The sequence below is a fragment of the Pteropus vampyrus genome, unplaced genomic scaffold (genome assembly GCF_000151845.1).
Source record: "Pteropus vampyrus isolate Shadow unplaced genomic scaffold, Pvam_2.0 Scaffold1, whole genome shotgun sequence".
Taxonomy (NCBI): domain Eukaryota; kingdom Metazoa; phylum Chordata; class Mammalia; order Chiroptera; family Pteropodidae; genus Pteropus; species Pteropus vampyrus.
In genome coordinates this window covers 40,818,669-40,872,605 of record NW_011888782.1, presented here as the reverse complement: position 1 = coordinate 40,872,605, position 53,937 = coordinate 40,818,669, and the positions used below count along the sequence as shown (strand labels likewise).

Below are 53,937 nucleotides of genomic sequence, written 5' to 3'. Positions count from 1 at the left end.
TTACAAATGTTTGGCATAAACTCACTAAAGGGGAGATGACCTAAGTCAGGGATCCCCAACACCCAGACCACAGACTGGTACTGGTCTGTGGGCTGTTAGGAACTAGGCTGCACAGTAGGAGGTAAGTGGCAAACTGGTGAAGCTTCATCTGTATTTGCAGCCGCTCCCCAGCGCTAGCCTCACTGCTTCAGCTCCATCTCAGATCATCAGATATTAGATTCTCATAGGAGTACCGGTCCCCATTGTCAAAAAAGTTGGGGACTACTGACCTAAGTAACTTTGGGAAACTGTTCTGACTGTATAGTATGTCTTAGTCTATTTGAGCTGCTATAACAATATCACAGATTGGGTGGCTTATAAACAGAAATTTATTTCCAGTTCTGGAGACTGGGAAATCCAAGATCAAGATACCAGCAGATTCAGTGGTGAAAGCTACCTTCCTGATTCATTGATGGTCATCTTCTTTCTCACTGTGTACTCGCATGGTGGAAGTGGCGAGGGATCTCTCTGGTGTCTCTTAAGCAGAACAAAGTAATGCTCATTGAGTTAGAAACAGGGAAAGATGTTCCCACACAAGGCAAGGGCTAGCTGTGACTCTTATCTCTTGGTAAGTGTTCCAGGCCAAGGCTGTGTGCATGAAAGACTTCATGCAAAAGACTTTCCTAGCACGAGACGATTAAAGTGAAACAAGGTCATAAGTATCGGGCCCTATTCTGATAGATTGGTGTTTTTTTAAGAGGAGGAAGAGACACCAGAGAGTTCTCATTTCCTCCCTGTCATGTGAGAACACAGTGAGAAGGTGTTTATCTACAAGCCAGAAAGAGAACTCTCACCAGAAACTGAATCAGCTGGCACCTTGATCTGTGACTTCCAGCCCCCAGAACTGAGAGAAATAGATTTCTGTTATTTAAGCCACTGAGTCTATGGTATTTTATTATGGCAACCTAAGCAGACTAATACAGGCACCAAAATACTTCTTCCTTCCAGTCTCCTACCCTTGTCAGAATCCTCTCGTGGTTCACGGTTTTTGGAATAGGGTGGTTGGTACCTAATGTGACAGCAGTCATTTATTTTGAACAATGGTTTGATGGTTTTGGGGGACCAAATTTCAGTCACTTTTTTCCAAGGGAGGAAAGCAAAGAAACTATATCAGGAACTGACATGGGCTCAGGAGTGCTTGTGCCTCAAGCTTCTGCTACCAGAGACAGCGCTAGACTTGCTTGTGAATGTCCTCCAAGTTAATTGCATCAGAAACAGGTTTAATTTGCTTTTACTTATCTAACCTTAAGATCCAAACTTTGTTTTGCTGAAAGAAATAAAGTTTAGTAACATTAGCATCTAAATCATGTTTTTTTAGACGGGTCAGAAATGACAGGTTCCTTGGGTTTTATATCATGACATACAAACCTTATGTTCTCATTTTTTCCCCAGCTCTCAAAGTTAGGTTATCCTATATGCAACATTTACAAATTTGTCATGCTATGTCATAACCTTAGATAGGACATTCAAGAGGAAGAGATCTGGGACACGTGCTAGGCACTTTTAATTTGTCATCTCATTTATTCCTAAGTGCAGATGTAATTGCAGAGAAATTTCATTTCTCTAAAGTATATTTTTTTTCTCTGATTCAAGCTGGTTTTGCCCAGCTAACAGCATTGTGACTCACTTGCTTCTTTCTGCCTTTAACCTCTGTATGCCTGCTCCTTTAATTATTAAGTCTCAGGACATAAGATTAACTGAGCTTCAGGCCCATAATCATGAGGACAATAGGTTTCAGCTGGACATTAGATTAAGGATAACATCCTGGCTTGGATGTGTTTCAACCCTAGGCCAATCGAAGCAGAACAACATACCCACTGACCACGGGACCATATGTGGTGGCTTGTGGCTCATTCCGAAATCAAACACAATGATCAATTACCTCATCCCTCTCCAACTGTCCAATCAGTAGCACCCACAACCCCAACTCCTAGTTTCCATGATTACTGATTTTCCCCTATGTAATCTGTATTCCTGAGACACTGGGGAGCCAGGCCTTTGAGCGATAGCTTGCCTGTGTCTCTGGGACTTGCAACTCTCTAATATACTTTCTTTGCTGCAAAACCTGCACGTATCTCTTCATTGGCTTAGAGGTGCGCAGACAGACCCCTTTTTCGTCTGGTAACACAGGCGGTGTTGCCCCTAATTTAGTTGAGAAAATTAACTCAGAGAAGTAATTTGCCTAAGATGACACTGCTAGTAAGAGGCAAAGCTGTGGATCAGACCTAGGCAGGCTAGGATCCAAAAGTGCATATTCTTTGAACAGTAGCATTCTGCACTGGGAGTGTAGTTACTTTGTAGTTAGAGAACTTTTAAAAATCTAGTAGTGATGGACAGGCTTCTTTGGTCCCAACCACTCTTGTTTGTGGCTATAATGACTGTAAAACACATGTAAGAGTACTCAAATTCCTCAGTATTATGACTGCCTGTGTGAATGGAGGTTAATAAAGATCATTAACTAATGCAGTCCAAAACCATGACCTAGAAGTCAGTATGTCCTGTTTAAGTATTTGCCATTTTGCCAGACAGCCAAACTGTGAAAGGTAAGTGGCTGGGAGTACATCTACTGGGAGACAGAACTTAATCAGAGCAAAAGTCTATCATATGGGGCTCTTCATCATCAGGTACAGAGCAATGGAAGCCACTTTTCATGATTCCAAAAGGCCTTGGAAGACTGAATATCCTTGAGGAATAACAGAATGAAATTGTTACTCCAGAAGACACTGTCCTATGTAGAACCTCCTTTTACTTAATTCATGAGTCTGATCACCCATGCCTGTAGTCCTGCCATGAAAACATCTAAATAAGCACGTAGATCCACTGTGGTCAATAAATGTAAAAATAATTAATGTTAGTTGTAATTCATATTAATTATTTTTCCTCAACCTTGAGATAATAGTCTGGGGTCAGGTTTACTTTTAGAGCCTGCGTTTTGCTTGGATAAATTCGGTTAACCGCACTGTGCTCTGAGCTGAATGGTCCTTTTCTGCTTCCTGAGCAAGAGCTTGTCTGTCTTCTAAGGACTCCTCTCAGTTCCTGCATTTCACGTAGGACGTTTTACTGGTTAGATTTAAACAATGTCCACAACAGGAAAACCCAGAACCGGGGTTAAAAATGTTGAGGCGCATTTGCCAGAAGACCCACGTCTTGTACAAGGAGAGTCAAAGTAATAGGGAGGGCCACTTCAAGGGCGAATTGAAGAATAAGACGACTATTTGCAAGCAAGGAAAGAGTCCAGAGACCAGTTGTCTCCGTGCTCGTGCTTTGCAAATCGTGTTTCTCTGCTACAAGGAACACTAAATTTCACCACTGAGAGGAAAGATGGCCCAAGTACGTGCATCTCCGTTTTGGTCACTTCGCTGACAAAAAAAAAAAAAAAAAAAAAATGCCTTGAAACGGATGCTCCCTTGGGAAACCCTGACGTCCGAAGGCGATAGGCACTGGGTCCCGAGAGGGCCTAGAGTTGGGGCCACAGGGCGACAGCTGCGGCACGCTCTGGCGCGCAGGATCCGCACGGCACTGAGCGCGCGGGGCACTCCGGTGCTGGGCTCTGTGCTCGGTGTTCCACGCTCGGCCCCTGCAGCTGTCAGTCAGCGTCTTCGGCCCGCCCCTCCCGGAGCTCGACGAATCGTAGCCGGGGGTCGGGGCTTAGGAGACACAGTGGGTCCAGGAAGCAGGGGCCGGGCGGCCTGGCGCAGCTGCGATTGACCAGGACGTGTGTGTCTCTAGCCGCGAGGGAACGCATAGCGGCAGGCCGGATCCGGAGGTGAGTGCAGACTTGCAGGTTGGGTGCGGGACCGGGCTGCTGCCGCCCGAGCAACCCATTCCCCGGCCTCGCGCTCCCCTCTCGGCTTCGAAGCCCTTCCTTCCGCGCGCGCCGGCTCCTGACTCCCAGTCCCCGGCTTTGGTGCGGAGGAGGTGCAGCCGCTGGGGACACGGCTGGGGGCGTTGGCGCCTGGAAGGAGATGCTCCAGCCCATGGCAGGGGCAGAGTTGGAGCCCTTGGCTGCCGCAGCGGATCTGAATCTCCCAGCCGAGGCAGGTCCCGGCAGGTAGGGGGCGGGGCAGGGCGCGAGCATCTCCCTCAGTTTTCTCCACTTGCTGCAGCGTGGGCAGGTGCAGCCTTAGCTTGGCGGAGCCAGACCCCTTGACAGACGCCGAAGATCCCTCCCCCTGACACCTTCCTTGACCCAGTGCGGAGCACTTGGCGACGCCTCCTCTTTCAGCTCTAACTTCCGTCTCATCATTGCTCTGGGCACCAGCTGCCTCTTGGCTGGCGGTGCTCTCACACTGGACTGATCTGGCCTTACTGACATCAGATTCGGGTCGTACGGGGAGAAACGAGTGTGACTTTATAAGGTGTGATTGAGAGACGCTGGCCTGTTGCCAATCTCCGCTTGATCACAGGCCAGAAGTATAGTAGTGGTAAGAGGGAGTCTCAGGCAGTATTTTTTTAAAAAAGATGTGTAATTGCCTAAAATTTTCCTTGCTTTTCATTATTTACTCTAAAGGAACAGTTAAATTTCCTAAAGATAAAGAACCACACTGCCCTGATGGCTCTCCCCACTTCTCACTGTGGTTAATTATCACTTGGAACATCAGGGTGTGCTTGAAGCTGGCGGGACTCCCAGACCCCAATTGTCTGATTCCGCAGTGGAGGCGTAGCACACTTCCTCCACAGTGTTTGGGTTCTGTTTTCCTTTGACTGTTTAATATCTTCTGTTCATGTCTGTTATCCTCAGGATTTCTCTGGGCCTGATAAAGTGCTTTGTGTGTTACTGAGAAGGGAAACAAAAGGATAGATAACTAACCAGGGGTTGGCTGTCCCTTCTGCCCCGTAATTGGGTTGTCCTGAGGGGACAATGTCAGTTACAATTCAAACATCATTTCGGAAAGGCCATCCCTGACCAACTTATACAAATAACACTCTCTGGCCACCCTTTCTAATGGTTCTCCTACCTGGCTGTACATTATAATCATCTGGAGACCATTTTAAAAAGCTGTTTTTTGGAACCTACTCCCACAGATTCTGTCTGATTCAATTGGTCGGATGTAGTCCAGATACTGGCATTTTTAAAAGCTTTCATGATGGTATTAATGGGCATGCAAGGTTGAAGGCCATTATCTATCAGCATGCTCTATTTTTTCTTATAGCACTTACTACTCTGTGACTTATTTAACTGATATATTTACTTGTCTACCTCTCCCCACCCACCATGAAAGCATGGGCCCCTGCTTTGGAAGAAAAGCAAGGGAAGGCCCAGATGAGTCAGCTCTTTGGGCATATGAGGTAGAGGTGAATGAAGGAGAAATGGGATCTGGGGAAGCAAGTCCTGCAGATGTCCCTGCTTCATCTTTGTCCAAGGGTTGACCTTATTTGGTTGACCCATCATTGTTACTGTCTGGGATGAGTCTCTGTTTCTCTCTGTAGGCCCTGCTCGATTAAGTTTCAAGGTCTTACTCAGCACCCTATGAAAAATACAGCTGCTCTTTGGAAAGTTTAGATATCAATATTTAAGTTTGGGTATATTCTATATAAATCTGTGCTCTTTTACATAAGGGTCCATGTATTCTGAATTAAAATTCCAGACACTTGCTCTGATAAGTAAAATTACATTTATGTGAATAGCAAGTCAGAGTATTTAGGATGGGGACTGTCCCAGAAACTGAATGTATGGTTGTCCTCTAAAAATATTCTTTGCGAAATGATTCTCTAAGAACATTAGCTCCCCAGAGGACGGGGTTGCTGCCTCATTTCCTGTTTAGTACTGAACTTAAGTATTTCATTTGTGTTATTAACAATTGCAGTTCCAAGTGATGTGAGCAATCACTTTGTAATTCTCTTGTGAGATAATGGATAGGAAGTCAGGTACCTAATGGCAGTCTTTTATTGCCACAGGCCATAAAAAAATTAGATTGACTGGTAAGTAGTCTTAATCAAAATTTGGCAAAACAAACCATGCATTTTACTTTTTGCTTGTCCTTTGAAAATAAATATGAAGCATGAGTAAGTGGTGGACTGACACTTCAGAAAGATTTGAAAATAAGACTGCTCAAGTTTAAATTGGAGTAATCATAATTTTTAGATCTGCCTAGATGTCTCTTGTTTTCTGTAGTGGTAGGATGAATTGTTGAACTACATGATTATTCTAGCCTTTACAAAAAATAACATTTGAAGCTTATATCTTTGGTTTATATTTTTTTCAGTTATATTGCTATTTATAAAGTTTTGACCTTTAGCTCAGATCTGAGAGTGACTTGCCATGTTTAAGTTTATGTATATAAACAGCCAGTTACCATTTTTTATTGGTAGGAAAGGAAATGTTCCTATCCCCACTGCTCTCACTTTGTTGTACTAAAGTCTGTGTTACATTTCTGTGCTATAAAATTGTAGCCTTGATATCGGATATGTTTTCCTTTACTTCATTTTCAGTATCTTTAACCTGTAACCTTGCCTCTGTTGCAGCAAGAAGAGTAGTATAAAAATGAAAAAAACATCAACATGTGCATTGAACGTGGCAAGAAAAGAATAAGGGCTACTATCACGATTACTTGAGTTTAGGATTTTACACTTAGGAGGGAAACTTAGATGAAACTCTTATTTCTTGGTTCTAATAAGCATCTCTCCTTGGGGACTGGAAATTTTCAAAACAGGTAAATTAAATTAAGTTAAATTATATATTTAATCTTTTTTTGTTGTTGATCTAGGAGAATTTTTTCTAGAGTCATTCTCATTCGGGACTATTGTTCTTACTCCATTCTAAGGCAATTTGAGATACTAAAGGATATTTTCCCTCTCTCTTCTTGTTATAATGCCTAGGTTTAATATTTGTAGGAAAATAACGGAAACCTATCACCTATTTCTTCTTTTACTTTGAAGTCTTTCGTTTTAAATTGAATCGTTTTCCTATATCTGATTTAATGCTTCATTTCTCTTATGTTTTGTCTTTAATTATTACTGTTAAAAACCACCTATATTCTTTATATTTGTGATTTTTCTTTCCTGGTTAAAAATTAGAACATAAAGATGAAGGAGGAAAATGAAAACTGCCCAGAGGTGACAACTATCAACATTTTAGTATATGTCTTTTCAAAGAGAGGTCTGTCTGATTGTGCTCCTCAGGCTACATCTATTTAGATATACAAATGGTCTCTCAAATCTTAATGCACTACTTGCTCGTAGTAGGAAGTCAAGTCTTTTCCTGGCATGACCCTCCATACGATTTTCAGTAGAAGTCCTTGGCCATGAGCGGCTTCTTGCATATTTTCATTGTTGCCTATAGCCCTATAGTTCCCTTAGCTTCGAGGTCTCCTGCTTTTGCCTTCCTTCTGTATCCCTCACTGCTGCTGTGCTGCTTACTCACTGGCTCTGAACCATACTGACATCCTTTAAACTGATGGTGTTCACACAGTAAATAGGCCATGCCTACCATGGTGCAGCTGAACCCCCCCAGAGCCTCATGTCTGGGGTTTTCCCTCTCTGGCCATCAGGGAGTCCTGATTCTTATGGCCAACTCTTTGAAGAGCAGTTGGGGCCCTGGTGACGAAATTATTTCTTTTTATTTCACAGCCATTTTCTTCCCAGAATTTACAGGGTGGATGGGTGCCTGGGTGTTGGAGAGGGGCAGTGTTGGGCAGCCATGAAATGGTTAAGTGCTGTCTTTCACAGTACCTGGCATCCCTGTGAAGGTAGCCAGGAATGGAAGATTTATTCCCCTTTAATTTAGGAGAGTAACTACTGCTTGCCTTACATGAGTGTAAGCTTTTCTAGGGGAATTTCTGGCATTTAGTATAGTGTTCAGTACAGAATTAGGCCTCCATAATTATTTGTTGCGTGGAATTAACGTATATCATGTACAGAGTTAACTATTGTGAGAGAATCAAAAAAGTATGATTCATTGTTATCATTAAGTTGTTTTTTTCTCTGATATATGGTTTCTTTTTTTTAAAAAAATATAGTCATAATTTGTATAAGTGGGCAGACAAATACAGAGATTAGCTGAGTAGTGACAATAGTAAATGCTGTGGGAATTTTGAGGATGGAGAGTATATTGCAATAGTGGAGCCTTGTCTCCTTTATGAAGGTGGGGTGAGGAAAGGTTGTTGTGGCGTGGGGATGGATTAGACGGGGAGTAGATGAGAAAGAGAATAGGGGGCTTGTCAGATCTAAGCCAAAGTTGCAGGGAGTGTTGGTGCAGTTGAATTATTCTGAGATCCTTTGCACCATGACTGTATACCCTTGCCACCTTTACTTCTCCATCCTGCCCTCCACGGAAAGCCTTGCTGGGAAAAAAAAATACTAGCACTTTCTCTGTTTACCTTTATCAAAAAAGCAACTAGAGAGAACATTTTTAATTCATTATGTGGGAGAACAGCTCGGAGTGACAGACTGTGAAGTCCTCTGCTCTAGCAGATGTGATGAGGATTTGGGTGTCCTGTAGCTACTCAAGCTTAACTTTCCTCTCCTAAATCTTCAAGGCAGGTGTCTCTCCTCCTGTGTCTTGTTACTCAGCTGAGGGAGCATCAGGACCACATATGTGGTGGGGGAGCTAGAGACCTAAAGAGTATTTCCTGTCTTCTGCCATTCAGAAGGATGGCACTCTGTGTTTCAGAGGATGGCAAGCTGGTTTGCACAGTATCCCAGAACTTCTCATAAAATCACAAGGTTTTCTCTTAATGCTCTTTAAATATAATTACTCTAGTAATGTTATATAATTTGAACTTTAAGGAAGGGAAGTGATTTTATTTACTTAGACTTTTGTAGAAATTTAACAGTTACTTTGATGTTGCAATTTCTAATAGTTTGAAGACATTCTTCACTGCTCTCTTAAAAGTTAAAACCTGAATAGATAGTAGGACCAATATCATTGTATTTACATAGAAGCTTGGGGTTGGGTTTGAGTAAATTCCTTGGATGTGGAATAGATATTCCTGTGCTCTGGCTCTGCTTTCTCCCCATGACTTTGGGCCTTCGATAAGGTTAAAGAAGAGAAAAGGTGGTATCTTTCTTCTTACCCCATCCTAGACTGTTACAATTGGTGATCTGTTCTCTCATCTCCCTTCTGTGAAGGAGTCCTTTGAAGAAACATGTGCTTCTCAACTCAACCCCAGGCTCTCCTTTATATGAAAAACTCTTAAGGATACGAGCAGAAAAGAAGCAGATTAAACTGAAAGCTCATCTGCAGCTCAGAAAAATAAAGACATGGAGTTTTGAGGAGTGAAAGTAGCATGGTGTCAGCCATGGGTGATCAAGACACAGCCAGATAATGTGGATCACTTTCTTCAGACTACGACTTTTCTGCTGTCTGCTTGCACTGTTGATGGTGGTGGTGCTGGTCATCAATGTTACTCAGGTAGAGGTGAGTACTTAGTATATTCCTTCATAGCTAAGAGATTTGGGGCTAACTAGCTTGTATCATCAGGAAACTTATGGTCATAGTCCTTGTTTTCATTAATTCAATAAGAATTTGAGTGCCTACAATGGTTACATACTGTGCTAGTCACCAACGATACAGTGGTGAAGTCAACAGTAATGATTTCTTCACTTATGGAGCTCATATTCTAAATGTGCATGGGAGAAAATAATAGTAATAAGTAACCATAATCATATAATAATAATAGATGATAATTAGAAATTGTGAAAAGTACCATAAAGAAAGAAAAGTGGGTCACTCTGGAGCTTTAGAGTGATGAAAGAAAGGCTTTTCAAGGAGGGGACCTTTTAGCTGATTCCTGGCAAAAAGCTGGAGTATTTTAGGGAGGAATTTGACTGATGAGTCTGTTTTGAAGACTATGATATGGCACTCAAGGGCAGGGATCGTGTCTTACTGAATGCTCACTGGTGCCTGGTAGTAAGAAGGTAATATTCTATATAGTAATATTCTCCTTCCCCCACCTCTGCCACCCTCTGCATGAACTTATATCACCAACATGTATGGAGTAGTTTCTATATAAAAGATGCTGTCTTTTTAGTTCTGTTGGCTTGTGGTACTTCTCAGATTACAGGTCCAGCTTAATTATGGTATTTCTTTGCTTATTAGGTTTTGCCATGGAGTGAACATATGTGTCCCACAAACATACCAGCCCTGTGGGAGCTCAGGTTACTGTTCTCTTTCATGCTTTCAGGTGGTTCTTTCCCCAGCCTCTAGTAGTTTCATTACACACATGTGCTCTTAAGTACTCTGCTGAATACTCAAGTGGGACCCCTTGTAAATCTCCTGAGTTCTCTGCAGCCCTCTCCTTCTGTTCCTGTGGATTTTCATCAGCTTGGTCTTTTAAGACTCTCAGCTCCACCATGCTCCACCTGGGTTCCCCTCCCTATGCTGCAGCTTGGAGATGCTCTCAAAGATATGAGCAAAGGACGGTTACAGAACTATTTCCTTTATTGCCTGTCTTTCAGCCATCATGTCTTTTGTTGTCTGATGTCCAGTGTCTGGAAAGTGTGTATATATTTTGGCTTTTTAAAAAATTGTTTCAAGTAGAAGAGTAAATCTCACTGTTTCTCTATCTTGGCTGGAAATGGAAGTTTTAGACTTGATTTTGAGGGGAAGGAGATAATGGAGAAGCTGGGGAGGAGAAGGATTAATGGACCAAAGAAAGGAGGAGAAGAAGGGGTCTAGAGCACAAATGGAGCATCATGAGTGTCCCTGTTATCATTTTAATAATAATCGTGTAGGAGGAATCATGCTCCTTCTTCTGACCTAAGAAGAAAGATGTCATGATGGTTGGCAGCATAGATACATTTGCTACTGGAGGGTAGGACATTGAGGAAGTTCTTGCCTAGAGTGGAGGTAGAGGTGGAAGGAGGGTGGATCCAGGAGATTTATGTGTAGGGGCTTGAAAAAAATGGGGTTGGGAGATGGAGCTGACCCTGCAGGGTGACAGAGGAGCAATAAATTTCAATAAATTTTAAGCGGCTTTGGGTAATATAGACATTTTAACAATATTAATTCTTCCAGTTCATGAACATGGGATATTTTTCCATTTGTTTGTCTTTTCAATTAATTTCATCAAAGTCTTGTAGTTTTCAGTGTACAGATCTTTCACTTCCTCAGTTAAATTTATTCTAAATTATTTTATTGTTTTTGATAGTGTTGTGAATGGGATAGTTTTCTTTATTTCTTTTCAGGTGTTTCATTGTTAATGAATAGAAATGCAACTGATTTCTGTATATTAATTTTATATTCTGTGTCTTTACTGAATTTGTTGATTAATTCCAACAGTTTTTTGAGTCTTTAGGATTTTCTATATATAAGATAATATCATCTGCAAATAATGACAATTTTACTTCTTCCTTTCTGAGTTGGATGCCTTTTATTTCTTTGTCTTGCCTAAATGCTATGGCTTATACTTTCAGTACAGTGATGAATAAGAGTGGTGAAAGTAGGCACCCTTGTCTTGTTCCTGATCATAGAATAAAAGCTTTCAATCTTTTATCATTAAATATGATATTAGCTGTGGATTTGTTGTTTATAGCCTTTATTATGTTGAAGTATGTTCCTTCTATCCCTAATTTGTTGAGAAGTTTTATCATGGAAGGATATTATATTTTGTCAAATTTTTCTGCATCTATTGAGATGATCATATGTTTTTATTATCTCTTATTCTGTTAATGTGGTGTATCATGTTTATTCTTTTGTGTACATCAAACCATTCTCGCATCCCAGGGATAAATCCCACGTGGTCATGTTGTAAAATCTTTTTAATATATTGTTGACTTCTGTTTGCTGATATCTTGTTGAGAACTTTTGCATCTATATTCATCAGGGATATTGGTCTGTAGTTTAGTTTTCTTGTAGTGTCCTTGTCTAGCTTTCATTATCAAGATAATACTGGCCTCATAAAATGAGTTGGGGAGCGTTCACTACTCTTCAATAATTTGGAAGAGTTTGCGAAGGTTTAGTGGTAATTTTTCTTCAACTCTTTGCTAGAATTCTCCAGTGAAGCCATCTGGTCCTGGGCATTTTTATGTTGGGAAGTTTTTGATTGCTGATTTAATCTCCTTACTTATTTGAATGTTCACCTTTTCTGTTTCATCCTTCAGTCTTCGTAGGGTATATGTTTCTAGGAATTTATCCATTTATTTTAGGTTATTCAATTTGTTGGCATATAATTGTTTATACTGTCTTTTATTATCCTGTATATATCTGTGGTTCAGTTGTAATGTTCCTCTTTCATTTCTGATTTTATTTGAATCTTCTTTCTTTCTTAGATTAGCTAAAGGTTTGTCAGTTTTGTTCAAAAACCAGCTCTGTTTCATTGATCCTTTCTATTGTTCTCATGGTCTGTTATTTCCACTGTGATCTTTGTTATTTCTTTCCTTCTGTGAACTTTGGTCTTAGTTTGTTCATCTTTTTCTGGTTCCTTGAGGTGTAAAGTGGGTTATTTGAGATCTTTCTATTTATGTAATATATACATTTATTGCTATGAATTTCCCTTTTAGAACTGCTTTAGCAGTAGGTTTCCCATAGGTTTTAGTATATTGTGTTCATTTGTTTTGAGATAATTTTTAGATTTTTCTTTGACCCATTGATTATTCAGGGATGTGTTAATTTCCACATATCTGTAGATTTCCCAGCTTTCTTCTTGTGTTAATGTCTAGTTTTTTACCATTGTGGTTGGAAAAGATATGTGGTATGATTTCAGTCTTCTTAAATTTGCTAAGACTTGTTTTATGGCCCATCATGTGATATGATGTGGAAAATGTTCTGTGTGCACTTGAGAGGAATGTGTATTTTGCTATTGTAGTTGGAATGAATTTATATCCGTTAAACATCTGTTAGGTCCATTTGATCTAATGTATGGTTCAAGTCCAGTGTTTCTTTTTTGATTTTTTTGTTTGGATGATCTATTCATTGCTTAAGGTGGGGGCAGTGAAATCCCCTGTTATATTGTCTATTTCTCCCTTCAGTTCTGTTAGCGTTTACTTAATATATTTAGGTGTTCCAATGTTGGATAGGTATAGATTTATAATTGTTATGTGTTCCTGATGAACATATATAATGAGCTTCTTTGTCTCTTGTTACTGTTTTTGGCCTAAAGTCTATTTTTTCTGATACCTGTATAGCTACACCTGATTTCTGTTGGTTTCCATTTGTAATATCTTTTCCATACCTTCAGTAGAGCCTGTGTGTGTCTGCAAATCTGAATTGAGTATTGTAGGGTGCAATATTTGGGTCTTGATTTTTTTTATCCATCTAGCCACTCTGTGCCTTTTTATTGGTAAATTCAGTCCACTTATATTTAGAGTATTTATTGACATGTAAGGACTTAATAATAATGTCATCTTATTAATTGCTTACTGGTTGTTTTGTATTTTCATTATTTCTTTTTCCCTCTGTTTCTCCCTTCCTTTGTTAATTGGTGATTTTCCATGGTGGTATGCTCTGTTTTTCTTTCTTCCTCTTTTATGAATGTGTGCTTTTGCTTTGTGGTTACCATGAGGCCTACATATCATAGATAAAGCAGTCCATTTTAAGCTGGTAACTTCAATCACATACAAAGCTCCACCCTTTTACTCTTTCCCTTTTTTATTTTTGATATGATGAGTTACCTCTTTTTATATTGTGTAGTTATCAAATTATAGTAGATTTAGTTATTTTGAAAACTTTTTTCTTTAACTTTTATACCATAGTTAAGTAGTTAATAAGCCATTCTATTACAGAATTAGGGTTTTCTAAATCTGACTGTGTATTTTTACTAGTGTGTTGTATACTTTCATATGTTTTTATGTCATATGATTAGCATCTTTTCATTTCAATGTGAAGAACTCCTTTTAGCATTTCTTGCAAGGCAGGGCTAGTGGTGATGAATTCCCACAGCTTTTGTTTGTCTGGGAAAGTTCTTATTTCTCCTTCATACCTGAAAAGTATCATCGCTAGATAGAGTATTCTTGGCTGGCAATTTTTTTCTTTCAACACTTTATTAAAGAAATCATTAAATTTCTTAAAATTATTAAAGAAGTAAACTTTCTGCTCACTTCTCCCTGTCTCCTTCTTCTCAGATTTCAATTATTCTAATCTTTATACATTTGATAGCATTCCATAGATAATATAGGCTTTCTATATTCTTTTTCATTCTGTTCTCCTTTGATTGGGTTATTTCAAAGTTTCTGTCTCTAGTTCACTTATTCTGTCTTCCATTAGATCTACTCTGATGTAAATGATCTACTCTGATGTAAAATGAAAGATTGCATCTTTCATTTTATTCATTGACTTCTTCAGCTCCAGAATTTGTTCGCTTCTTTTTTATGATTTCTGCTGCTTTGTAAATTTCTCATTTTGTTCATATATTTTGTTGAATTGTCTGTGATTTCTTACATATGCTTGAGTTTCCTCAGATAGATATTTCGAATTCTTTATCAGCTAGATTGATAAATTATGTGCTTTGAGCTTGGTTATTGGTGGACTATTGTTATCTTTTGGTGATGACATTTTTTTTTTGTTCACATTCTCTGTAGATTTGCATTGCCGCTTTTATGCTTGAAGTAGTAGGCAGCTCCTCAGATCTTTACTAGTTGCCTTCAAGTGGGGTAAACTGATCGTTGATCCTGATATATCTGGGGTTTTCTCTGCTCTTGTATAAATACACCTGTTCCACACTTCTTGCTTCTTCTTGTGACACAAATCTTAAGCTTTTAGGTCTTCTCTGATTCTTATAACCCACCAGGTTATTTGTTGTTAACTTCTTTTGTTTTCTAGAAGGTGGCACTATAGCTCAAGCTTGTGGTTTCTCCCTTGCCCACAGATACTGGTCTGTTTTTCTGGTAGCACTCTGTTTACCAGACTTGCACTTGCCACCTCACTTGGGAGCACACACAAGGAGCTGGTCACAGAGTGGGGGGTAGGTATGGGTTTAGCACTCAGAGTGTTGGGGGTTTCCGTGGACTGGGTGGGAAGGTTGTCGGTGAGGTTCTCCCATAGGCTTGAGTGTACTTCCAAAATCCTAAGCTTAGCAGGAACTGTATCCTTTTCATGCTTTTTGATGTTCTTATCTGCCTTTCTCCCACAGTCTCCTCCTTCCCAGCCATCATAGAGATCTCACCTTAGTACTCTGGATGCTGCTGGAGAGAAATGGGTTTCTCCAGCAACATCTGCCTCAGTGAGGGTAACTGGGCACTAACTCACCACTTCTCTTCTCCCTCTTGGGATAAGATGCTGCAGGATATAGTTCAGCCCATGCTGTGTCATGTTGGGGGAGGGGCAGTGCTGGCAAAGTTCCTCTTATGTTCTTCATTGCACCCAGACTTATTTTTCCCCCTTCATTGCATGCTGTTGTCTCCTTTTAGGAAGGTGGGATTTCTACAATTTTTCTTCTGTCTGAAGGTATCTTCTCAGGTCAGCACTATCTAGGTTTTCCCCAGCTTCAGCTCTGAGGGGTTGGGGCAAGTTTACTGGCTCCAGTGGCTCTGTAGCCTGTACTGAGGTGTATCTGCCTATTACCAGATGCACATGTGGGCAAGACTCCTCCAAGGTCTCTTAGCATCTGGTGCTGGATACCACAGTTCCCTCAGAGGCACTTTGGTTTGGACGGTTGCCTAATTAGTTTTTACAAAGGGGGACATAAAGGAGTGTTGTGATGCTGATGTCATGATGCTGACATCAACTCTGCTAAAAATTTTCAAAGTGATTTTTGTTTTTCTTCTCTTACCCTTTTTAATGGAAAAATAATACCATATACTCTTTTAAAAGGAAGGCTCTTAATGAAATCCTTTCAGCTGAAAATGTCTGCACGTAAGTGTAAAATCTGGCCCAACACTTGTTTTGGTACAGCCTAAGAACCAAGAGTGGTTTATAAAGATGAACATTAGCAATAGAAAGAGAACACTGACTTTGATGTTATTCCCTCCCAAAGAATTCTATTCTTCTCGTTATTAGACTTGTATTACAAAAAAAATTGTATTCAATTATTACTAGTATAATTTTTTTTACAGCTTTATTGAAGTTACTATTATAATTTGAATTTCTACTGATTCTAAGAGGATCACTAAAAATCCCTGTGTTTTGGGATTATTTTTACCTTATATGGGATTATTTTTTATCTCATATAGGATAAAAATATAAGGGGTTTGGCATAGATGGAGAGTCTGGGGCCTTCTTTAAGTGGATTGTAACAGGTAATATTAGCTACTGAGGAAAGTAATTTTTGGTATTGTTTTGTTGTCGTTTTTTTTCCCCCTTACATATATCATGGCATAATATAAGATACAGTTTCCTGGGTTAGGTACTGAAAAGATTATGCACCCAATTTCCATGTGTGTTTGGGATTTGTGCCACAGCTCTCAAATATTCTGTACCTGTTTTTCCATTCTTTTTTCTCTTTGCTTTTTAGATTGGAAATTTCTATTGACATATCCTCAAGCGCAGAGATTCCTCAGCTGTGTCCAGTCTACTAATGAGCCCTTCAAAGGCATTCTTTATTTTTTTTACAGTCTCTTTGATGTCTGGAATGTCTTTTAATTTTATTTTAAAGACTTAATTTTTTTTTAAGAGAAGTTTTATATTTACAACAAAATTGGGAGGACGTGTTTTGTGCCAGTCTCAGTCTCAGTCTGTTGATATCCAGTGTTGTGTCTTCACTGGCCCTTGTGGTTCTTCTTATGCTTGCAAGATGCACTCAGCAGTAACCATCAGGAAACTTTGAAAAAAGAACAAGGGCCTCATAGGTCCTAAAGGGTACACTACATATCTGGGGCCACACAGTGAGGTCATGGGTAGAAAAAGAGGGGTAGCTGTGGGCCTGGCGTTCTGCTTTTATTGGAGTCAAGGGTGGGGGCCTGGGTTTCATGGGTTCACTCTTTATTAGTGAATTTAAAATATAAGAGTGGGAATTTAAAGCAGAGGAAGAGAAAAGCAAGTGGCCCAAATGGTCAGTTATCTAAATCAAAAATACCTGAAACAAAGGAGCCTGGGGAGAAAGAGTACAGCCTGGCTCTTAATCTAGTTGTGTGGCTGGCAATGTGTTCTTTTCAGTGAGCCATCTTTGATGTGGATGCCTCTTTGAAATGGATCTGGGCAATCAAAGTTGAAGTCAGGCACTTGCATTACAAAACAAGGAAAACCAACTGTCAGGGTTTACCCTACAGAAAGATTACAGAGATTTCCAAATACTACCTTTCCCCCACAGGTGCATGGCCTCCCCAATTATCATCATCATTTATCAGAAAAGTACTTTTTTTTTTTTTATACCAAGGATGAACGTACATTCATACATCATAATCATCCAAGGTCCATAATTTACCTTAGAGTTCACTCTTGGTGTTGTACATTCCGTGGGTTAGGAAAATGATAATGACATTTATCCATCATTTTAATATCATGCAGAGTATTTTCTTTACCCTAAAACTCCTCTTTGCTGTTTGGCATTTCTTTTTGATTTTTTCTTGGAATTTCTATTTCCTTACATTGCCCATCTGTTTTTGTATTTTATCTGCTTTTTCCATTAGCACCTTTAGCATATTAATCACAGTTGTTTTAAATTATCTGATCTGATTATTCCAGCATCCCTGCTACATCTGAAGCTGGTTCTGATGCTTAATGTGTGTTTTCAAATTGTGTTTTTTTGCCTTTGAGTGTGTCTTGTAATTTTTTTGTTGAAAGCTGGACATGATGAACTGACTGTGTAAAAGAAACTCTGATAAATAGGGTTTTAGTGGTGTGGTAAGATGTAGGGGAGGCGAAGCGTTTTATAGTCCAATGATTGTCTCAGTCCTTTAGTGAGCCTGTATTCCTGGACTGTGAACTTCAAAGTGCTTCTTAGTCCTCTCTCAGCCCCTTAAGTTGGACACAATGGTTAGAATAGGATGGTTAATAACATATGTCTCTTACTCCAGTTTGGTTAGGCTCTGATAAAACTCCAATAGGTTAGCCTCTGATAAAATAATTTCTCTTGAGGTCAGACCTTGTTAAGAAGAACAGAGTTCTCTGATACATTTCAGAATGATTTCCTTTGTCCAGTATTTACTGTGGGAACCTGAGTGAGCTCCTGGAGGTAAAGCTCCCAAGTGTGGTGATCCACTATGACTATTCCTTGTCTTGATTTCGCTGCTACAGTAAGATAGCCCTGTAAAACTAGTGCGCTCTAGTTTTTAAAACAATGTTATCTCAAACAGTTTTATTAAAATTTAAACTGAAGCAGAAATTTATTTGGTTGAATATAAGGAGATTTATTTTAGCTGTGGTTTCTGTTTTTGTGTCTTTCCTTTCAGTACCTGGACCATGAAACTGTTTCAGCCACATTTGTCGACAGTAGTGGACAGCTTGTTTCCTCCCAGGTGACAGGAATTAGCCGGAATCCTTACTGTGGCTATGAGCACCAGACTCTGTCCAGCCGGGAGCGCATGGAGGAGGACTCCTTACTGGCTGCCTCACAGTGGCAGGTGCCTGATGTGGGCCCAGTCCCCTTTTTGAAGAGCAGTGACCCTTCTTCCAGCTACTTTGTCATCTTGAACTCTGCAGCCTTCTTCAAAGTGGGAAGCCAGCTAGAGGTGCTGGTTCATATACAGGATTTTCAAAGAAAGCCCAAGAAGTATGGTGGAGACTATCTGCAGGCCAGAATCCACTCCCCAAAGCTGCGGGCAGGGGCCGTGGGCAGAGTGGTGGACTACCAGAATGGGTTTTACAAGGTCTTTTTCACTTTGCTCTGGCCAGGCAAAGTCAAAGTGTCCATAACTCTGGTCCACCCCAGTGAGGGAATCAGAGTTCTTCAGCACCTACAGGAAGAGAAACCAGACAGGGTCTATTTCAAGAGTCTCTTTCGTTCAGGAAAAATTTCTGAAACTACCGAGTGCAATGTGTGTCTTCCTAGGAGTCTGCCCCTGTGTAACTTTACAGACCTCTACACCGGAGAACCCTGGTTCTGCTTCAAACCAAAGAAGCTCCCGTGCAGCAGCAGAATCAACCATTTCAAAGGCGGGTACCTGAAGGGACTCCTGACTGCTGCAGAGAGTGCTTTCTTCCAGAGGTACGTGCTCCTTGCTCTAGAGGGTAATTTAAGAGTCCCTGTCCACTGTTTTTGGCCCATCTAGGAGACATGTCCCATTTTGGAGACTTTCTTGTTTTGGTTATGTGCTGCTTATTTCTCTCTGAATTTGGCCCAATTCAGGAGAGGTGGTGAATAAGAAAATACAGATTTGTTTTGTGACTTGTGTTTTAAAAGTGAAGCTTAGTGCTTATTCCAGTTCAAATTAAAGACACTTTACCCTTGAATTTTTTTTTTTTTTTTACCTACATACCTATGTTTTACTTCAGAACTACGTAGCACATCTATAGCCATATAAGCAAGATCACCTATTCACAGAAGAGATAAAAAAGTTATCTAAGAACCGGGCTGCTAGACGTCTTGTAGTCAGGGCAGTGTTTTAGCTTTACCTAATAAACTAAAAAAAAAAAAATTTCAAATGAGATTTTGTTAAAATCATATAAACATTTATTGACAGAAAAAAGACTGTGAATATGGCAACATTGCTGGGTTGATTGAATAATAAGCATGGGAAGCCAGGAATACCACAGCAAATTAAGTTAACAGTTTTGTATTTTCGAACGTAAGTATAAAATTTTTTCATCAAAATGATCAATATATGTAGTAAAGCATGGTACATATGCACTGCATTCCGTTCATGCAGTGATTCCATGCATGAACGGAATCATGGGATGATCATTATGAATTAAAATTTCTGTTTTCTTAAACAGTCCATATAGTTCTGAAGTAAAATAACATTTCCAAGAAATAAAAACTTAAAAAAGTTACATGGTCAAAAGTACAACTATTTGAAAGAATATAAAAAATGTTTCTTATTTTTAAATGAAATATGTACTTTTATAGCATTCCCTGGTAGAGAGATATTTTTGTTGTGTACATCTAAGCACTCTGAGGAATTTTATGTTTTATGTCCACTCATTACTCGGTCAGGGAGAAGTTCCTACCATAAGGTATGTGGGCCATAGGAGCTTTAAAAATAAAACCCTCTCGTTTTCCACTTTTAGAGTCACCTTCTGATCTTAACAGTTTTAAGTACACTTTTCAGGGACTCATGCCATACTTTCAGAAGGCCAGCAGAGGGAGCACTACTCAATGTGTTTACTGCACTTTTTTTGATTAGACTGTCTAGTTTTTTGTATGGCTTAGTACAAAAGGACTTTAGCATTAGTTATTATTATTTTTTAATCCTGGGTTAAATCTCAGAAATTCTATTTATTGATGACTATAAGCAGATTATTTCATTTCTTGCACTTTTTGCCTGTATATGAAGACTACTTAGATTACCCGCTTTTAGATTGTGTCGTCAGTTCATTTAGTGGCCTAGCAAAGATGAGAAAGCAAAGCTTCTAATTTCTGCAGATTCCAAGTAGGAAAAAGTGAGATCAAGGTGAGAGAATTAAATTAGTGTAAAATTTAAAAATATATCTAGCACCAAATTCTATCACCAAAAATGAAAAAAACACTTGTGAATCCAGAAGGATAAAATAATGTGTGTCCTTGCTCTTACTTGCATATCCTGGATGATGGCATTCTGTAATAGAATCATTAAGAAATTCTCCTTATCTGGAAGTTTGCTAGGAAAACCGTGTTTGAGGTGGCATAAGTTTCTGGAAACCAAACATTTGACAGACTCCTAATACTGATTTTATTTTTTGCATTGTTTACTCTATTAAAATTCTGAAAATTTGTACCAGGATAACTGAAAAGAAAAAGAGAAAGATTGAAATTGATCATCTGAAGGATCTTTGGGTATACCGGTTTGAGCCTATGGTCTGAATATGTTAAGCTGATACCCATTTTTACCTCTTTTCTTGGTGGCTCATGATGTTGCTTAATTCAGAAAGGATTAAGAAGCCTTGGTCTTTGGGTCCCTAAATGACAGATAAATAAAGTGATTTAATTTTTGTTTTTTACTATTAAGGGCAAAAAAAGTGTTGGTTTTGGGAAAAAAACAGCAGTACTTTGCTTATAAGATTCTATTAATACAAGGGAAGAGACTTTTTTGAAAGAATGAGCTTATCACATAAACTTTCCTTTAGCATGATTTATACTTTTAAAAAAAACTTCAAATCTCTAGTAACACTGCAAGAATAATAGTAATGAGCATCCATATATCTTTAACTCAGATTTACCATCGTTAATGTGATTCTGTCTGTATGTGGGTTTATATGTGTGTCTGCGTATAATTCCCCCCCACCCCCAGACTATTTGAGAGTAAATTGTAGACATCATGGCATTGAACCCCATGAGTATGCATCTCCTTGGAATATGAACTTTCTCCAAATATAACCATAACACAATTATCATACTTGGGACATTTATGATTGATACAATACTATTATTTAATATGCAGTCCATATTCAAGTTTCTCCAGTTGTCCCAATAATGTTCTGTGTAGCTGCCTTTTTTTTTTTGTTCCTGGCTTTATTGAAATATAATAGACAATTAGTTGCTCATATTTACACTATAAAATTCAATGAATTTTTTTCAATTATAGTTGGCATACAATAATATATTAGTTTCAGTTGTATAGAATAGTGATTAGAGAGCTATATGACTCACAAAGTGATTACCCCAGTAAATCTAGTACCCTTCTTCTCTCTACATATTTATTACAACATTATTAACCATTTTCCTTATGCTACACTTTGTATCTCCATGTCTAATTTGTAACTATCCATTTGTACTTTTTAATCCCTTTGCCCTTTTTACCATCCCCCTAACCCTCCTCTCATTTAGTAGCCCTCAAAATATTCTTTGTATCTACAAGTTTGTTTCTGTTATTTTTTGTTATTGGTTGTTTTGTTCTTTAGATTCTACATGTACATGAAATCATGTAATATTTGTCTTTATCTGACTAAATTCATTCAGTGCAGTACCCTCTAGGTCCATCAAGGCAATATTTTTTTCCATCCCCTTCCTTTTAGTGTGTGTGTGTCTTTTAATCTGAAGTGAGTCTCTTATAGGCAACATATGTAGGGGTCTTGTTTTCTTATCCATTCAACCATCCTATCTTTTGGTTAGAGCATTTAATTCTTTTCCATTTGAGGTACTTGTTGATAAATATGTAGTTATTACCATTCTTTATTCATGTTTTTGATACATGTTTTTTCTTCTTAAAGAAGTCCTTCCATCAATTCTTGTAATACTGGCTTGTTGCTAATAAATTCCTTTAGCTTATTTTTGTCTGGGAAGCTCTTTATCTGTTCTTTGACTCTAAATGATAGCTTTGCTGGGTAAAGAATTCTTGGTTGTAGATCCTGGGTTTTCATCACTTTGAATATTTTGTGCCACGCCCTTCTGTCCTGCAAAATTTCTTTTGGGAAATCGGCTGTCAGTCTTATGGGTGCTCCCTTGTAGGTAACTATCTGCTTTACTCTTGCTGCTTTTAAGATTCTCTTTGTCTTTAACCTTTGGCATTTTAATTATAATGTGTCTTGGTGTGGGCCTCTTTGGGTTTATCTTTTTTGGGACTTTCTAGGCTTCCTGGGATTGTGCATCTATTTCCTTCACCAGGTTAGGGAAGTTTTCTATCATTATTTTTTCTAATAGCTCTTCATGTCTTGTTCCCCTTCAGGTACCCCTGTGACCCAGATGTTTTAACCTTTAATAGTGTCCCATAAGCTCCTTTAATTATTATAGCCTTGGCTTTTTTTTTCTTGCCGTCCTGATTGGGTGTCCTTGGCTTCCTCATCCTCTATATTGGTGGTTCGATCCTCCTCTTTATCCACTCCGTTGATCCCCTCTAATAATAATATAATGTGTTCTTCATTTCTGACTGGTTCCCTTTTATAATTTCCATTTCCATTTTTATGTTTTTTTTTTAAATTTATTTTTACCTCTTTAAGTTCTCATTGAGTTCATCTACACTTCCCCTAAGTTCATTGAGCATCTTTATAACCAGTGTTTTGGACTCTGCATCTATTAGAGTGCTTAACTCCATTATTTTTGGATCTCTGTTCTGTTCTCTCATATGGTTTCTGCTGCTTTGTCTTCCATTTTGGCTGCCTTTCTGTGTCTTTCTGTGTACTAAGCAAAGCTCCTAAGGCTCCTGGTTTTATTAGTATGGCTTTGTGTAGTAGGTGTCCAGTGGCACAGTCCTGAGAGGGGTTCAGCTGCAGGCCAAGTTTAGCCCCAGCCTGTGCCCCTCTGGAGCCACCCTCTGGGGCCAGCTGTGTTTAAAGCTTCCCCAAGAGACCACGCCAGAAACCGAGGCCTGCTGCCACCAGTGTGGGTCTTGAGGATTGACTCAACAAGGAGCACCGGGACTCATGAAGGACACAACTGAATGTGGCTTGGAGGAGGCTGCAAGTTGGGGGAGGCGGAATTTCAGGGAATCCTCTGGGCAGAGCGACCTCTGTTATCCAGTTTGATGACGTCTCAGCTATGGTGGCGCTGAGTCCTCACACTGGGAGCGGGGAGGGCTCAACAGAGGAACAATGGATGCCTTCAGCACTTCTGCCTGGAAGAGAGCCTCACCTCCAGCCCTTGCTCTAACAACTCAATGTCCCTCTGTAAGTCCCTGGTGCCCCACAAGCAGCCTACCAGCGCTGGTGCTCAGAGTGAACAAGTCCATCACCGCAAAAGTCCTGTTGGACATGGCCCCTTGAGCAGCCTTGCATCTTAGCCCCCTCCTACCTTCTACAGTTGGAAGTTGATTAATTATTTCTCTCCCTAGTTGTAGGGCTCTGTTCATCTAGATTGCAGGCGACTTTGTTTGCTGTTTGTTCCATGTTTCCGTCCCAACTTTGATGTGGTTGCAAGAGGGATGAACAAAGCCTCTATCATCTACGCCATTTTTAGATGCCTCCTCTAGCTTCCTTTTTTATTTTAACTAATTTAATCTATGATCATACACAATGTGTTTAGTCATCTCTTTAATCTTCTTTAATCCAGAAAGGGTCTCTAGTTTCCTTTGTTTTTATGATGTTGAGAATTTTGATGTCACTCTTGTAGAGTGTCCATTAATTTGGATTTACCACTTTATTGTTTCTACATGACTAGATTGAGGTTAAACATTTTTACAGGAAAATTGCAGAGGTGAAGTTTTCTTTGTTTCCTTACCTTAAAGCTCTAGGTTCATGAAAACAGTTTTTATGTGTTCTTTTAAAAGTCATGTCTTCTCTTAAATGTCACTTTTTTAAGCTATGAAATTATGTTATTCTCTAATATAGCACTCTATGCTTTCTTACTTGTTTTTTGTCTTTCTCCCCCATTTTGTCAGTTTCATAAAGGAGGAGATCCTGTGCGTTTTATTTACGGTTATATCCTTTACATCTAGGAATGCCTGGCACACAGTGAAGTTTAAGAATTATTTAAGAACAAATCTCTTTTCAATTGACTTTTGGTGAAACAAAAAATAACGACTATAAGTTCTCCTATCAAGAGTTTGAAAAGTTAGCATTTTACTTTTTTGTTTGTTTTTTGGTCTAAGTGTAAGAGGCCTAATTATTGTGACCTGGTTTCTGGAATAGTTATACTGAATTTTCAGTACTCTTCTCCTGGACTCTTTTCCACTTTTTTATGCAGCCTTCCACTAGATATTTTCCAGGCATGGACTCTAATGCTAAGTACTGAAGACAAAAGGTGAATGAGACACAATCCTTGTCTCTGAGTAGTATATGTTTTAGTAATGGGAACAAATACTAAAGAACTATAGTAATGAACAAATTACCGCATGAGCACATATCTGGGGACAAGTGTCTCCAGCAGGACTCATCTCAGTTCTGAACAAGGCCTAAGGAATCTGACATGTGACTTAATGCTGCATAAACTTGCAGCCTGAAAGCTAGGTAGTGACAAAATAGACATTCTCATCAGTGTGAGCTGTTCTCTGAGTCCAGCAGAGTGATTCAAATCAGAATTTGTCATTTTACAGTTTGGTTTAAGGGCTAAGCAGTGAAAAATTAAGAAGCTATTTAATTCTTATTCAGTTTATATATTCATATAACCTGTTTATTTCAAGAGACTTAGTTAATTAAGTATTAATTGTATTGATTAACATCTATAAGAATATTTCATCTTAATAAGGCTCTGTGAAATCATCCATTTTTTATTTGCAAATAAAGAAAATATTGGAAAATAAATGTTCCTGAATCTAAGCTTGTATTCTTTTTATTCCTCTTAAAGTGATGTCAATATCAAAATGCCAATCAACTCCAGTGGACCTGATTTGGTGACCGTGATTCCCAGGAGAATAAAAGGTAAAAAGGAGTGAGCTTGATGATTTGTTTTTTCTTGCTATGTGGGTCGAGGCTTTGTAGTTTCACTGATGTTACAGAACCCTTTTTGCCATGGTTACTTCTGGGCACAATTGAAAATACTGAAAGGTATTGCAAACACTAAAGCCACAGGGACTATGTATATAACGCACATGACTCCAGCAGGGTGGGCACTAGCCACATGCATGTCTTGTGTGACTGGAACCAAAGAGCAAGGACCACCTAAAGGGGGCAGCCTTTCCCCAGTCTGTGCTGCATTGTTGCCATGCAGAAATGTAGACCTAGTTCAGCAAGATTATAGATTTTTTTCCACATGAAAAAATACCCCAGAAATCTTAATTTTTAAATGTGATATCTCCAGATTTGAAAACATTGGCATCCAATTCAAAACTTTTAAAGTATTATGTGGGCTAAATAAAATTTGTCCGTGGCCCAGAGGCAGATAGAACTCTGCCAGTCTGCATCTCTGGTCTCCATTATCATGTGCCACAAGAAATCCCAGTCTTTCCCTAATGAAGAGCTGTATTTGGTTTACTTGAACTTAGTGAGTTACTAATTTTAGTGGACATATGTGAAACATAATTAATGGAAATTACTTAACTTTTATCAGCCTAGCCCTCAACCCCAAAGCCAAGATGTTAGTAGACATGGTATCCCCCAGTAGAACTGCATTCCTCACACTTTCTAACGTCCAATACCTCAGGAGGCTCTGTCCCAGTACTGCATCTATCCTCCTCTTCCATAGCCCCAGTTGTCTGGCTTGCCCCCCTTGTGAATGTCTTTGGGTGTTCAGGGCGATGGTTCGTGAGAGGAGCTTTAGATGGTTTACTTGCACCTGACAAGTCTTGGGTTTCATCTGGGAAGTGATTGCAGGTTTGTGATATACTCTTGTGTTTAGAGGAAAGGCAGATTCACTGACTTGTGAGGCTTTTGATGGATTTTTAGAGGAAGAAAGCAACCATAAGTCAGTAGGTGCAGAATAGCCTGGCTTTGAGAAAACTGGCTTGGATCAGGTGCTGTACATAATTGGAAAGAAAAGGGCAATTGCTTTTATAACATCAAAGAAGTCCTGCTTGGCTGAACTTCACTGAAGTTCACCATAGTGACCAGCAGGGAGCACTCAAAGATTTTAAACGAAGGATTCATATCCTCCCCTTCCTCCTTTCCTTCCTTCTCTGAAAAATTTTTTTGTTTTCAGATAATTTTAGAATTAAATAAGAGTTGCAGAAATAATGCAAGGTTCTCGTATAGCCTTCATCCAACTTCCCCTTATGCTAACACCTTAAGTACAGAACATTTATCATCAGTACAATATTATTAACTAAACTATTTAGTTTATTTGGATTTCATCAGTTTTTCCACTAATGCTCTATTTCTGTTCCAGAATCCAGTGCAGGATCCCACATTGCATTTAGTCACCATATTTTCCTTAGTCTTCCCTCTGTGACTATTCCTCAATCTTTCATTATCTTCCATGACCTTGATACTTATGAAGAACATTGGTTAAATGGTTTTTTTAGACTATCTTTAAATTTGGGTTTGTCTAATGTTTTCTTATGATTAGAATGAGATTATGCGTTTTTGGAAAGAATATCACAGAAATGTGGTGTGTCCTTTAAAGGGGGCACATAATGTCAGTATGCTAATGATGTTAACCTTGATCCCTTGGTTAACGTGGTGTCTGCCAGAGTTCTCCACCATGAACTTTGATAACTCTCTCTTTGTATTTAATCAGTATTCTGGGGAGCTACTTTGAGACTGTGGTAGGCTAAATAATGCACCCTCCTCCCCAAGATATCTAGATCCGAATCCCTCAAATTTTGAGTGTTACCTTATATGGCAAAATAAACTTTGCATGTGTGATTAAGTTAAGGGTTTTGAGATGAGAGATATTACAGATTATCTGAGTGGGCCTTAAATGCAATCACAGTGTCCTTTTAAGAGGAAGGGAAGAGATTTCATATAGAAGACAGAAGATGATGTGAAGATGGAAGCAGAGAGAGATTTAAAGATGCCATGCTGCTGGCTTTAAAAATGGAGAAAGGGAGAAAGGGTCCATGAGCTAAAGAATACAGCTCTAGAAAAGGGCAAGGAAACAAATTCTTCCCTAGATCCTCCAGAGAGAGCATGGCTCTGCTGACGCCTTGGTTTTGGCCCACTGATACTGATTTTGAACTTCTGGCCTCCAGAACTGTAAGGGAATAAGTTTTTGATGTTTTAAGCCACTACATTTGTGGTAATTTGTTATAGCAGCCACAGGAAACTAATACAGAGACTACATAAACATTCTATTTCTGTTTAAACTTTCACCTACTAATTTTAGTATTCATCAGTAGAGCTTGCCTACAGCAGTTATTTCTGTGGTCTAATAGTGACTTACTGCATGTCCCATTCTTAAGACATTTGTTAATTGGAATTTTTCTGTAAGGAAGAGTTGTTCCTTCTTTCCCTAATTTATTTATTAGTATGGATTCATGATTAATAATTTCATTCTTTGGGTTATAATCCAATTAATTTGTTCAAATTGTTCCAGTTTTGGCAATTGAGAACTTTTCCAGTTTGGCTTCTTTGCCCTTTTGACGTGCTCTTGTTTTTTTGTTTTTGTTTTTGTTTTTTGAGTACTTCCTTTATGGCACCACAGATATTTCAGGCCCGTCTTTTTTTTTTTTTTTTTTTTTCGATTTGATTAATTTCAAGTGTACAGTGCACTGGTTAGACATTTATATAGTTCATAAAATGATCCCCCTGACTGCTTCAGGCCCATCTTGTATTTTATTTGCCTTGGCCTTGGAAGAGTTCATAGTTTTTCCATCTTTATTATTTCACTTATAAATCTTATATTGTGGAAGGTTTTTTTCTCCTATGAAATTTTGTTATTTATGTATTAAATGATTTTCCTACAAGGTAAATTTATTCTAAGATACGTATTTAGAGTCTGGTGGATTGCTTGATTGCCAGAGCTGCCTCCAAGCATGAGTATAATTCTAGTCAAAAGCAAAGCAACATAGCTTTTTAAAAAATTATTTTATTTTTATGTTTTAAGCATTTTTTTCAGTTATAGTTGACATTCAATATTATATTAATTTCATGTGTATAGCATAGTGGTTAGACATATAATTTACAAAGTGATAAGCCTAGTACCTAGCCTGGCACCATACATAAATAATATTATTGACTATATTCCCTAAGCTGTCATCCCTGAAAGCAATACAGCTTTTAATTTGACTAGACTACCTTATCAAGGGCAAGTATCTGGTTTCTTACAAGCTTTCCCAGTGTCACCATTACTGTTGAATTTTCCTAAGCATCTGTACTGTGGTTCCCAGACTATCATAGCCTTATGGCTCAGGGACCTTGATGGCTTCTGACTTTATCAACCTGGCTTAGGGACCTTGATGGCTTCTGACTTTTTCATTATTAGAATATATGTAATGGAGCACACAGATCAGAAGCATATGGAGTTTTACATTTGTACATCTCTTTGTAACTGTGGTAGGCCAAATTCTGAGTTGATTCCCAGTGATCCATGCCCTTATTAATCCTTTCCCTTCAATTATATGACAAAGTTGACTAAAAAAAAAAAAAAAAAAGATTATCCTGGGTAGATCTGACCTAACCAGATAAGCTCTTATCAGGAGCCAGGTTCTTCCTGAAGAAAGGCGCTTGAGTGTGAGAAGGATTCCAGGTGAGGGAGATTTTTGGTTAAAGATGAAGGAGGCCATGTGAAAAGTAATGTAAGCAGCTTCTGGGAGCTGAAGGGCAGTCCCTGGCTGACAATCAGTAAGGAGATGAGAAACTCAGTCACAAGGAAAATAAAGGAAAGAAGAAAGTTCCTTATGACTACAAGTAACTGAATGTGGCCAACGCTAATGAGCTTGGGAGCAGATTTTACACGGAACCTTTAGAAAGGAACACAGCCTCCTGACATCCTGATTTCAACCTGTGAGACCTGAGCAGAAAACCCTGCTGTGCCACACCCCAGATTCTACACCTATGGAACTGTGGGGTAATAAATGACCCTTGTTTTTAAACCACTAAATTTGTGGCGATGTATTACACAGCAACAGAAAACTAATACATTATCACCCAGAAAAAGATGTAGAATGTTTAGAACACAGAGAATATTTCTAGCATTCCAGTGTAGCCCTTTACTATTAAAAACATACTTTCACATAATTACAATATTGGCTTTTCAATAACCCTCTATATTAAACTAGAAACTAACCTACTTTATAGATAATGAAACCAAGGTGCAAGTTCAATTAACTTAGAAAATCAAAGGGCTCGTATCCTACATATAAAATCCAACTAACTTACACCATTTGGAGGAAGGAAGCCCACTCCCACAACTGTATCAGTAACAGAATGTATATTTTTGTAAATAGTACCACCTCTACCACTACTTGTCCCTACAACTCTGAGAAACTTTGTCAAGTGCCTCTGTGACTTGCTTTCTTCACCTGTAAAAGATATGTTGATGAGCTATTCTCTGAGTTCCCTTTCAACATTCTCTGAATCTAACAGGTATTTCTACCTATATATTATTTTAAGCTTTCCTCTGTAAAATGCTTAGCTTTCAGGGGACAAAAATATAAAGAAAAAAAACCAATTCCCAAGGTTTTGAAGAAGGAATTCAAACTCAAATTCAAACCATTAAATTGCACGTAGCTAGAACCTTCTCATTGGCCCAGCACTTGACTGGGCGTGCCTACACAGCCTGACACACACTGCCCTCCTTCCTTATGTCCTTGAGATGGCACCCAGGCGTTCCTGTACTTGTCCTGCTCCATGGTCGAGGTGTTGCTCGACTCCACTTCTTTCTTGTCTCGTCTTTCTTCCCCTTCATGCACTCCCCTTTGGCCATCTTTTACTGTTCTTCTGCGGGTGATTCCAAGCCATAGAATTAAGGACGTGTGCACACGTGTACACACACATATACCCCACCCTTAATTCACACTATATCCCTCTCCAGCTCTTTCTAGATAGCTTAGGGAAATTTATCTCTCTGCTTCTCTTTGTCCCATTTGCGGCCCAAATGGCTCTCATAATGGCTAATGAATGACATAGGATGACGCCCTTTGGAGGAAAATGTAAGCTGTGGGCTTTAAAGAGAAGCCAAGACAGTTTAGAGAAGCATGGACCTTCAAATAATCAAAACGATCCCTTCTGATTTTGCATAAAGATCTTTATATTTGCCTTTACAGCCACCTTTATGTAAACGTCTTCCTTTACCATCTATATTCAGGGTAACCATGAAATTGAGTAGAACTCTGTTTTTTAATTATTTTTAGTCCATGTGTATAGTATATTAGGGATTATATTATTGAGCGAAGAGGCAGTTATCTTACGTGGAAATACATTTTGAGTTTTAAGAAATGCTGACTTTTTAAACAACTTCAGACTGCTTAGAGTCATATTAGTCAGAAAATGTTTTTGTCCCAACTTGACCATAAGAGGGCAATATAGGTACATGTATTTTACTTAAAAAATATGTTATATTATCTAGTGCTGCTTGTTTAAAGAATTAATGTCAGGTTTGGTAATTGATTTGCTTAACTCTGGTAGTATATATAATTAACATTTGAATAAAAATGGTAATCGTTTCCTGTGTGATATACACTTTATAGCATGTATTTGACACAGAATAGTCGAGTCTACTGAATTAACCCTGGTAAAAATTGTAACTTCAAAATCACTTTTAATTCCCATTTTAGTAAATGTTCTCTTTGGGCCCCAGATGTCTGCTCTGAAGCGTTCTGGCCTGTGCAGCCATGACATGCTGATATAACCAAGGGAGCTTTGGACAAGGTGTGGTAACATGGTAAAGCCACACTTGGTACATGTTGAAATATTGTTTTTGAATAAGGCAAATAAATATTTGAATGAAGACAGTAAAGGGGTGTTAATCTTTAGTCAGAAGCCTAATTCATCTTTATCTCCACATTTTCCTCATTCACTCATCCATCCTTTCATCCATTCAATAAATATTTAAGTACCTACCAAGGTACTTAACATATTTTGTTAACATATTTGACATATTTTATCTTTCATCCAGAATCCCATAGTTTGAAGAATTTTAGGGCAACATATGGGTGAGGAAATTATAGATATCTCGGTGGTGTTCAGTCCAATGCGTGTGTGGTTATTGTCTCTTAGCCACCCCTTCTACCAACATCTGTGTTGAAATGGATTGTTCTGAATGAGAACTCAACTCTGATACCTAAACTTCCACAGCATATGATTCACAGACCTCTCCAGCACATTGGTGATTTTGATGCCCTCAATTCTGGTAACAACAAAAAATTTTACATTATCTTTCGTTTTCTCTTTGATAATCACATTTGCCAAACAAAACTTTTAGAAATGCTGATTACTTTTCAGTTTAGGCCCTGAACCTGCAAAAAATTAGCAGATGCCTAAGAAAAAAGGTTAAATAGGCATTATCTGTCAAATAGGGCACATTTCTTGAGAATAAAACCAAAATAATTTTGAATTAATATGGATAATATCACAAAATCAAATTAGATGAAAATAGTCACATAGGGACTCAAATTTAAATTTCTGAGTTATAAAAGCATTTGGATTTTGAATTATTGAAGCATTGTGGTTTAACAGGTGAGACTATAGATTTACTGGATTATGATCAATGTTTGAACCTTGGGGTGTAAAGGAAGTGATATAAAATGATTGGTGGTTTTCTAAAGATCGTGGATTTGAATAAGTGTTAGAAATGAATAAGTGCGTGCCATCAGGGAAAAAGCCAAAAAGAAATGGCTGATCTCTACAAACATCTATTTTTGAAAGGCAGGGTAAGCACAGTGGTTAAGAGTATGGGTTAGGGGCTCACCTACTAGGATCAGGTCCTGGCTTCACTACTTACCAGCTCTGGGGCCTAGGTTATTTTGCTTAACTGGTCTGAAAGGTAGGGATAATAATAGGACTATATTAAAGGATTACTGTGAGTGTTATGTGAGATAATACATTTACATGCTCAAAACAGTGTCTGGTGTGAAGTAAATTTGCAAGAAATATTAACCTCCCTGTCTGTTTGTCTTGAAGCATGTAACGTGTGTTGTTTCTACAGTGGCATTTTCCAAGGGAGGTGTTAGGGAGAAGGATGTTGACTCTTCCTTTGAAAGGGTCCTGTCACTGTGTTACCATGTGTAGCTAGGCTACAACCATGAATACACAGGGCTGATGTATTTTTAATATTGTTCATTGTACATAAAGACCTTCTGAACCTTTCGTATTGTGGGGAATGATTCTTTAGACTGTATGTCATTGGTTCTCTGTATTAAACGGTGGTTTTCAATTCAAATGTTTGATTGGGACCTATGGCTTAAAACTTTCTTTTTAATGGGCTGAGAAACAGTGGACTATTACTGTGCGTATGTAAAACATGAGTTTAAGTTGTTACTTGCCTGGCAGGCATTTGAATGAGAAACTCTTCTCCTATTCTGGGATAATGCTGGACAATGCTAATTTCTACACATTTCCTTGGTTTTTGCCTGCCTTTATTTTTGGCTTTGATAAAAACATGCATAATCAGAGGGAATGCTCAGCGTCCCCTTTCTCCCTTTTGTCCACCCACATCCTCATGCCCATTTCAGATCTTCCCATTTTTGTGCAAAGGAGAACCTTCTGTAAAAGGGGAAAAGTCTGGGATTTCTTTGAGATGTAATGGCAGGAAATGTTTCCCATATGCCATCAGGCTAACAAATATAGGGGCATAATTGTGTTTCTTGGAACATTTTTCGTGTACAGTTTGTTGGAGGAGAATTTCAGAATTTTTCTTTCTTTCTCTCTCTCTTTTTTTTAATTTCATTTTTCTTTTCAGAAACGAGCAACCTAGAACTATCTCAAGGCTCCGGAACTTTTCCTTCTGGGTATTATTACAAAGATCAGTGGAGGCCTAGAAAGTTTAAGATGCGCCAGTTTAACGACCCTGACAATATTACAGATTGCTTACAAAGAAAAGTGGTGTATTTATTTGGTGACTCAACAATCAGGCAATGGTTTGAATACCTAACTACATTTGTTCCAGGTAGGTACTTTGCTTTTTGTTTCCCATATGCACGAAATCAGTTTTGAAATAAGCAGACTCACTTGGGTGCCTGAAGAAAGGCATCAAATGAAAAAACAGTTATTTCTCTGTAGGGCTAAAGAGGTATCCTAACCTGGAGAGACATGAGATAGTTTCTGATCAGTGGTGAGGTTGTGATATATTGATGGAAGCACTGGATTCTTATTGAAGCTCATATCACTGATCAGCTGTGTGACCTTGGGCAAGTCATTTGCTTTTCAAAGGGGCTTCACTTCTCCATGTGAGTTGAGGCAGCTCAACAATATCACCTCATGGGTGTCTCTCACTTCTAATATTTCCAGTTGCTTCTCTCTTAGTTCTTTTTGGTCCAACTCCAAGTTGGTATAAGAGATTTAACCGGAAAGAAGCAGCCAAACAGACTGGAGTTCATTTTAAGATATCCATGCAGCAAAGCCATCCTTGTGTTATTCGATGGCATTTCATTGGGTGGCTCCGAGATGAAGCTGCTCTTACTGAGGGAGCCTGTCCAGGTAAGTCCCAGCGGTATTAGCTTCCTGGTTTCACTGCTGGACTCTGGGGCTACTCTCCAGATTTGTAATAAACCCCACATAATGGAGTTCCATACTTTATTAACAATGGGCTTTTTCCTTTTCCTGGCAGGGGTGTGGATAGGGTGAGGAAGGATGGATTCTGAAGACCCTGCTTACAATTTAGAGAGCTAATAAATAGTTCTGTGGGAACTGTTTTTTATGGCTATATATGGGCAGAGACTGTCATAAAACAAATTCTCAGTTTATTGTGAGTTGTTGTTTGTGATGTTTTTCTTTTTTCTCTCTTGTTTATTACATCAACTTAGTTTTACATTTAATTTTTAGAAGAAAAAGAGGAAATAGATATGACCCCAAAAAGTGAAAAGTTAATTCCAATTTTTGTTTTGCTTGTTTCTTTGTTGAACTCAGACAGCTGAGATCTGGTTGATAAAGCATAAATTAAACATCAAGAGAAAGGAAGTAATTTGTATGGCACTATGCTAGGCATGATTTGATGCTGACCAGGCAGGGCCCTCCGAGAGCTGCTTGATTCTTAAGTTCTTATGACGTAGCTCGGTTATTCCCTTTTATAGCAATGATTATAGTGTCTTGATCGTTTTCCACCATAGCGTTTGCAGAGATTTTCACCTGATAAAACTTTGTGTCAGTGCTTGATCTTAATCAAAAGAAAGTGGTAGATTGAGCTTTTAGTCAATTTAAGTGGGGATAAATGCTAAGTAGTAATGAATTAAGCAGGAAAATCTAGAAGATGAACCTGGGACTGCACAGAAAAAAAGTGAAACTTTTACTTTAACCCTCAAGAGTAACATAGGACAGTTATATTTTGGTCCTTCTTCAGAAGGACCAAATTCTCCATCTGAGCATTGCTGACTTACAGCACTGTAGTAGTTGGCCCTAAATAGGTCTTAGGGAATGTTAATTGAATTAGGTTGCCAAAAGTTACTTAGTCTGTTTTCTGTAAGGCACTTATAGGAATATTTAGGAAAGACAGGCCCTCTTTTCTCATGGAGCATATGTTAAGTGATGAATTGTACAGACAAAGGTTTTTAGGAGTAACGGAATCAGTGATTCCTGGAATCTTCAGACGATCTTGGAGGAGCTGGTCTTTGAAACACAACTTAGATAAAGGGGGTGCAGAGAGAAGAGAATTCTAACTTCTGCTGCTGTCTTTGTTATTCTTATGACAGAGATAGACGTTCCCTAAGATATTAACATGATTTTCCACCCATAGGGTGAAATTGAAAGTCAGAAGAAACAGTCGCTCTTTTCTTTCCTTTATAGCAAAAAGGTATTTGGTTACACAATAACAAAAAGAGGTATTTGGTTACTATTATGTGTTCATAAAGAAAGAATATTTACCTGTTAGAAGAATAATGTGTAAATGCCAAGTTAATTTTTAGATATTCAACAATCAGTGCAATCAGGAAGATTTCTAGACCTAATAAGTAGTGGTAAACAGGTTATTTTGCTTCTGAGGTATAGACCTAGGTATAGAATCTGTCACTGGTGTTATTACTTGTGATGTGATGTTTATGGAGTGATTTAAATGATAATTATGTTAGAATGAAAGTCCATTGAGAAGGGGGCAGCAAGGTGCAATGAGAACTAGGTATTCCTTTTATATTTGTATTGTACCTTTTTGTTTTTGTACTTTTATTTTAAAATCTGTTCTTTGAAGCTACTAAGAGTAAAGAAAATATGTATGCTTGGTTTAAACACTTTTATGAATTTGAATTTTCCTTATTTTAGATTTAGTGGAGTTTAACTTGGGTAGTCCCAAGAATGTGGGTCCCTTCCTTGCGGTGGACCAGAAGCACAATATTCTGCTGAAATACCGCTGCCACGGTCCACCGATCCGCTTCACGACTGTCTTTAGCAGTGAGCTCCGTTATGTGGCGAATGAGCTGAATGGCATCGTGGGAGGGAAGAACACAGTGGTTGCCATAGCGGTGTGGTCTCATTTCAGCACCTTCCCCTTGGAAGTGTATATCCGGCGGCTCAGAAACATCCGCCGAGCAGTGGTCCAGCTCTTGGATCGAAGCCCTAAGACCGTGATAGTCATCCGGACAGCTAACGCCCAAGAACTGGGGCCTGAGGTGAGCCTTTTCAACAGTGACTGGTACAACTTTCAGCTGGACACCATCCTTCGGAAGATGTTCTCAGGGATTGGAGTATATCTCGTCGATGCCTGGGAGATGACCCTGGCCCATTATCTACCCCACAAGCTACATCCAGATGAAGTTATTGTGAAGAACCAACTAGACATGTTCTTGTCCTTTGTATGCCCCTTGGAGACCTAGCCTGCCCTGGAGAGGACTGGAGGAATTACTTTCAGTGACCTTCTACATCTCCTGCATTCCTGAAAGTTTATGGGTGGCTCTATGGGAAGATGGCTACATTGTTATGCAGAACGCTTCAAAAAGAGCTGGACTTTGTGTAATGATTAGTAAGGAGCTTAGAAAATACAGATTACATTATAGTTACCTATAAGATGTTCTCCAATCTTGACTTAGCCATGGGAGAACCATTATTAACAGCTTCCACACACTGTATTGCCATTGTAACCAAAGAAGTTAATGAGTGTGTTTGAACTAGCTTCTCCTGGGAGAGGATATTACTGTGCTAGAAAGTGTGAAAAATGTTCTGACCTAAATGGAACGGACTAGTTTGCCTGGCAGTGGAGTATTTGCAGCTCATCTGAAAAGGGAAATTGACTATATCTGCATGAACAGTGCAGTTAGTGCATCTTCAGCAGGTGAACTAACAAGGCTTGTAGTTGGTGGCTCCTGTAACACACTGAAGCCTGCCGTGTCTCAGGAGTTTCTCTTGATCTACTTTTTCTGAATTACTTGAAAAGACCAGTGTACTTGGTCAGAATTCTAGTGAGAATATGTACAATGTCCTGCTTTTATCTAGAAAAGGAGCAAAAGGGAGATACGAAAGCCGTATGTGTAAAAATCTCCGTGTTCAATTGGTATTTGCATTGGGTGATTGTTATTTATTTGAGCTAAATTTTACATGATGAATACTTATTCTAAAATAACCACTTTTGAAACTGGAAGGGTGAAATCTGTAAATGGAAATTTATTTTTGTGTTCTGAAGTTTGAGGGTTTTAAGAATTGACTTTTATGTAAAGAATGCTATTTATTATAAAGATGTGGAAATTGTTTCCATCTGTTTCAAGTATTTCTTTTTTGGTTTTTATTTTGAGTTGCATACCAAAATTAGAAATTAAAGTTAGATATTGAAATCTATGATGGGTATTTCTTGACTCGGGTAAAGGTACACACATTTCTCTCATTCTTGGAAGTAAAAAGCTGCTATTCCTACTGGCTATCTTAAAATAAATTTTACTTGACTGTCTTTTAATTTTAAGTGAGTTTAAGTTAATTTGGAGCCATTTAGTAAGTACTCTTTTCTTTTTCAGCCTATGTGATTACAGTCTGGTTTTAGTTATCCCTAAATGGACATGTGAAGAAACTGGGGAGACTTTAGAACTGAAGACAGATGCTTAATACATGGAAAAATGTACTCTTAGAAGAATGGGTCAAATAATTTTTTTTTTTTTTAACTTAAAACAGAGTCTAAGATCTTTCCTATCCTTGAGGGCCACCTTCAAGTTTATAAAATATGTATCTCTGAGGAATGAAGATTTTAAAATTATGAGTCTGAAGAGTACCAAGTAGTTAAATATATTAAGATAGCTTAATTTTAATGGTCTTTACACTTTAGAGTAAGGATCACTTGGAACATTTTATAAAAATGCAGAATTAGGAACTATGCCTCTTGGGAATCATGAAATCACCCTTTGTGACAAATGCCCAGTGTTTTTGATGCAATGGTGGTATGCTACACTATTGAGAAACACTAACAGAAGAGGTAAAATAGAACTAAGGAAATAATATTCCTTGTCTATTATTTCAGAGGCTTTACTCCAAAAATATCTGATCATGATCTAATAGTGTAGGTGATATTAGCTTTATTTTATAGATGAGGAACTTGAGTTTGAATTTGAACTAAGGTATATGAGAGTCCAAAGCCCTTTTCAACTACAACTTGTACTTTTGTAAAGAGAAGTTTTCTTTTTCATGAAAGAAGTTTTGAGAATTTTCTCAGGAATTATTGGAGAAGGCTGAGTCATCATCCTCCCAGGAGTATTTCAAGGAGAGGACAGTGCCTCTCAGGGCTTTGGAGTGATGATACTTGTTTGTGCAAATATTTTCTTGTGATCTTATTCAGTTTCTGTTATTTAGTGATATAAGATCCTAAAGATTTGATGACACAGTTTCTTGAAGTATTCTCAGTCACCTCTTTTGTCTACTCTCTGTTGTTGAAGCTTTTAAAAAATGCATAAGAATAGAATTTGAAATATCTAAATCTCAGGACGATTAGATATAATATTTTAATGTCTTCTGAAAAGTTTGTTTTAGGCCAATACTGTATGGTTGTGAATATTAGCATGTCAGCCAAATAATATAGTTTGTTTTAAATACATATTTTCCATTATAAAGAGCATCATAATTTTTTTAAAATAATTTTTTATTTTTTCAATTACAGTCAAAATACATTATATTAGTTTCAGGTGTACAACATAGGATTAAACCTTTATATAATTTATGAAGTGATCACTCATAAATCTAGTACCCATCTGACATCATACATAGTTATTACAATATTATTGACTATGTATATTACATCCCCATGACTGTTTTCATCATAATTTTTAAAAACTGTAAAATCTAGAAGAAAATTTATGGCTGGAATCCATAATTCTATCATCTGAACTCAAAGATTATTACCATTTTGGTATATTTCCCTACTAGTCTTTTTTAACCACATAGCTGTAATCACAGAATATGTAATTGCAACTTGTGTTTTTTTTTATTTAACATACAAATATTTTTCTATGTTAAGTAGTTTTCATAACTAAATTATAAAAGTCTACCTAAGAGTTCAGCTAATGATGTTATCGTTATTTATATAAGTTGGCTATTATGGTTGGACATTTAGGTTTATAATAAAGTATTAAAACAGTGGCTTACATACAATTTCATTGGGTTAAAATATGGATTTTTATTTTGGAACCTGACAGGTTTAATTACATTTAGTGGATCTCATATTCTGGAACTCACATGATTGACTTGATACTATTTGTGAAAGGGAGAATCCATAATAAGCCTCATCTATATTTTATAGAAGTCAAATTATATTTTATAGAAGTCATCTATTAAGAGTAACCTTTCTTTAGCAAATACAAAGCAGACCTTTGGTGTTCTGCTATGATTCATTTTACCAATTTGAACGACCATCATTTTATTAAATACCAACTGACACTTCTTGGCTTCAGGTATTAAGTTTAGATTGATACATCAGAGGGCTTGTCCAGAATATAGATGGTAAGCCTTTACATATCCAAGTGTTACACGTCAGAGATGAGTCTATTTCCGGGCCCTATTGAAAGAAATAGCAATTACTGAGAGGTACAGGGAAATAAACATCTAAGGGGGAGAAATTAACAACCCTTCCTACCCCCCCCCTCAAAAAAAGTTTTTTAACATTATCTTCATGGGTCTGGGTAAATTCGGCTTTTTAACATTACATTAGCTAGTCACTTATGCCAGAAATCCCACCTTAAGTGTATTTATTCTCTTGTGCTAAGCATTATTCTCCCAAGGACTTATGTCTACAGTACGTTTTCAGCGCACTGAGAATGCCTGACTCCTCAATGTGCAGTAAGTAAGATCTCCAAGGTGCTCTTTTTTCTCTTTCAAAGTGAGATCACCATTCCCGAGTGCTAGGCACGCCTAGAAATCTGGGGCAGTGGGTAAAAGATAAGAGGGTTGTCTAGGGCAGAAGTTTATAGGATACAGAAGGTAGAAGGGCACAAAATGCACCTCACCAACTTCTGTCTAACCTGTCTCTTGAAAGTGAACTTTTACATTTTCATTTTTAAAAAGTGTGAACTTGAGTGTATTATATTTTGATTTTTAATATTCTGCATTAAATGAGAGGAAATTAGACTTCTTTTAAGAAAGACCTCCTGGTGTTTAGATGCCCTTTCCTACTGGAGGACCAGGAATTTCCTAATTATAAAGCTGGATTGTAATTGCGTGGAGGCGGGGTGGGGGGACGGAGGGCAGTTGAGGGAAAGCAATACACAGATGACAGTAGTAAGTGTCTCAGAAGGGAAAGAATCCACAGTGAAACCAAATGTCATAGGAAGAATCCTTTTAGCATTGTGCAGTGGTTCATTCTTTTTAAATTCACTCCATCTACCGTCCCCCACCCCACGAAAATATCACCAGGTTACAGGGCAAATGCTTTATTTGTCGCAGATTTCTCGTCCTTTCATTTGCCGATGACAATACACGATAGCGATACTACTTTTTGATTGCCATATTTAAAAAGCTATGTTGTTTAAGATGAGACCCCACCCCAGCCCCCAACGCATACACACATTCAGAGGCCATACAGAAAAAGCGAAATAAGAGATGACTCTAATGAAGCAACGCTAATGCCTAGCAGTGGTCATTGAGACATTTAAAAAAGGCATCCCTAAGAAAAAAATGTTTTGTTTATAGACTTCTGATTCCTCTGCGCGGCTCCAGTCCAGGTCTTGGTGCCCGCCCGGGAGGGGAATGTCCGGGACTCGGGTCGGTACCTTTTTAGCCTGGGAATTTCCAGTATTCAGAAAAAATCCACGAACCTAGTCCTCGCGGCCCCCTCCCCGCCTCCTCTGCCCCTCCTCTGTGCCCACGCAACCCCTTTCCAATGAGAGTTTGACCGTATTCTGTATTTTAGAGAACAGTTCCTTAGCTTCCCCCGCCCCCAACCCCTTTCTAGACCGGTGAACAGAAAGCGAGCTAGCGCTATAAAGGGGGCCGGGAGAGGGGCTGGTCTCCTCTCGCCTCAGGTCAGACGCTGAGTTCTTAGAGAAAAAGGCTGCTTAACTGCTGCTGCTTATCATGTAACCTCAAAAGGAAACTGAACATCTTTCTCATGCTCTCACGTACTTGGGTTATTATCGCTGATTATAGCTGGAAACGATTTGCCTTTACGTATTTGCATGACTTGACTCTTCAAACACAAAGGTATATTTTTATTATTTGATATTTAGTATGAAAAGTATCTTAAATGCTGGGTTTTTTTTTTTTTTCCTTTCTTTTCTTTCCCCATATTCAAAGTCTTTCACTTTGGAGTCACTTTCTGATATTTGGGTAATCAAACTTGTTTTGGGGCAAAATATTGGGGGCAGTTTTTTGGGGAAAGAAAATCTGGGAAGTTTTTATAGTTGGGTAATGGCTGTGAATCATTTCTGTTTGCCTTGAAGGCCCAGGAAGGACTAAGATGCTGATGGAGAAGGTGGCTAGGATGAGTGATGAAAGTAAAATAAATTTAATGGAATAATTTATCTTTAGGCAGTGAGAAAGAACAGTGATACCCCAAGGCAGAAATCTCTCAGGAGGTTTGAGTGTGGGTTTAGAGGTATACTTTCTCATCTCACCAAGGTGTGATATGGAAAAATATATCTGAGTAGATGGAAATGTTTTATAACATGCCCTCATTAATTCTTGTATTACCTCTGAAATGTTAAAGACAAATATTACAGGACCATTTTGTGAATAAAGGAAACCTGAAATTTGATGACTTGGTGGGACCCCCAGATTTATAACAATCTTTATAAAGTATTTTAAGAGATTTTGTGCAAATAAAAGCACATTTCTAGGTAGGATAGATTAGGGATTCTCTCTACATGGATTAGTGAACTGGCTGTTGTAGGGTGGGGGTGTCCCAAAGAGGATGACGTCTGAAATGTGAATTTTAAGCTCTTGGTAATATATATTCCCCCACTTTAAAGAAATACATCATCTGGTTAGGTGAAAAAAGTTTAAAGTTTATTCACTGCTCTCAATAATCCCCGACAGAGGAGAGGCTTGGCCATACAGATCATCTAATCATGCCGATAACCCTGACATCTTTTTATTTGGCTTCAGAGGACAGTGTGTGATCTACCAGCCTTCTCCATTATAACATCTTGCTTAGGCTAAAGACACAGTTGGGCAGGATACAGGCAAGGAGCCCTGGGCCACGGGAAAAGTCAGTCTGGGATGAGTTAGCATAAGAAATCAGAGCGCAGCACAAATAATGTTAAACGTTTGGCAGCATCCTTTCCAGCATGGAGATAATGACTGTGGTCAGCATAATTTAGTTGCCCGGATAAAGACTTTTCCTCACTGAGGAAATGGAGGCAAATCTTTCTCATTCTACTTTCTCCAGAAAAAAGTCCCTCTCTCAGAAAGCAAAAGAAACTCTCTCAGAAGTTAAGGAACCATGGAGAGCACTGCCAAGGGGAAAACTTTTATAATTGTTCTGAGACCCACAATGAATTGCTCCTGAGAAAAATGTCTCCCTTTCGCTCATAGCTGACAATGGTCTGGCTCTCTCTCGATTTTCTCCCCCAGGTTAACAGGAAGATCAGGAGGCTGAATGTCACCTTTTGGCTTTCCTGGCCTGATGCTGAACTACCAAGGGTGAGCAAGGAAGATTTTTCTAACCAAGTAGGATCCAGATGTTACCTGGGCCTTGGCTGATGTAGTCAAAATGGGTTAAGTGATATTTTTAAAATTTCTAAGGTTCTTGTATCTCTTAAATCAATCAATTTTTGAAGTTGCCTCAAAGTTAACATGAATTTTAATCAAAGACATTTTACTGTGATTTCTTGTGAACTAAGATTTTTTGGGTGGTTTAGCCTCTTTTAACCAATTTGAATCTCCACTGTTTTCCATGAGAGGAGGACACATGAAAGATACATCTACAAGGGGAATTCAGCTATCTGCTGACTGATAGTTTCAGGGTTATGTAATCTTTAACAGACTCAGAGAGCAGCAAACCCCCTACAGTTTTGGTGAAGCCACTCATTAAAGCTGGTCTGTGTGGTTTCTGATTAAAGCACTTCCTGTTCCTTTAATTTGGGACCATCTCTGAGGTAAAACACTTTCCTTCCAAATTTAGCAGAGTAAAATATTTTACTGCTCTTTGGGGAGAGTCAGTGGAGAGGGAATTAACATTTATTAAATACTTATATTGGGAATTGACCAGCAAAATCTCATTTAGCCCTCATAATAGCATTTGAGGCCCATGTAATTAGCCTTATTTTATAGGTAAAGAAATTGGGGCTCAGAGGAATTGAGCAATTGGTTCAAGGTCCCCCAGATAGTAAGCGGCATGGCTTGGATGTGAATCTGATGCGGCTTGTTTCCATAGCCAATGCCCTTGCCACTGGGATATTTGCAGAGCTACCATGGGGAGTGGTCGACCTTTGCCAGGGCTCTGATTTCCCTAGGGTCCCTCCATTTTCCTAGCTCATACCTGGCTACTCCCTGTTCAGATCTAACCGATAAACTTTTAGTTGATAACCATGTAACCCTTCACAGTTAAGAAGATGGTAGGAAAAATTTTCACTTCTCAAAGAGTGAAGCTATATGGTGGAATTGATGGGAGTGGTCGGACATTAGAGGAGAGGCAGCCTCTTATTAAGCTGTTTTTGGACACAATAGCTAGGATTATAAAGAAAGGGGAATCCTGCTGCTTGTTCACCTTGCTCCTCTCAGGATGTTTCTTTCCCTGCTGGAAAGCTAAGGCTCGGAAGGGCATTCCTAGTCACACTTCTGGTGAAGGGCCCACGGCTGCTGAAAAGAAGAGCCACCTTGCACTTGTCAAACCCATTCACTAGCTCTCTACCATTCCTGCTATTGCAGAGTGAGTTGACTATCTGTATTTAACTTTTCAGAGGTAGCCCCCAGGATAGAAATTTGCATGTTTTGTATCTGGTGATTTTTGTTGTTGTTGTTAATGTCACATGATCCTTTCCTAGTTTGCATTGCCTATAAGCTCTTTAGTATAAGGTGAGTGGAGTAATAAATCTAGTTGGATGGTTAAAAAATAAAATGCTCTGATGAATTAAGGAAGAATTTTGATGTTTGTTTGCCTTTTAAGGCAATGCTTCTCACACTTAAATGTGCCTAAGAACTACCTGCAGATCTTGCTGAACTACAGATTCTGATTCAGTAGGTCTGGTGTGGAGCTTCTAATTCTGCATTTTTAACAAGGTCCCCTGTGATGCTGATGTTGCTGGCCCAAGGTCTCCACTTTGAGTAGCAAAATTATAAGGCTCCTTAAGTTCTAGTTAATAAGAAAAATTATGTTTTTTTTTCTCTATAAAATCTGCATGTCATTTTACCATGTAGAAAAATAAATTCTGTAATGGTTATGTTAAACAACAGTGGTAATGGTACATTCTCTATGCTTGATACCGAATATCTGAATTAAATTTCTCAAAATCCTGTTAATCACCTAGATGCTATATCCATACAATAGCAACTTCCAGATATTTGGAGACATTAAAAATGAATTTCTCACTTTTTGTTTAGATCTTTAGCAGTGTGCAGATACTTTTAATATTGGTGTAAGACTTTGGGACACATTTAAATGTTGGTTAGCATGTATGCATCCCCAGTCCACTGATTGTTTTAGTCAAGTTTTCTAATTGTTTTGGGGCCCCTTTTAAGAGTGGCTAATTCTGTAAATCATGTTTTCTCAAAGAGGGTGATATTGTCAAAAATCAAAATTGGTTCTTTGGGGGAAATTCCTTAGATATTACCACGATTTTTGGCCATTTAAAGGACCATCGTACATGAACAGATATATAATATATCTGTGGTTTTAAACTTTCATCAGGGGACAATTAGGGAAAAAATGTTTAAAAAGGCTCCTTAGGGAGTGTAAAAATGAGAGCAATGTTGAGACACACAACTGTAAGTACTCTACACGTACTTATTCAATTGAAGTCAAAAGGATTTTTCTCTGGCCTGTTGTGTCTTAGTGTCTTGCTTTATGTCTGCATTGTTGTCATGGATTTTTAAAAATATCTGCTTCCAGAAGAGGGATGATTTCTTTTATTATTATTATTTTTTATATTTCTTTACTTCAGGAACATTATCTTCCAGTATATCCTTAATGTGTTTAATATTTGAGAAATCTTGATAAAATATGCATACATAAAATTTATCTTTTTAACCATTTTTAAGTGTATAGTTTGGTGGTATTCAGTATATTCGTGTTGTGCAGCCATCGCTACTTTTCATCTTTTGAGTTATTTTTCATGTTCTTAAATTGAAACTCCATATACATTAAACAATGATTCCCTGTTTCTTCCTCCCCCAGCTCTTGGCAACCACCATTCTGCTTTCTATCTCTGAATTTGATGACTCTAGGTACTTCACATATGTGGAATCATACAATATTTGTCCTTTTGTGACTGGCTTATTTCACTTAGTATAACATCCTCAAGGTTCATCCGTGTAGTAGCATATTTCAGAAATTTCTTCCTTTATAAGGCTGAGTAATATTTCATTGTATGTATATACCACATTTTGTTTATCCAGTCATCTGTTGATGGGACACTTGAGTTCTTCCACCTTTTCGCTATTGTAAATAATGCTGCTATGAACATGGGTGTACAAGTATCTATTTGAGTCCCTGCTTTCAATTTTTTCAATGTATATTTAGAAGTGGAATTGCTAGATCATATAATAATTCTGTGTTTAATATTTTGAGGAACTGTCATGCTTTTTTCTATAGCAGCTGCACCATGATGATTTTTTAAAACTTGTACAGTGTTAGGCAGAGTGCAGTGAAAAAGTGTATATACCATGACTATCTGGCAAAAGTGATCTGAAGTTCAGAGTAAATAATCTGATAAGGGATTTAGCACTATTAAAACAAATCAACCTCCTCTACACACTGATTCCTTGCGTGTCCACACACTGCAGTGTGCATACAAATGAGTGCATGACTGGGAATAACTCCTCTGAGAACCACTGAGGTAATGCACTTAGAACATATGGGTCAGATCCTTTTAAAAGTGTGGACCACTTGCCATGGAATCTCACATTTAAAAGAACCCGAGAGAGGTTTGTGGAGGTTTCAAAGGGTGGTCTCCTTATATGAGTAAAGATGAACTGAACCCAGAACACCTTGAGGACAGGAATTGTGTGTTTGAATTTTCACCCTCCTCTTCATTCTTCCACCTCTTTCTCTTACTTCTGTAATGTAAGCGCATGGTCACTCCCTGAGCCTTGGTTAAACAAATTACCCATAATGGAAAAAAAAAGTGAAAATTATTTATTTTCCAATCTGCGAGAAACTATTTCGAAGACTTTAAGAACTTTCTATTTTATAACTCTGTTACGGGTAAAGTAGGTGGGTTTAATCAGGGATGGAAGACAAGAGTTGGAGGAAACTGAACCCATCACTGGGCAAGGCTGCCGATTTACCCTTGGCATCTCTAGTATCATCATAGATGAAATGGAACTGTCTGAGGGATGGCAGATGCTAATATATCATGGACCTTCCCAGCCCTGCTGTTCTGTGCTGACGTTTCATAGCTTTTAAAAAGCCCATGAAAACAGTTTTGTTTGTTTATCTGTGTTATTGAACAGCATCCAGCATTAAGATAAGAAAAGGGTTCTCAAGCACAATCTTAATGTCAAAATCTAGGGATGGTGCCAGCCCAAGTGTTTATAGCAGACAAGAGGTGGAATGTACAGTGAGAATGTTAAAGGACAGGCTCTCTCTACCCGATACCTCCTGGGGGGAAGGACACAATTCAACCAATAACAGATTTGATGCAGACGGATTTTAGAGGATGTGATAAGCAGGTATAGAATTTAGTTTTGATGTGAGAAGTCACAGGCTCCAGTTGTGATTGAGCAGGGGAAAACATGAATATGATGGCTTTCCCGTACAAACTTCCAGGTGCTTTTAAATGTGATGGTAGTGAGAATGAGAACTATGGGGATAGTGGGAAGCATGTTGGAGAAGGAAGTATTAGGACTTTTCTACAGTGGAATAAAGGAGCAGAAAGGGTCAAATCCTTAAGTCCTCTAGAAATGTCTAGAAAAATGAAGATAGTTTGTTGGTGGGGGTGGAGGAGCAAAGAGGTAATACGGCAAGTTTAGTTTTCAACCTGTCGATTATCTTATTGGCATCGTGGAATTAGAACTCAGAGAAAAGGTCGGAAGTGGATATAAGAATCTGGAGTCTTTATATATAGGTCAAAGTTATACCTGTGGGAGTGGAGAAGCTTGCTCAGATTTCAAAAAAGAGAGGAGACAAGAATTCTCAGGTCTCAAACTACTTTATTGTCACATAGATTTGGAAGATAGTATGGAGGTTTTCCAGGACCTCTCTGGCTAAAATATCACCTCCAGCTCTCTCCCTTTGCCTTGCTTTGTTTTTCTTTGTAGTGCTTTATTACTACTTGGTTATTGTCTATCTTTCCCAGTAGAATGTAAGCTCCATGAAGGCACAGACTGTCTTTTTGTTCAGTACTGTATTTCTGGTACCTGGAAGAGGGTCCAGAACATTGTAGCTGCTCAATAAATATCTGCTGAATGAATCTATGAATAGGTTAATTTTTATGATCAATAGAATTTAATTGATGATTGCTAGATATTGCCTTTTCATCTTTTCTTAAAACAAAATTTGATCTTTAACAAATACCGTTAGATAAATGGACACACAGACACATATATTTGAGAATCTTGAAATATACAACCTAAAACTTAGTTTTGTTTCTATTTTTTCCCCTTAAATCGTGCTTTCCTGAGAGCAAGATCACCTAGTCCCTTCTCTGCAACAGCATGTCTTTATGAGAAAGGAGGTGTGACTTTCTTTAAAAATCCAGGCATTTCAACAATCTGGTTACTCATCAAATTATCTGTTTGCACCTACATTTTTTTTTTCTTTGTAATTTTTATAGAAGTTTATTTGTGGAGTCCTTGGTTTCTGTCAGGTTTCTTTTCCTTTTACTCACTATCCCATATCCCATCTCACTGTACCTGTGTGGGTGCCAACAGTTCACACAAATGTAAGTTTGTCACCTTTCTGTATAATTTTCTTCAGGACTGCTAGGTATGGTATGGTGTCTCATAAAATACAACTGTAGGTAGGATAGGCATTTAAACCAAGTTCACTCATCTTTTTTATTTTAAGAAATCGTAAACAAAGGTAAATATGAATCTGTATTTCATATAGGTAAAAACTCTTATGAAATCTAGCCTCTCTTTTTTTCAGATAGTCTGAGTGGTACAAATGGTACTAGAATTATTGGGTTAAGTAATTTAAAGCAATAGTTCTCCAACGGATGGGGAATTCCTCCTTAAAAGACTATCGAAATCACTGGGAAAGTATTTTTAAGGGCCACACAACCCCATTTTGGAGGTTGTAGTATCCAGAGAGCACCTTACTGAGGGGAGTCATACCTTTCGGGCATCCTGGGGGAAGAAAAGGGTTGAGAATCACTGGTCACAGATTCTGAGGGTTCAAATGAACAGAGCATATTAAACTATAAGATGACTTGGTTTTATCTATCCTCTAGTCTTTATTGCAGGATTGCCTTTTGGTCCCCCAGAAAGTTCCCTACAATGTTTTGGAACTTTTATTAAACAGTATAGAATGACATAGGCTGATGGGAAGAGGACACTCTGTAGGGCAACAGGAAAAGTCTGTAAAACCCAGAATGAGGTTAAGAGATGAAATTTGAGTGCACTTGTTGGAGATAGAGACAAATGGGAGGGTGTTAACAGGAAAACCTGTTAGCTGAACCTCACGGCCATTTTAGTGCGTCTTTAGGAATAGTTCGTTGTAATAGTTTTCTGACTTACAAATTCTACAACTATGATTTAAAAAAAATACTTTGGCTCCTTCCTAACCACTTTGATTGAATGAATGATAAAGTGCTCTGGGGGAAAAGTGCTATTCAGTCAACGAAGTATGACTAAACAGGTTTTTGTCCAATATGTAATCTATCCCTCCCTGCTCCTCCCAGCCTCATACACACAAAAGGGTGGAGATTTGCTGAATGATCATAATAATTTATGGGAATGGGAAGGGAACTAACATTTATTAAGTATCCAGGATATATCACATTCTTTACATATATTATACATTATCTCATGTGATTTTAGCAACTTATTTAGATACTAGTATCCCAGTTTACATGTGAGGAAACTGAGGCTCAGAGATTAAGGGACTTGTCCAAGGTTACATAGCTGGTAAGTGCTAGAGATGAGTTTGCAAGCTTCAAAGCCATGATACCACAGTGCTTCTAAGCACTTTTGCTTAAAGCAAGAGTTGGAAAACTTTTTCTGTCATGAGCCAAATAGTAGACATTTTAGGTTTTGTGGATTAAGACAAGATGGAAGATACTATATAGGCACTTATATAACTATTTAAAATATAACTGTTTAAAAATATAAAAACTGTTTTTAGGTGACAAGATGTACAACAGGATAGATTTGACCTACAGGCTGTAGTTGTCAACTCCTGGCCTAAAGTATTCAGCAAATGTAAGCAAAAGCAATTTTGGGGAAGGGAAGGTGATGGTTTGAATGAATAATTATCTTTAACGTTGTATGAATTTGCATAGTCTTTTAGTAAATGAGATTCCCTCATTATTTAACTCCAATATTAAATTATCCTTTCAATTGCAAAATTTTTATAGCTATACATGTTTATTGAATTTTATCTGCTAATGTGGGTTGTAGTTGGCAAGATTTCATAACTGTATTTCACCTTAGTCTTTGACCATTCTCCCAGGCATTAATTTCATTAGAGATAAATATATATATATAGTACCCAACATAGTATTCAGTACATTATGGATATATAATGATAGTAATTATTATTAACCTTATTAGTATATCAAAGTATTATATTATGTGTCTATTATATTTTATTTTTTGGAGGGTAATGATGTCTGTTCTGCACATGATCTATACTAATTTCTTCTTCTTGGCTCTTAAACATTTTTATAATTAGTCTTTCTCTCTGGCGCTTGCTACTGTCCTTGTTTATAGAAATTCAAAATAAGTCCTTGTAGACTATGTGAAGCCTCCTCGCCCCCTAAAAAACCCCCGATAGTTCCCAAATCCTAAGTTTAAAATTCTGAATTAAAAGTTCTAGAAGCAAAATTTCTCTTGATAAAATGCAGCATATAAGGCATTCATGCCTTTATATAAAGCATGGATTATATTATTGTCCCTAAGCTAATTTGACAAAATGTATTATCTGTGTTAAAAAGGGAAGGGAAAAGGAGAGTATGAATATGAAAGTTTTGAAAACACAAGTCAACATATAAATCAGTTTAATTGACATGTTTAATAAGCAACTATGTACTGAGCATTTACAAGTATAGTATCCTATTTCTACATTAAAAACGTGTTAAGCTCAAATCAACCCACTTTTCACATATAACCTCTTCTTCTGGGAAAAGAGGCTTAAATCATTACCTAAAAGATAGTACAATGATGCTTGGAAGTCTCTTAGCCTCATGCCTTTGAGATGCATGTAGGCCAATGTCTGATACAAAGGAAGAATGGAGGGTCTTTCTGTCAAAAATCTTAATTACTTCAGATACCCAAATTCAACTATGAAATATTCAGTCCTTTGGCAATTAGTTAATTGCCTTCAGATTTTTTTCTCCTTATAATGTAACTATTACCATGAAAAGTAACAAAGTTATTTACATTGCAATGTAAATCAGTTTATCAGTGTTTTCCTCCTGAAACCTGAGCTAACTTCCCAGAGGATGGAAGTTTTTTATAGGGGGATATATAAGGAAGAATAATTTTGGACTATGTTTTACTGCCTGGAATTTGCAGAATTGTATGGGAAAGAGTGACAAAAAAGAGAGTGGAGAGGAAAAAAAGGAGGCAAAGAAGAGCTGGGAGAAGATACTTTTCTTTCTTCACCATTCTGCTTAAAGCAGCAGATTTTAGTATCTTTTAAAGGAGGCAAAAGTTGACAATTTCTCACATTCAGTATTTGTGATGGTGGTTTCATTCATATTTATGGAAGTGAAATCTTTGAATTGTCAACAAGGCAGCAAAAGCAGAAGCAACCGCAGAACTTGTAATGCTCTGCCCTTTTGGACAGAGCTCACCTACATCATTATTTTTCTCTGTATGTCTTTTGTGGATAAAGTTCATCATTATATAGAAACAGGAAACACCCTCATGAGCTAAGAACAATTTAAGGGTGAATTTTTAGGGACGTGCACTAGTTTCATGTGGATATTTTGTGTGAGTTTTGATCATTGCTTACTTATTGATCATTATACCAGACAGCCCTTCAGTCTAACACTGAGCATTACTTCATCATATCATTTGATTTTGCATGAATCATATATACATTTTTTGTATGTGAATATTTTCTCAGATCTGATGGAAAAATTTTTCATTTCTTTATAAATGAGCTGTTAAAAGAGAACACAAATTTTGTTTTGTTTTCTAATATACAGACTTGCATTTCAGTCTGCTGCTGGGCTGGAAGGTATATCAGAGTACTGTAGGCTGATGTAATTCAGCCTCTGTTCACAGGACACCTAACTGATTATGATGTTTAACTGTGTGACTTGTCCTTGTACAAGGAGCCTCTTCTGCCCATCCATCAGAGGCCTTCTGAAAAGCAGTGGGGTTACTTTACATAGTGGATAACTCACTTGACACATCACAGGTGCTCAGAAAATATTTGTGGGACAAAGTGGTACATGGCACCTCTTAATGGATACTTTTTGTAAGAGAAGGCACTAGAGAAATATCCCAGGGACACTCCAGCGTTAATTTTGCCTTGACACAATCAGTCCATAACATGCAAGGTTGTACATACTGTACATACCGTACTTAGAAGTGTTTCAAGTTCATTCTGTCAACACTGAGGAAAGTGTTCTGAGATGTGGAAACCTTTTGCTAATTCATCTGTATGATGATTAAGTTACTAGACAGGTATATTTACCTGCTTTGAGAAATTTCCTCAATAGAAACATAAGGGTAGACTGTGCTTTGATATCAGATGTTAATGATTTGCTGCAAACATGACCTAGAAAATTATTTCCAAAGACAACTTTTTGTTTTTTCTAGGCTCAAAATAATGCGTTACACCATTTGTAAGGAAGCAGTTTATAGATCTTACTAACTACAACTGTTTGTGCCATAGCCTGGGAGAGTAGATGTCGTAGGTGTTCTTGGGAAGTATGTGAGCCCTGATAGTACTGAGTATGTATATCTCAGTAATAGTAATAATATCCAAGTATATGACCAGAATGTGTACAGCTCTGGATATAAGCTCCACAAAGACAAGGATTTTTGTCTGATGCACTGTGACCCAGTGCCTAGAAAAGTATTGGCCATTTAGAAAATATTGCCATATTGAAGAATAAACAAATTTGAAAATATATGGTCTAATTTGTTCCTTTGCATTTAGAAAAATTCAAACTCTCAGAAATTTAAATGTTTCTGAGAGTTTAAAAAATTTTACAGTGACATCAATATAAAAATCAGTATGTTACATAACATGATATCTGTTTTGAAAGCTCCTGAAAACATTTTACATTATTTACAAAGTTAATATGAGCCAAAGAATCCTGGACAAAAGATAGCTGGGTTTTTCTATTTATAAGATATATGAAAATAGTTGTACAGTAATCCAGGTGCTAAGAATGAAGGGATTCTAATTTAGGGGGCCAAAGGGCCTATTTCTAATGTCTGTGTGGTATTGCACATAAAATAATTTTGGAAGCATTTACATTTGTTTCTACCATGCAATTAAATATGTACTAAATAACAAGTAGTTGGCTATTTACAAGGGATACATGTTCTGGGAGATTATAGTGTAGTAGAGACAGGGATCATTTCAACACAACTTAAGAGCAATGATGGAAATCTGTGTGGGGACACAGAAGATGGGCCCTTAAGCCAAACTAGGGGTGAGAATGAGGGTGGGGAGGAAGGAGAGTCAGGAAAGTCTCCAGGGGTGTTGGATGTTAATCTGAGTCATGGGGAAGGTGAGCATGAGTTGGCTAGGTAAGGAATGGGAGAATGTTCTGTGCAGAGGCAGCAGCAGAGATGAAGTTCCAGAGATGGGTGAAACTATATTTTGTTTGATATTACTGTAGGTAATGAGGAAGATGAGACTTGTGAGGAAGGCAGGGCTGGAACACCTGCCATTCTAAGAAGATTGAACTCGAAGCTAAAGAGTATAGGGAGCCATTGAAGGATCCTTCACTAGAGTAGAGGAATTCTTAGACTTGGTTGTGGATATGGCATGTTGATGGTGGTGTAGAGGATAATTTCAGGTGGACGAAGCTGGATGGGCAATCATCTGGCTCATGTGAGAGGTGAAGGCCTGTCTTGGACAGTTTAAATTGAGATGGAGAAGAGAGGAAGGTTTCAGAATCAGATGTTCAACAATTATTAGTCCAATCTGGAACTATAAGTTTGAATGATATGATATTGTGTACATTCTGTCAATAAAAATTTAAAAAATCTTTATTAGTTTAAAAACTTGTTTCCTAAATTAAAAAAAAAAACTTTTATTGAGAACAGTATTGTTTTACATTTTTGCAAATCTCTTAATTTCTGGCTTAGGAAGACACATACTTACATGTCTTTTAATTTGTTGCAATATGTCGTTTTGGTTGAAGCATATGAGGAAAATTTGGCCTTATACAGATATGTAGTTGGAAAAGGAAGAAATATTTTAATAGCCTTTTCAGATAATTGTGGATATTCTTATTTAATATTATGCCAAAATAAGTGGTAGTTCCTTATAGGATAAATGGAATGTGGAATCTGAAACCAGAACAATGAACTTTTTGTAGTCTAATACATTAATATCCATTGGTTTCTCTTATACCTTGAATGGAATGTGTGATTTTGTAACATCTTGAATGGTTCATTTGGAAAATATTAGTTAATTGAGTTATGTACATTTTCCAAATGTTGCCACATTTCATTACATAATATAAAAAAAGTCACATTTGTTGATAACACATCATCACTGACTTCATCAAAAATGTCTTAAATAATGGGAAACTATTAAGCTCAGAGTATCAGACAAAAGTTTCCCAAATTCTAATTCTCATTTGAAGGCTTGGCTTTTATCATTAGCAACAATACTGTCAGTTGTTCCTTAATATGACAGGCTTAGTTTGTTCATTTAAAAATATAAAAATATATAACGACATGGACAATAAACTAGTGGT

General features: G+C 38.0%; 2 protein-coding genes across 9 annotated transcripts in view; both read left to right on the top strand.

Annotated features, from left to right (window-relative positions):
- Window positions 1-3,676: 3,676 nt before the first annotated feature.
- Window positions 3,677-37,202, top strand: NXPE3 (neurexophilin and PC-esterase domain family member 3). Of its 8 annotated transcripts, none has more exons than XM_023527335.1 (8): window positions 3,688-3,805; window positions 6,505-6,692; window positions 9,109-9,397; window positions 18,244-18,998; window positions 25,146-25,219; window positions 33,075-33,281; window positions 33,638-33,811; window positions 35,582-37,202. In XM_023527335.1, the coding sequence occupies exons 3-8, from the start codon at window positions 9,305-9,307 to the stop codon at window positions 36,130-36,132; spliced, it is 1,854 nt and encodes a 617-aa protein (XP_023383103.1). In that variant the 5' UTR covers window positions 3,688-3,805; window positions 6,505-6,692; window positions 9,109-9,304; the 3' UTR covers window positions 36,133-37,202. The 8 variants fall into 8 exon arrangements, with proteins under 8 accessions (XP_023383100.1, XP_011384898.1, XP_023383103.1 ...); XM_023527346.1 differs by lacking the exon at window positions 3,688-3,805 and adding an exon at window positions 4,197-4,363; XM_023527344.1 differs by lacking the exon at window positions 3,688-3,805 and adding an exon at window positions 4,197-4,397.
- A 3,590-nt stretch (window positions 37,203-40,792) lies between these two features.
- NFKBIZ (NFKB inhibitor zeta) overlaps window positions 40,793-53,937 on the top strand; it is a 27,212-nt gene continuing 14,067 nt past the window's right edge. Inside the window, exons 1-2 of the mRNA XM_011386505.2 lie at window positions 40,793-40,924; window positions 42,296-42,364. The gene's annotated coding sequence lies outside the window, so the exon portion shown is untranslated. The remainder of the gene's footprint in view (window positions 40,925-42,295; window positions 42,365-53,937) is intronic.

Excerpts from the sequence above, each read along its gene's own strand:
- NXPE3 (XM_023527332.1), top strand. The coding sequence starts at position 9,305 with ATGTGGATCACTTTCTTCAGACTACGACTTTTCTGCTGTCTGCTTGCA. Across the intron at positions 33,282-33,637 it reads CCTAACTACATTTGTTCCAG|TTCTTTTTGGTCCAACTCCA; the intron begins GTAGGTACTTTG and ends CTTCTCTCTTAG. Across the intron at positions 33,812-35,581 it reads TACTGAGGGAGCCTGTCCAG|ATTTAGTGGAGTTTAACTTG; the intron begins GTAAGTCCCAGC and ends TCCTTATTTTAG.